Source organism: Capra hircus, chromosome 3 (genome assembly GCF_001704415.2).
Source record: "Capra hircus breed San Clemente chromosome 3, ASM170441v1, whole genome shotgun sequence".
Taxonomy (NCBI): domain Eukaryota; kingdom Metazoa; phylum Chordata; class Mammalia; order Artiodactyla; family Bovidae; genus Capra; species Capra hircus.
In genome coordinates, this window is record NC_030810.1 from 101871330 (window position 1) to 101942834 (window position 71505).

The following is a 71505-nucleotide window of genomic DNA, read 5'->3' on the forward strand; positions in this document are numbered from 1 at the left end:
TCTCGTTGTTAGGGTTTGGTCTCTCATCTCAAGCCTCTCATCTTCTGTTGAAGTTGGTCTCTGGTCCCCAATTTGTCTTCTGTCATCACCCCTGGGATCCGGTCTTTGCTCCTTGAGGTGGTGTCTCTCATCAATCTGGCATTCAGGACCCAAGTCTGTCACTGGGTTTCTCCTATCATCCCTTGATAAAGGAATCTGGTCTCTCCTTTGGATCCTTTCATCCTGTCTTGGAGCTGGTCTCTGCTCTCTGTCTTGGCTTCTCTCATCATTTTCAATTCCTGTTCTCACATCTCTTACTGGGAGTCTCCTCTCATCTCTTGTTGTTAGGGTTTGGTCTCTCACTCCAAGCCTCTCATCTTCTGTTGAAGTTTGTCTCTGGTCCCTAATTTGTCTTCTGTCATCACCCCGGGGTTCCAGTCTTTGTTCCCTAGGGTGATGTCTCGCATCAATCTGCGGTTCAGGACCCAGGTCTCTCACTGGGTTTCTCCTATCATCCCTTGACACGGGGATCTGGTCTCTATGTTGGATCCTTTCATCCTGTCTTGGAGCTGGTCTCTGTTCCCTGTCTTGGCTTCTCTCATCATTTCCAAGATCAGGTCTCACATCTCTTATTGGGAGTCTCCTCTCATCCCTTGGTGTTAGGGTTTGTTCTCTCTCTCCAAGCCTCTCATCTTCTGTTGAAGTTTGTCTCTGGTCCCCAGTTGGTCTTCTGTCATCACCCCTGGGATCCGGTCTTTGCTCCCTAAAGTGTTGTCTCTCATCATTCTGGGGTTCAGGACCCAGGTCTCTCACTGGGTTTCTCCTATCATCCCTTGACACGGGGATCTGGTCTCTATGTTGGATCCTTTCATCCTGTCTTGGAGCTGGTCTCTGCTCCCTGTCTTGGCTTCTCTCGTCATTTCCAAGATCAGGTCTCACATCTCTTATTGGGAGTCTCCTCTCATCCCTTGGTGTTAGGGTTTGTTCTCTCTCTCCAAGCCTCTCATCTTCTGTTGAAGTTGGTCTCTGGTCCCTAATTTGTCTTCTGTCATCACCCCGGGGTTCCGGTCTTTGCTCCCTAAGGTGGTGTCTCTCATCATTCTGGGGTTCAGGTCCCAGGTCTGTCACTGGGTTTCTCTCATCATCCCTTGACATGGGGATCTGGTCTCTATGTTGGATCCTTTCATCCTGTCTTGGAGCTGGTCTCTGTTCCCTGTCTTGGCTTCTCTCATCATTTCCAAGATCAGGTCTCACATCTCTTATTGGGAGTCTCCTCTCATCCCTTGGTGTTAAGGTTTGTTCTCTCTCTCCAAGCCTCTCATCTTCTGTTGAAGTTGGTCTCTGGTCCCTAGTTGGTCTTCTGTCATCACCCCTGGGATCCGGTCTTTGCTCCCTAAAGTGTTGTCTCTCATCATTCTGGGGTTCAGGACCCAGGTCTCTCACTGGGTTTCTCCTATCATCCCTTGACACGGGGATCTGGTCTCTATGTTGGATCCTTTCATCCTGTCTTGGAGCTGGTCTCTGTTCCCTGTCTTGGCTTCTCTCATCATTTCCAAGATCAGGTCTCACATCTCTTATTGGGAGTCTCCTCTCATCCCTTGGTGTTAGGGTTTGTTCTCTCACTCCAAGTCTCTCATCTTCTGTTGAAGTTGGTCTCTGGTCCCCAATTTGTCTTCTGTCATCACCCCTGGGATCCGGTCTTTTCTCCCTAAGAAGATGTCTCTCATCAATCTGCGGTTGAGGACCCAGGTCTCTCACTGGGTTTCTCCTATCATCCCTTGACAAGGGGATCTGGTCTCTATGTTGGATCCTTTCATCCTGTCTTGGAGCTGGTCTCTGCTTCCTGTCTTGGCTTCTCTCATCATTTCCAAGATCAGGTCTCACATCTCTTATTGGGAGTCTCCTCTCATCCCTTGGTGTTAGGGTTTGTTTTCTCTCTCCAAGCCTCTCATCTTCTGTTGAAGTTGGTCTCTGGTCCCTAATTTGTCTTCTGTCATCACCCCGGGGTTCCGGTCTTTGCTCCCTAAGGTGGTGTCTCTCATCATTCTGGGGTTCAGGTCCCAGGTCTGTCACTGGGTTTCTCTCATCATCCCTTGACATGGGGATCTGGTCTCTATGTTGGATCCTTTCATCCTGTCTTGGAGCTGGTCTCTGCTCCCTGTCTTGGCTTCTGTCATCATTGGGAATTTCTGTTCTCACATCTCTTACTTGCAGTCTCGTCTCATCTCTCGTTGTTAGGGTTTGGCCTCTCACCTCAAGCCTCTCATCTTCTGTTGAAGTTGGTCTCTGGTCCCCAATTTGTCTTCTGTCATGACCCCTGGGATCCGGTCTTTGCTCCTTGAGGTGGTGTCTCTCATCAATCTGGTATTCAGGACCCAAGTCTGTCACTGGGTTTCTCCTATCATCCCTTGATAAAGGAATCTGGTCTCTCCTTTGGATCCTTTCATCCTGTCTTGGAGCTGGTCTCTGCTCCCTGTCTTGGCTTCTCTCATCATTTTCAATTCCTGTTCTCACATCTCTTACTTGGAGTCTCCTCTCATCTCTTGTTAGGGTTTGGTCTCTCACTCCAAGCCTCTCATCTTCTGTTGTAGTTGGTCTCTGGTCCCTAATTTGTCTTCTGTCATCACCCCGGGGTTCCAGTCTTTGTTCCCTAGGGTGATTTCTCGCATCAATCTGGGGTTCAGGACCCAGGTCTGTCACTGGGTTTCTCCTATCATCCCTTGACACGGGGATCTGGTCTCTATGTTGGATCCTTTCATCCTGTCTTGGAGCTGGTCTCTGTTCCCTGTCTTGGCTTCTCTCATCATTTCCAAGATCAGGTCTCACATCTCTTATTGGGAGTCTCCTCTCATCCCTTGGTGTTAGGGTTTGTTCTCTCACTCCAAGTCTCTCATCTTCTGTTGAAGTTGGTCTCTGGTCCCCAATTTGTCTTCTGTCATCACCCCTGGGATCCGGTCTTTGCTCCCTAAGAAGATGTCTCTCATCAATCTGCGGTTGAGGACCCAGGTCTCTCACTGGGTTTCTCCTATCATCCCTTGACAAGGGGATCTGGTCTCTATGTTGGATCCTTTCATCCTGTCTTGGAGCTGGTCTCTGCTCCCTGTCTTGGCTTCTCTCATCATTTCCAAGATCAGGTCTCACATCTCTTATTGGGAGTCTCCTCTCATCCCTTGGTGTTAGGGTTTGTTCTCTCTCTCCAAGCCTCTCATCTTCTGTTGAAATTGGTCTCTGGTCCCTAGTTGGTCTTCTGTCATCACCCCGGGGTTCCGGTCTTTGCTCCCTAAGGTGGTGTCTCTCATCAATCTGCGGTTCAGGACCCAGGTCTCTCACTGGGTTTCTCCTATCATCCCTTGACAAGGGGATCTGGTCTCTGTGTTCGAATCTTTCATCCTGTCTTGGAGCTGGTCTCTGCTCCCTGTCTTGGCTTCTCTCATCATTTCCAAGATCAGGTCTCACATCTCTTATTGGGAGTCTCCTCTCATCCCTTGGTGTTAAGGTTTGTTCTCTCTCTCCAATCCTCTCATCTTCTGTTGAAGTTGGTCTCTGGTCCCCAATTTGTCTTCTGTCATCACCTCGGGGTTCCGGTCTTTGCTCCCTAAGGTGGTGTCTCTCATCATTCTGGGGTTCAGGTCCCAGGTCTGTCACTGGGTTTCTCTCATCATCCCTTGACACGGGGATCTGGTCTCTGTGTCGGATCCTTTCATCCTGTCTTGGAGCTGGTCTCTGCTCCCTGTCTTGGCTTCTCTCATCATTTGCTCTCACTTGGAGCCTCCTCTCATCCCTTTTTGTTAGCGTTTGTTCTCTCACTGGAAGTGTCTCATCTTCTGTTGCAATTGGTCTCTGGTCCCAAGTTTGTCTCCTCTCGTCAGCTCTGGGCTCCACTGTCTGCTCCCTAAGGCAGTGTCTCTCATCATTCTCGGGTTCAGTACCCAGGTCTCTCACTGGGTTTCTCCTATCATCCCCTGACAAGGGGATCTGGTCTCTATGTTGTTTCCTTTCATCCTGTCTTGGAGCTGGTCCTTGCTCTTTGTCTTGGCTTCTCTCATCTTTTGCAATTTCTGTTCTCACATCTCCTACTTGGAGTCTCCTCTCATCTGTTTTTGTTAGGGTTTGTTCTCTCACTGCAAGCCTCTCCTCCTCTGTTGAAGTTGCTCTCTGGTCCCCATTTTGTCTTCTCTCGTCAGCCTTGGGATCCACTTCCTGCTCCCTTAAGCTGTGTCTCTCATCATTCTGGGGTTCTGGACTCCGGCCTCTCCCTTGTCTTTTCTGGTTATCTCTTGATAAAGGGATCTGGTCTCCATGTTGGAATCTTTCATACTCTCTTGGAGCTGATGTCTGCCTCCTAACTTGATGTCTCCCCTCGTTTCCCAGTTCAGGGCTCAGGGGTCTCAGTTGATGTATCTCAGTATCCCTCTTTACTGGTGGTTCATCTCTCACTAGCTGTCTTTGATCTTTTGTTGGGTCTGATCCCTGGTCTTGAATGGGGTACTCCCCCTCATCATTGGGTTCTCGGCCCAGGTCTCTTACTTGGTATCTCTCATCACCCCTTTGTATGAAGTTCTGGTCTCTAGATTGGAGTCCCTCATATCGTCTTGCAGCTTGTCTTTGCTCTCTAGTTTGAGCTCTCCCTTTGTCTCTTGATACTGGAGTCTTGTTACTCACTTGGAGTCTTTCATCTTCTTTTGGGGCTGGTCTTTGCTCCCTAACTCGGTGTCTCCAATCATTCCTGGGTTTTGTGCTCAGGTCTCTCAATTGATGTCTCTCATCATCTCTTGGTGTTGCCGTTTGGTCACTATGTTGGAATTGTTCATAATTTCTTGAAGCTGATTTCTGCTCTCTAAGTTCACTTCCCCCATCATTTGTGTTTTCTGGACCTAGGTCTCTTACTTGTTGTTTATCATCGCTTCTAGGTTCTGAGCTCTGGTTCCTAACATGGTGTCTCTCTGTAATCCTGGGCTCTGGGTTCAGGGCTCTCACTTGGTGTTGCTCATTGTTGTGTGTCACTGGGATCTGAATTCTCACTTTGTATTTCCCATTTTCCTGTGCTATTGGAGTTTGGTCACTAACTCTCAGAACCTCATCCTCTCTCAGAGGTGGTCTCTGTTCTCTAATTTGCTGTCTTCCATTAGTTTGAATATCTGAGCTCAATCCTCTCCCTGAATGTCTCTCTTCATCTGTTGGTGCTGAGATCTTAGGACTCATTTGTTGTCTCTCATCTTCTTGCAGCTGTGGTCTCAGTTCTCCAGTTTGTTGTACTTTTTTGCCTCTGACTTGTTTACTTAGTTCTCCCTGTGGGTATCTTCTCTCATTTCTGGGTTCTGAGGTCTGATCACTAACTTCTTGTGTCTCATTTCTTCTGGGTGAAGATTTATGTTCTCCAGTCTGTGTCCCACTATTGCTTTGTTCTGGGTTCTGATTCCTTCCTTGATGGCGCCCTCCAGCTCTTGGTGTTGGTGTCTGCTCCCTACTTTGTTGTCTTGCATTATACTGGAAATCTGGGCTGTGTTGTCTCACTTGATCCCTTCCAATGTCCTTTGGCTTTGGAATCTGGTCTCTCTCTTGGTGCCTTCCAATATCCTGTGATTCTAGGGTCTGGTCTCTCGCTCCATGACTGTTTTCATCACTGGGCATTAGTCTCTGCTTTCTCGCTTCATGTCTCTCCACAGCCTGGGACTCTCCGCCCTGATCTCTCTCTTGGAAGTTTTCTTTTTGCAGTTGCTTGCCTTCTAGTTCTGTTACTTGTTTTTCTTGAGTTACAGGTCTTCTGTCCCTTTCTTTTACTTTGGGATAGAGAAGAGGTTTTATGTGTGCATAGTAGGCTGTTGTCACTGCAAACATGAGCAAAATTAATTCACTGAAATCAATTGTTTGGTCACCATCTTGATCCAGCTGCTGGAGGATTTTGTCTATTGTCTCAGAATTATTTGATTCCTATGAGAGGAAAAAAAAAACCCACAACAACAAGAAAACAAGAAAAAGAAAAGAAGGAAAAACAAGAAAAGAGGTAGTATGTTCATCATTTGTTATTGTTATTTTTTTCTTATTCCTTCTTTGTTACCTAGAAAATTTCTTAAGGGACACATAAACATTCTGTTTTCTTTTTTTTTGTTCTTTTTATTAGTTACCTCGTTTAATAATGTTTTCCATGACAGTATTATGTATAGTTTTGTAATTTGGAATCACAGTGAATTAAGTATTTATTCCTAACATGTATTACAAAAGCACAACATTTAAATATATATATTTTTATTATGTATTTATATATTTATTATATATTTATCACTAATGCCTCTCTCTCTCCAGCTCTTACTGAAGACTCTTTCATATTCAAAAGTAGGTACAAGTCACCAAAGTAGAACTCTCTCATCATTTTCGTAAGACAATAGAGGAAGTTCACCTGTTTCAGTCAAAGACAAATCCATCTATGTATACTCTGGAGTTAATTCCCTTTATTTTCTAGAAGTCTGAATTGCTTTTCAGAATCCCTCTTTCTCTTGACTTTTAAATATTTTAGTCTTCACTGGTTATTATACTATAACAGTATGCTTTATTAGCTGCCATATTAAAAAATCTTCTTATATACCACATTCCACATCTCTTTCTGTCTACCATCCATCATCTTTTCTTATCATTTATCTCCAAGCTTCATGAAAGTTATCTGCGAATATCTCCACTTCTTTTCCCTTCATTCACCCTTTAATCCATGTCATCCTTGCATCCACATTTACCACCACACCAAGTGTCTTCCTTAATGCCAAACACAATGGACACTTTTCAACCCACATTGTATTTGAGCCCTCAGCTTCAGTTAGCACAAATAATTAATTTTTCCTCTAGAAACATTCTCTTCTCGGATTCTGTGACCATCCTACTCTCCTGGTTTTCCTCCTATGTCTCTAACCTCCCTTTCCATTTCCTATTTTCATTTCTCCTTTTCTACTTCATCTCTAAGTATTAGAGTTGCTCAGAATTTAGCTGTGGACATTGTTCTTACCCTGTTTTTAACATTACCATGCATTCCTGTGGCTTCATACCATTAATCAGAAAATGATAATCAGATTTTTGTCCTTGGACCAGATCCCTCTTTTGAGCTCCTTACTTATACATTCAGCTGCTTTGGTGACATCCCTGTGATATATCACAGGTAGAAGAAATTGCCCAGTTTGACCAGGATCAAATCTTGAGTTTTGCAAAGGCTGAATTTAAATGCTTATGCAATATCCAAGGGAGATGCTCAGTGTATCTGAAGCTCAGGAGAGAGATCTGAACTGATGAAGTGACTGAAATCTTCAACATACAGACAGTGGTTGAAACAAAGAGTGTTAATGAAATTACTGAGGGGAATGCATGAAGTGAGATGAGAATCCCAGAGAATATCAAGCTTTAAGTAATGCACAGAGGAAGAGGAACTTGAAATAATCCTTAGAGGAAATAGCTGGACCAGTAGGAGGAAAACCAAGAGAGGGTAATGTCACTGGATCCAATAAAACAGTCTCAAGTAACAGTGTGGACGATCCTTACCTCCAGAGCATTTCCAAACTCTTCTTGGAGAAGTTTCTTAAGTCCTGTCTTATTCAGCCTCTGACCATCTCCATCACTCTTTGCATCAGAGAGGAAAGCATCAATGATACTGACGATGCTTCTCAGAAGACGGTGAGTCATCTTGTTTAGCCAACTGGGGTGCACCTGGAGTAGGACAAAGGATTCCCAACTTGGTTCATATTCTTGAATTGCTATAACCTCTTCTTCCTCCATATCTTGGAAGCAGATTACAGTGTAAAGATTTGACCTATTTGTAATTTCAGATGTATAGCTGGCTTTGGGAATTTGTGAAATTTGGCATTTTTAGTTTGTATTGGTTTGGTCAAAAAGTTCATTTGGATTATTCCATAGGATGTTACAGAAAAACCCAAACAAACTTTTTTGCCAACCCAATATTTCACTTGCAATGATAATGCTTTTACTATGATCCCTAAACAGAAGAGGACAGAAACTGAACAGGATCCCTTGGCCCAGTAGCCATGAATAAATTGCATAGAAGTCACCTGGAATGAAGATATACAACTTCTGCTTCCAGCCCCTGTGGATGGTGCTAATGGAAGGGCTGTCAACACTGTACTGCCTGACCCAGGAAGTAAAAAGCAGATCAAGAGAATCATCTGCATTAAATTATCTATTTCTTTGTACTTAATCCTATTATGATACATATCACATTGTATATTAATTGCTGTTTCTTATCTCACTCCTATAGAAATTGGGGTCTGTGAGGACCAGGACCATATCATATCTACTTCATGTTTATCTTAGTGCCTAGAATATATACCCTTTCATGCATCACAGCCTTGTCATAGTGAAGGGGTTTGTGTAACTCAGTAAAGCTATTAGCCAGGCCATCCAAGATGGACATATTATTTGTTCAACAAAATGTGGTCCATTGGAGGAAAGAATGGAAAACCATTCCAGTATTCTTGCCACAAGAACCCCATGAACAGTATGAAAAAGCAAAAAGATATGGAGGATGAGCCCCCAGGTCAGAAGGTGTTTAATATGCTACTGGGGAAGAGTGGAAGACAATCACTAAAAGCTCCAGAAAGAATGAAGCAGCTGGGCCAAAGTGGAAATGATGCTCAGTTGTGCATGTGTCTGGTGGTGAAAGTAAAGTCTGATGCTGTAAAGAACAATAGTGCATAGGAAGCTGGGATTTTAAGTCCGTGAATCAAGGTAAATTGGATGTGGTCAAGCAGGAGATAAATAGAGTGCGCATTGACATCTTAGGAATCATTGAACTAAAATGGATGGGAATGGGAAAATTTAATTCAGATGACTGTTTTATCTACTACTATGGGCAAGAATCTCCTAGAAAATATGGAGTAGCCCTCAGAGTTAGCAAGAGTTTGAAATGGAGTACTTGAGTGCAATCTCAGAAACAACAGAGTGATCTCAATTTGTTTCCAAGGCAAACCATTCAACATCACAATAATCCAAATCTGTGCCCCAACCACTGATGCTGAAGAAGCTGAAGTTGAATGGCTCTATGAAGACCTACAAGACTTTCTAGACCTTCTAGAACTAACACCAAAAAATGATGTCCTTTTCATCATAGGGGATTGGAATACAAAAAGTAGGAAGTCAAGAGATACCTGGACTAACAGGCAAGTTTGGCCTTGGAGTACAAAATGAAGCAGGGCAGAGGCTAACAGAGTTTTGCCAAGAGAACACACTGGTGATAGCAAACACCCTTTGCAACAACACAAGTGATGGCTCTACACATGGACATCACCAGATGGTTAACACCAAAATCAGATTGATTATATTCTTTGTAGCTAAAGATGGAGAAGCTCTATAGAGTCAGCAAAAGCAAGACTTGGAGCTGATTGCAGCTCAGATCATGAGCTCCTTATTGCAAAATTCAGGCTTAAATTGAAGAAAGTAGGGAAAATCATCAGATCATTCAGGTATGACCTAAATCAAATCCTTTATGATTTTACAGTGGAAGTGACAAATAGATTCAATGGATTAGATCTGGTAGACAGATTGCCTGAAGAAGTATGGATGAAGGTTTATAACATTGCACAGGAGATGGTGACCGAAACCATCCTCAAGAAAAAGAAATTGAGGAGGCTTCACAAATAGCTGAGGAAAGAAGAGAAGTGAAAGGCAAGGGAGAAAGGGAAAAATATGTCCACTCACCTAGAGCCAGACATCCTGGAATGTGAAGCCTAGTGGGCCTTAGAAAGCGTTCCTACAAACAAAGCTAGTGGAGGTGATGGAATTCCAGTTTCAAATCCTAAAAGATAATGCTGTTGAAGTGCTGTACTCAATATGCCAGCAAATTTGGAAAATTCAGCAGTAGCCACAGGATTGGAAAAGGTCAGTTTTCATTCCAATCCCAAAGAAGGGCAATGCCAAAGAATTTCAAACTGTGGTACAATTGGGCTCATTTCATATGCTAGCAAGGTAATGCTCAAAATCCTTCAAGCTAGGCTTCAGCAATGCACAGACCAAGAACTTCCAGGTGTACAAGCTGGGTTTCGAAGAGTCAGAAGAACCAGAGATCAAATTGCCAACATTTGTTGTCTCATGGAGAAAGCAAGGGAGTTTCAGAAAAACATCCACTTCAGCTTCATTGACTAAAGCCTTTGACTGTGTGGATCACAACAAACTGGAAATTTCTTAAAAAGATGGGAATACCAGACTACCTTACCTGTCTTCTGAGAAACCTGTATGCTGGTCAAGAAGTAACAGAACCAGACTTGGAACAAATGACTGGTTCAAAATTGGGAAAGGAGTACAAAGCAGTATACTGTCACTCTGCTTATTTAACTTATATGTGGAGTGTATCATGCAAAATGCCAGGCTGCATGAACCACAAGCTGGAATCAAGATTGCTGGGAGAAGTATTAACAAACTCAGATATGCACATGATATCAGTCTAATGTCAGAAAGTGAAGAGGAACTAAAGAGCCTCTTGATGAGGGTTAAAGAAGAGAGGCTTAAAACTCAACATTCAAAAAACTAAGATCATGGTGTCCAGGCCTATCACTTCATGGCAGACAGAAGGGGAAAATGTGGAGGCACTGACAGTTATTTTTTGGGCTCCAAAATTTCTAGGCTTCCCTGATGGTTCAGATGGTAAAGAATCTGCCTGCAATGCAGGAGACCTAGGTTTGATACCTGGGTCAGGAAGATTCCCTGGAGAAGGGAATGGCAACCCACCGCAGTATTCTTGCCTGGAGAATTCTACAGACAGAGGAAACTGGTGGGCTACAGTCCATGGAGTGGTAAGGAGTTGGACATCACTGACTGACTAACACTTTCACTTACAAAATCACTGCAGATGGTGACTGCAGCTGTGAAATTAGAAGATGCTTGCTCCTTGGCAGAAAAGCTATGACAAACATAGAGTATTAAAAAGCAGAGACATCACTTAGCCAACAGAGGTCTATGTAGTCAAAGCTATGGTTTTTCCAGTAGTCATGTACGGATGTGAGAGTTGGACCGCAAATAAGGCTGAGCGTTAAAGATTTGATGCCTTTGAATTGTGGTGCTAGAGAAGAGTCTTGAAAGTCCCTTGGACAGCAAGGAGATTTAACCACTCAATCCTAAAGGAAATCAGTCCTGAATATTCACTGGACAGACTTATGCTGAAGCTGAAGCTCTAGTATTTTGGCCACCTGATGTGAAAAGCTGACTCACTGGGAAAGTCCCTGATGCTGGGAAAGATTGAAGGCAAAAGGAGAAGGGGGCAGCAGAAGATGAGATGGTTAGATAGCATCACTGACTCAATGGACATGAATCTAAGCAAATTCCAGGAGATAGTAAAGGACAGGAGAGCTTGGTGTGCTGCAGTCCTTGGGGTTGTAAAGAGTCAGATATGACTTAGCAACTGAACAACAACCACAGAACATAGTAGAAGTTCAATAAGTGTTCTACGAATGAATATATAAACAGATGAATAATTCCTAGTTTAAGGCATTTTTTGACTAGGTCTTTGGTTCCTACACTTTGGTGTACTTTAAATTCACCAATAGGAGGGACTTTCCTGCTGGGCCAGTGGCTATGACTCCAAACTCCCAGTGCAGGGAACTGGGGTTGGATCCCTGGCCAGGGAACTAGATCCCATAACTAAGACCCGACACAGTCAAATTTAAAAGAAACCATCACCAGGGGGGACCTTTAGAGACATAAAGACTCCAGGTCTTCCCTCCAAAAATAGGGACTCAGTAGGTAAGTAGGGGGACCCTGGAGTCTACGTTTAAACTGTTCCTGGCTGACTCTGATGCAACTTCAAGAGTCAATGACTACCTCAGCTCTGAGGTCCTTTGGCAGCCAGAAGATTTTATGATAGCCATAGTGATAAATTAACCATTTCAACAAGCATTTGTTAACTATTTCTTTTGTGCCACTGCTGTGGTGTGTTCTAGAAATAATCTAGAGATTAATAAGAAACAGTTTCTTTTCTCAGGGGACGCAGTGGCTAGAAGAGGAGAAATAGGGTTGTCACATTCAAGCCCAATAGTGGTCACCAAGCGATGATTGGAGATCAAGATAGGTACTGTCCATCAGATGTCACCCTTCTTGAAGACAATAGAGGAATATTCTTAAAATATTAGCTCTTTAGCAGAGTACACTAAGATTTTGTCCCTCTCATTCTAATAAGAACATGTCTTTGCTGGCAGTGTCATAGAATTCTCCAGAAAGGCAAAACTACAACAGCACAGTCTGTCTATGTGAGAGTACCAAGAAAAGGAAACTCTTAGAAAAACAGAAGTAGATTTTTTTCTTGAAGGACTTACCTGAGTTGCCAAGAGAGATGGAGGACTCAGGCTGAGAGCTTGTGATACTGGGTTTAGGGATCCCAGTGCTTATATAGGGGTTTTTAATCGCACCTTTTAGCTAGACGTCTTTTGCAGACAACGCCCCAGGTGTATAATGGACTGATTCATGGCCAGCCAAACCCCATTCCACCTGTTTCTTCTCCAGCGGGCCTTTTATCTCAGCATTTCCTTGAACACCACTCCTGTTTTGCATTCTCTCTCCTGAGGGACAGCTCCATCTCACACCCACTGTGTGACCAGAGCCTCATCAGAATGTGCTGTCAATATGCTGAACTGGTCTCCAGAAAAACCCTGTGAGTCAACAGTGGCTTCATCTCCTGATGAAATAAAATATATGCGTTCTTAATATGAACCATTTCAGTCCCAAACAAGGTCTCTTGCACAGTTTGCAACAGCACATTTGATTTGGCTTTGTTGAGACTGAAGTGTCCGATTACATTCGAGGCTTGCTGCCATGTGGTGATTAAACACAAATACTGTCTGTCTTAACTCCCACCCGGCCTCTTCCCTATGCTGCTGACTCTGCTCCTCACGACCCCACTCTTTGTGTTCATCTGCCATCAAGGCATAAGGTGGACTAAAGAGAATACACTTATTTTTGATGATCATAGCAGCATAATGTTGGACCCAGGAGAGAATCTGTGAGCTACAGTATTGGTGGTCTGTTGCGCCTTTGCTGCTTTTATGGAATTTTGCAAACCTGGGACCCTTTTCTTTAGGTTCTATTCACTTTAACTTGGAGAAGCAAATGGCAACCCACTCCAGTATTCTTGCCTGGAAAATCCCATGAACAGAGGAGCCTGGCAGGCTACAGTCCATGGGGTCTCAAACAGTCGGACACTGCTGAGCACACAACCTCACTCATTCACTTTAATGATCATAAGCCTGGAAGGAAGGATTTTTTTCATTATTATTAAAAACTGTTTTCAATTTCACCAGCTTATAAATTACTGCTTAATTTCTAAAGAAATTATGTATAGGTGGATGTACTCTCATAGAATCTTTTATGACAATAAAAAAATTTCTGCTTATCTTTATTGCAGAAATTTTGTAGACTTAGAAACAGCTAGTCTTCATTAGTCTTAAGAGCTGCAAGGTGTGTGTGTGTGTGTGTGTGTGTGTGTGTGTGTGTGTGTGTGCTCAGTCACACCCAACTCTTTGTGACCCCATGGACTGTAGCCCACCAGGCTCCTCTGTCCAAGGGGTTATCCTGGCAAGAATACTGGAGTGGATTGCCATCTTCTCCTCCAGAGGATCTTCCCAACCTAGGGACTGAACCTGCATCTCCTGCGGCTCCTGCATTGATAGATGGATTCTTTACTACTGAGCCACCTGGGAAGCCCAACAACCACAAGGTAAACTGCATTAAAGAAACCTCTGTCTTGTGGATATGATAGGCTGATAAGAACTATAAAATCAGTTAAAGTAAGTACAGGTGAATTTATTTTCCAGGGAACATAATAGTTCCTTTTTTGTTAGCTACACTGTGATATTGAGAATAGCGCCAAGAGCAGACACTTTCATCTCCATTTCACAGAAGGACATACTGAGAACACAAGAGGTTGTATTTTACGTTTCCCACAGTAACATAATGAATCACAGACCTAGACCCCAAATTGTTTTACCTCCAGTTTGGTCTGTTTAAGTCACTTATATGACTTCCTGTGTTGTGTGTAATAAAGACATTTTGAGTTTTTTCACAAAGTCTGTAGCAAAAACATGAAATGTCAGTTCTACTCAGCTTCTCCCTTGAATATGGCCTGTTCAGTTTAGCTCAGTTGCTCAGTTATGTTCGACTCTTTGTGACCCCATGGACTACAGCATGCCAGGCTTCCCTGTCCAGCACCACCTCCCAGAGCTTGCTCAAACTCATGTCCATTGAGTTGGTGATGACGTTGAACCATCTCATCCTCCTGCCTTCAATCTTTCCCAGCATCAGCCATTAGGGTCTTTTCCAATGAGTCGGTGGCCAAGGTACTGGAGCTTCAGCTTCAGCATCAGTCCTTCCAATGAATAGTCAGCACTGATTTCCTTTAAGGATTGACTAGCTTGATCTCCTTGCAGGTGAATATGCCTGCAGCTCTGGGGAATTTGGGGGCTTTCCTGGTGGCTCAGGGACTTCCCAGGTGGCATTAGTGGTAAAGAACCCACCTGCCAACGCGGGAGACATAAAGAGATGTGGGTTTGATCTCTGGATTAAGAAGATCCCCTGCAGGAGGGCAGGGCACTCCAGTATTCTTGCCTGGAGAATCCATGGGCAGAGGAGCCTGTCAGGCTATAGGCCATAGCATCGCAAAGAGTAGGACTTGACTGAATGACTAAGCATGCACACACTGGGCAATTTATTACTGGGAATGCTGAAAGTATACTTTTTTATTAAAGCAAAATAAAGCAAAACAAAAAAGGTTTTTGTAAAGAGGCGTTCCAGATACTTGACTCAATAATATTTCATTATTTTTGAATGTGTGTAGGTATGGGCTGAGGTGTTTCTTGGCTACTGAAGGTGGATGAGGGGGTGGCTGGACACCCCCCCAGCCTCACACACGCCACGTTCCCCACATGACTATGGAGAAGCTGCTGACCCTGTGTGTGTAAAGGGCAGGGATCTGCCAAGCGTGCTTCCTGTGGCCATGAGTTACCATTGTTGAGGTGATTAATAACAGTAATACAAATAATTCTTGCTTTTGAAGGAACTTCCTTGTGTAAATGTCTTCCCACCCTCTTGGCAAGTCTGCCGTTGGCAGCCAGGCATGCTGCCTCTGGGTTTTGTGTGTGGTCTTGGGGCTGCTGGTGCTGCCGCGTATGCTCTAACCGCCTTTGCTTCTGCGTTTGGATTATTTTATGCCTGGCGTTGTCTCTCTCTCTTTTTTTAATGGAAATTCTGGGAAGCGGATTCATTTATTTATTGGCTGTGTCCTAACCAGGGATCGAAACCCTGTTCCATGCATTGGAAGACAGGTTTTTATTTATTTATTTCAAAAAATTTTTATTTTTTTAATTGGTGGAAAATGGCTTTACAAGTTCACACTGGTTTCTGTCCTACAAGAATGAGAATCAGTTGTAATTATATATATACATTCTTCCCTCCTGAACCTCTTTCCCCTCCCTCTATCCTACCCCTTTAGGTCATCACAGAGTGCCGGGCTGGCTCCCTATGTTACTGAGCAACTTCCCACTAACTATTTTACACGTGGTGGTGTATATATGTCAATGCCACTTTCTCAATTCGTTCCACCCTCATCGTCCCCTGCTGTGTCCACAAATCTGTTCTCTACTAGTTTCATTAGTACCGTTTTTCTAGATTCCATATATATGTGTTAATATACTATATTTGTTTTTTCTTTTTCTGACTTGCTTCACTCTAAGAGGCTCTGCGTTCATCTATCTCACTACAACTGACTCAAACTAGTTCCTTTTTATGGCTGAGTAATATTCCATTGTGTATATATGTATCACAGCTTCTTAATCCATTCATCTGTCGATGGACATCTAGGTTGCTTCCATGTCCTGGCTATTGTAAATATTACTGCAATGAACAATAGTATACGTGTGTCTTTTAGAACTGTGGTTTCCTCAGGGCTTCCCTGGTGGCTCAGATGGTAAAGAATCTGCCTGCCACGTGGGAAGACCCAGTTTTAGTCTCTGTGTCAGGAAGATCGTTTAGAGAAGGAAATGACTACCCATTCCAATATTCTTGCTGGAGAATTCCATGGACAGAGAAGCTTGGCAGGCTACAGTCTATGGGGTCACAAAGAGTCGGACATGACTGAGTGACTAACACTAATCGGGGTGTATCCTCAGCAGTGGGATTGCTGGGCCATATGGTAGATTTAGTCCTAGTTTTTAAAGGAATCTCCATACTGTTTTCAATAAGGGCTGTATCAGTTTACATTCCCACCAACAGTGTAAGAAGGTTCCCTCTTTTCTCCACATCCTCTCCAGCCCTTATTGTTTGTAGATTTTTTGATGTTGGCTGTTCTGACCAGTTTGAGGTGATACCTCATTGTGGTTTTGATTTGCATTTATCTAATAATGAGCGATGTTGAGCATCTTTTCATGTGTTTATTTACCGTCTGTATGTTTCCTTTAGAGAAATGTCTGTTTAGGCCTTCGCCCATTTTTTGATTAGATTGTTTGTTTTTCTGATATTGAGATGTATGAACTGCTTATATATTTTGGAGAGTAACTGTTTGCCAGTTGCTTCACTTGCAATTATTTTCTCCCATTCTGAGGGTTGTCTTTTCATTTCGTTTATAGTTTGCTGTGCTAAAGCTTTTAAGTTTTATTAGGTCCCTTTTGTTTATTTTTGTTTTTATTTCCATTAATCTCAGAAGTGGGTCAGACAGAATCTTGCTGTGATTTATGTCAAAGAGTGTACTGTGGGTGGCAGATTCTTAGTCACTGGGCCATCAAGGAAGTCCCTGCCTGGAGTCTTCTTGCTTTCCTCCTTCTCCATCTTTCTCATACTCTGGTGGTCTCTTCTCTGTCTTCCTTTTGGCTTCCCTTCCTTTCAACCTTTCAATCTTTTTCTGTTTTTTTTTTTTTTTTTTTGTTGTTGTTGTTGTTCCTCTCCTTTCTTATCTTCTGTCTCTTCCATCTCCCCATTCCCACCTTATTCACTCCAGAATATTTGAAATCTCCATTCATGTTGGTCTTCTCTTTCATCCTCTTGATCAAAAATTTATTATTTTCTATCAGGGAAAATAAAAGCAAAGCACATTGTTAACTGACATGTCCGGTTCTTGCTATCAGAAGGGACAGTGACATTTACTGAGTGCTCACTCTGCCAGCCCCAGGGGGATAGACAGCCCGTCACACAGCAGGGGAGCTGGTCTTCAGCCCAGGACTGCTTCCTGCCAGGGTCCGTGCTCCTCCCATTCTACCCCACCCTGCCTCTATGGAGACAACATATTTTGACCCCAAGTCCATTGTCCGATGGTGAAAGCATAGCTCTTTCTGTGACAGCCTTATGGTGATATGGTCATGCCCCCTGGCACTGAGATCTCTAAATGCCTCCTGGGACCCTAGGGCCCATTCTAACCTTGCCTGCTATGCTATGCCAGACAACTTAGGCAACCTCTTGAAGCTCAGCAGCAAGATCAAGTGGTCATCACTTCCTGGGTGTGTCCCTAGGGTACCTTGCGGCTCAAGGGAATGCTGTATTGTGGTGTGGTTTAAGCTCCTCTGAGGAAAAGCTCATACAAATCCCAGTTATTATGTTAAATACAGGGTTTGGCATGATGAAATGTGAAGCTTTTGTTCTATCTAAATGAGGCTCCTTTAAATACACTTGGGCCAGTAATTACAGAATTTAAGACTTCCCCAAAGATGTTCACGATTAGGAATGAACTTGGAGAATGAGGGGGATGCCAAGATTCCTGATGTGCACTTGCTCAGCTGAGTCAAACGTTTCTTGATCAGAAAATGGAAAAGCCAGAAAATCCTTGTCCTTGTGTCTTTCTTGATAGAAGATCATAAACTCAGTGACCAAACAATAGGTACATTTAGCCGACTTTCCTTATGTTGTTGTTCAGGCGCTAAGTCGTGTCTGACTCTTTGCAACCACATGGATGATGGCACGCCAGACTCCTCTGTTCTCCACTATCCCCCAGAGTTTGCTCAAATTCACGTCCACTGAGTCGGTGATGCTATCTAACCATCTCACCCTCTGTTGCCCCCATCTCCCTTTGCCTTCAGTCCTTCCCAGAATTAGGGTCTTTTCCGATGAGTCAGCTCTTCCCATCAGGTGGCCAAAGTACTGGATTTTCAGCTTCAACATCAGTCCTTCCACTGAATATTCAGGGTTGATTTCCTTTAGGACTGACTGGTTTGATCTTCTTGCAGTCCAAGGGACTCTCAAGAGTCTTCTCCAGCACCACAATGTGAAAGCATCACTTCTTCAGTGCTCAGCCTTCTTTATGATCCAACTCTCACATCTGTACATGTCTACTGGAAAAACCATAGCTTTGATTATACAGACCTTTGGCAAAGTGATGTCTCTGCTTTTTAGTACTCTTCTTATATTTGAGGACCTATTTCTGAAACTATGATTGTGAAGGATTTTAAAACAAATAGTAATGGGTATGATTTTCTTTCTCATGGTTTAAACATGTTGATGTCATTGCAGATCTCAAAGTAAATCTTTTTGTTCATAAACAACATAAATTTATTTCTGACAGTTCTAGAGGCTGCGAAGTCTTAAGATCAAGAAATGGGCAGATTTGGTGTCTGGTGAGGACTTGCTTCCTGGTTCTTGGATGGCCATTTTCTTGCCCTGTCCTCACATGGTGGAAGGCTCAAAGTAATTTTTATTTAAATACAATGTATGAATTCTTGATTCTTGAAAACATTAAAACATTACTTATTCATTCTAAGACTTATTTGAAAGTACCATTCCTCCTGGTCCTACTTCTCCCTTCTCAGGGGTAAAAACTGTGATCAGTTTGGTGTTTTTCTTTCAGATATATATATATATATATATATATATATATATATATATGCGCATACATATATATATATATGTATGCCTGTTCATCTTTATGGATAGAGGAACCCAAGAAGGATGTGGATACAGGTCTCCACATATTTCCCCCCATGGTTTAGCCTTGTCTCCTGAAGCAGATTGTATGCTTCCTGAACCAGAAACTATATCTTCTGTTTGATCTGACTCCCTCTCCCTGCAAGCCTATTCGGTAGTGTGAGAGAAATGATTATACAGCGTTTTACTGCAGTAGAGTTAGTTACAAAGTTAGGAACAGACCCAGATTCCTTGTTTCAAAACCACTGCTCCTCACCCAGTGGGAAACTGAACTGTTCTCTCCTGGATTTTGACAATACTTGAAGCTTTACGCTTGATCCAAAGGAATTAGCATACATTCAGTCTCTCTGCAAAGAACTGAAGCATTGTGATGAAAAGAGCCTTTGTGTTGCCTCTTCACCTGCCTTATGCCACACCATCCATGCCTCTCGGTGTTCTCATGTTCTGCTTTCCCGGAAGGAGTTGTCCCTTCAGAGGTGGTAGTACCTAGTCAGCTGATCTCAGCTTGGGCTCTGAAACCTTCCTCAGTTTCTCCTTCGTGGTTTATAGAGAGCAGAGGAAAATCTTTGTGATGTTTCATGGAAGTTTCAGGAACAGCCTTAACATTTTTGGGACCCTCATTGCTCCTATAGGCAATATGTGCCACCAAACACATATGGGGAGAAGGCAATGGCAACCCACTCTAGTACTCTTGCCTGGAAAATTCCATGGAAGGAGGAGCCTGGTGGGCTGCAATCCATAGGGTCTCTAAGTCGGACATGACTGAGCAACTTCACTTACACTTTTCACTTTCATGCATTGGAGAAGGAAATGGCAACCCACTCCAGTGTTCTTGCCTGGAGAATCCCAGGAACGGGGGAGCCTGGTGGGCTGCCGTCTATGGGGTCGCACAGAGTTGGACACGACTGAAGCGACTTAGCAGCAGCAGCAAACATATGGAAGAATTCTCTTTTCATCAAAACATTCTATATTCTTTCTACTTTTTTTTCTTTTCCCAAGCAGTGCCTGGGAGGAGCCCCTCTCGGGTCCCAGTGGAGATGACTGCTGGGGCTGCTACTCCTGCCTGCGTGCTTTCTGGGAAGCTCCCGAGAAATAAGGCTTGAGTCTGGTTCTCATCACAGGCCCCTGCCCACCATTCAAACTTCTCTCATGTTTACTCACATCTGAAAACTTTAAAAATTTAATTTTTTTATTGGAGTATAATCAGTATTCTTGCCTGGAGAATCCCATGGACAGAGGAGCCTGGGAGGCTGCAGGCCATGGGGTTGCAAGAGTTGGACGTGACTTAGTGACTAAACCACCACCATAATTGCTTTGCAATGTTGTATTAGTTTCTGCTGTACAACAAAGTGAATTGGTTGTGTGTATGTTAGCTGCTCGGTCGTGTCTGGCTCTTTGCAACCCTATGGACTGTAGCCTCTCAGGCTCCTCTGTCCGTGGAATTCTCCAGGCAAGAATACTGGAGTGAGTTGCCATTTTCTTTTCTAAGGAATTTTTCAATCCAGGGATCGAACCTGGGTCTCCTGCATTGCAGGTGGATTCTTTACCATCTGAGCTACCAGAGAAGCCCTGGAAATCAAGATATTTTCCAGGCAAGAACACTGGAGTGGGTTGCCATGCCCTCCTCCTGGGGAAACTTCCTAACCCAGGGATCAAACCCAGGTCTCCCGCATTGCAGGCTGATTCTTTACCATCTGAGCCACCAGGGAAGCTGTATGTATACATATATTCCCTCCCTCTTGAGCCTTCCTCCCACCCTCTCCATCCCACCCCTTTAGGTCATCACAGAGCACCCTGTCCTATACAGCAGCTTACCACTAATGCTTTACACATTGCATCTGGAATCTGACTGACTTCACACACGAGGCTCTCAGGGCTACACATGCTCCCTGCGCTCTTCCCTGCCTCCCAGCCTTTGTTCATGGTGCTCCCTTTGACCTGAGAGCATGAGCTGACTTTCCTTCTGCCTGAACTCCATTTTCTCCCTGGGACCATTCCCTGGTGATATGGTTGATTGAGACTGCACTGCCTTTGGCCTCATCTCCTGCTGTGTCTAGTATTGCTCTCTCTTCCTGCCCAATTGCCTTCTTTGTTGTTCCTTGAACATGCTAGGCAAGCCCATCTCAGGGCCTTAGCATGTACTGTTCCCTCCACTGGAATTCTCTTCCCCTAGTGACCAAGCTGCTTCCCTTCCTCACCTCCTGCAACTCCCGCCCCCCAACCCCCTGCTTATGACAGCACTCTCATTTTTCCTGCCCACTCCCCCACTCTGCTCTCTACTCTCCCTAGCACTGATCCCATCTAACATACTATATAGTTGCTTATTTATTTTCTATTTTTCTGCCTAGAATATAGGCTCCGTGAAGGCATGACTTGGTCTGTTTTGTTCCTAACACCCAGAAAGTGCCTACTAGGTTGTAGACACATGCAGCAGATATTTATTGAGTGAATAAATTAGTGATTCTTTTTTCCCTCTTATTAAAGACATTATTCTGTAAAAACCAGTGTTATGTGAGATCGAAAAATCTGGGGTTAAATAGAAAAAATATGGCTAGGGGTTTCTGATTACATGAGGCAAATCTAACTATGACAGTGCTTTTAAACATCATAATCTTGCCCTTGTTAATAATGTCTATACAAGTTGTCTGTGTTGTGTGTAGCCAGGCCTGTGCTAAGGCACTTGGCAAAAATTGAATGATGATGCGTTATCTGGACCTTCATCACTGCATATTTTCTAGCTGTTTCCTGAGTACATCTTATCTCCTGAATTATATTGTCAGCTTCTTGGGTATAGAAGTCAAATTTTGTTGTTCTTAATGACTCAACACTTGAAATGGTGTTGAATTCCATCACTAATTATTCATTTGTTTTTCCATACTCTTTTGTTCCACAGAAGGATTGAAAGTTGCTGAATGCAGAGCCATAGTGTGTAGTCAACAACTGCTTATTGACTGACTGATCAGGATTGCAGCTACTGGTGGCGTTAAATTGACCCTAAGAACAGAATGGATTTAGCTGTTGGAAGTTGCATTTGGGTCCTTTATGTGAAATTCAGGCTCCTGCTTGAAGCAGTGTGACATCTCTGACTGATGTCTCAGTGTCCTAGGATCTTCCTTCCTCCATCCTAATCTAAGTTTTGATAAACATATTCCTGTTACTGAGTGATTGTAAAATTGGAAATATATATCACTGTATATAAACCAGAGTATGTCTTTTTTCTCTATTTATAATCTTTGAGAGAAAATTATTCTTCCCTTTTAAGTGTATTTATTTATGTATAGCCTCTTCAGTTCAGTTCAGTCACTCAGTCGTGTCTAACTCTTTGCGACCCCATGAATCGCAGTACAACAGGCCTCCCTGTCTGTCACCAACTCCCGGAGTCCACCCAAACCCATGTCCATCAAGTCGGTGATGCCATTCAACCATCTCATTCTCTGTCGTCCCCTTCTCCTTCTGCCCCAACTCTCTCCCAGCATCAGGGTCTTTTCCAATGAGTCAACTCTTCGCATCAGGTGGCCAAAGTACTGGAGTTTCAGCTTCAGCATCAGTCCTTCCAATGAACACCCAGGACTGATCTCCTTTAGGATGGACTGGTTGGATCTCCTTGCAGTTCAAGGGACTCTTAAGAGTCTTCTCCAACACCACAGTTCAAAAGCATCAATTCTTCAGCGCTCAGCTGAAGAATTTCTTTACAGTGCAACTCTCACATCCATACATGACCACTGGAAAAACCATAGCCTTGACTAGACAGACCTTTGTTGGCAAAGTAATTTCTGCTTTTTAATATGCTCTCTAGGTTGGTCATAACTTTCCTTCCAAGGAGTAAGCATCTTTTAATTTCATGGTTGCAATCACCATCTGCAGTGATTTTGGAGCCCCCCAAAATAAAGTCTGACACTGTTTCCACTGTTTCCTCAGATAGATTTAAAGCTGTTTGTAATAAAACACATAAAGAATAAACTAGTAATTTTTTAAAGTAGAAAATTAGAACTAATGAAAAGGAAGAATTCAAAGACACCAACAGTGCAATTGCTGTTATTATACTTGAGTTTTTCTGGTGTCAGTTCCAAAATATGGTCTTCATGATTGTAAAGTAAACTGTCATCCACTGTCAAAAACTGTCAGTCATTTTATGAGAAAATAAAGCATTTCTTAGATTTAAATTCTAAAAAAAATACATCTCATGTGGGACTTTATAAAGGTGTTCACTTCATGATGAAATGGACAAAATTCTCAACTGCGTTTTGACAACCAAAGCAGTGATTTTTTTTTCCACGTGTCTGTTTCTTGCAGTTTTGACCAAAATTGAGGATGTGAGTGGGAGTTATTATTTGATGGGTATTAAAAAATTGGGCATGTGGCTTTAAAACATAACTCAGTGAGGGCAATTCTGAGCATAGACAAATGTGGTCTCCTTATATGGCCTTCTTGGGATTTAGCTCAGGCCAGGGGTAGAATTTGTGTTAACTGAGGAGTGGGAATTAGTGCTTCTTACACAGTTGACCAGGAAGAAGGCTGAGCACTGAAGAATTGATGCTTTTGAACTGTAGTGCTGGAGAAGACTCTTGAGAGTCCCTTGGGCTGTAGGAGATCCAACTAGTCCATCCTAAAGGAAATCAACCCTGAATATTCATTGGAAGGACTGATGTTGGAGCTAAAGCTCCAATACTTTGGCTACCTGATACAAAGAGTCAATTCATTGGAAAAGATTATGATGCTGGGAAAGATTGAGGGCAGGAGGAGAAGGGGGAAACAGAGGATGAGATGGGTTAGATGAAATCACTGACTCAATGGACATGAGTTTGAACAAACTCTGGGAGATAGTGAAGAACAGGGAAGCCTGGCATGCTTCAGTCCATGGGGTTGCAAAGAGTTGGACACGACTGAGTGACTGAACAATAACACAATGATCTGCCAACATCATTGCTGGCTGGAGTGTCCTGGATGAGCCCAGCATGCTGGTTCTTGGCAATGCTAAGAATGGTGGGGCGTCATACTCTACAAACCGGAGGGCAGATGTTAGGCAGGATGATGTTACCATAAAACAAGGTGCCAAAGCCATCTTCTCACCTGGGTAGAGACCACACGTCTCTACAGGGAGATGGTCTGTAAGGGCACTTTTCTCTTAATTAGTAGAATCCTTGAGCTACTGCAGTCTGTCATCAGTGTCAGGATGACTGAAAGCAGCGTCCGCTTTCATGTGGATCAGTGGGACAAGTAGAATGGGTATTAGACTTAATTACAAGATGATTCTGACTGGTTTTGGGAAACTGGCTCTTCTCTATTGAAGGCTTTGTTCCGGACCACTATTCAAGGCTTGGGCACCTTCAGTGGATCCTTAATTCCTGGCAGTACCTAGGTGCAGTCATGACTCAGCACGGTGTGTCTTGGGGTGGTGCTGAATCTTTAGGTTACTCTGTGTTTTGATTTGTGTACCATTTAGATTTATGGGTTCAGACCTGAATGGTCTCCCAGGGATTTAACAATGAAGTAAGCTGATGTATTCTGTGCCTCATCAGTTCAATCGCTCAGTCGTGTCTGACTCTTTGCGACCCCATGGACTGCAGCACGCCAGGCTTCCCTGTCCTTTACCAACTCCCAGAGCTTGCTCAAACTCATGTCCTCAGTGATGCCATCCAACCCTCTCATCCTCTGTCATCCCCTTCTCCTCCTGCCCTCAATCTTTCCCACATCAGGGTCTTTTCCAATGAGTCAGTTCTTCACATCAGGTGGCCAAAGTATTGGAGTTTTAGCCTCAGCATCAGTCCTTCCAATGAATATTCAGGACTGATTTTCTCTAACATTGACTGGTTTGATCTCCTTGCAGTCCACCAGCCTCTCAAGAGTCTTGTCCAACATCGCAGTTCCAAAGCATCAATTCTTTGGTGCTCAGCTTTCTTTATAGTCCAACTCTCATATCCATACATGATTACTGGAAAAACTGTAGCTTTGACTAGACGGACCTTTGTTGGGAAAGTAATGTCTCTGCTTTTTAATATGCTGTTTAGGCTGGTCATAGCTTTTCTTCCAAGGAGCAAGCGTCTTTCAATTTCTTGGCTGCAGTCACCATCTGCAGTGATTTTTGCCCCCCAAAATAGAGTCTCTCACTGTTTCCATTGTTTCCTTATCTATTTGCCATGAAGTGATGGGACTATTGGAGAAGGCAATGGCACCCCACTCCGTACTCTTGCCTGGAAAATCCCATGGATGGAGGAGCCTGGTAGGCTGCAGTCCATGGGGTCGCTAAGAGTCGGACACGACTGAGCAACTTCACTTTGACTTTTCACTTTCATGCATTGGAGAAGGATATGGCAACCCACTCCAGTATTCTTGCCTAGAGAATCCCAGGGATGGGGGAGCCTGGTGGGCTGCCGTCTATGGGGTTGCACAGAGTCGGACACGACTGAAGCGACTTAGCAGCAGCAGCGGCAGATGGAACTATGGCATGCCGTGATCTTAGTTTCCTGAATGTTGAGTTTTAAGCCAACTTTTTCACCCTCCTCTTTTATTTTCATCAAGAGGCTCTTTAGTTCTTTGCTTTCTGCCATAAGGGTAGTATCATCTGCATATCTGAGGTTATTGATATTTTTCCCAGCAACCTTGATTCCAGCTTGTGCTTCATCCAGCCTGGCATTTCTCATAAGGTACTCTGCATATAAGTTAAATAAGCAAGGTGACAATATACAGCCTTGATGTATTCCTTTCCCAATTTGCAACCAGTCTGTTGTTCCATGTCCAGTTCTTTTTCTTGACCTGCATACACATTTCTCAGGAGGTAGGATTCTATGCCTAGGGAGCCAAAATCAGAGATTTGGAAGGAGCTCAGGGTGGGAGGTCAGGAAACCAGTGGCAGCTGACATAAGGCCATTGGTCCACATGCACCCCTCCTGTGCCACAGGATGAAGAACCTTGTATCTGTCCTTGCAGGGGACAGATATAGCAGTGGGCCAGATATCATATGATGAACATGCTTAAGCAGAACCAAGGAGTATTCGTTGAGTCTGAAACAGGGGAAGATGGTCCCACACAGGATAATAAGTCCAGCAGAGGCTTGTGGGCTCTTTATCTCTTGGTAACGAAGTGTTTCAAGGCCCAAGGTCTGTTCTTGTGTAGCTGAGTGGAGGTTGAAAGACTGTGTGCCCAAGACTGCCTTTCCTAATAGGAGCTAAGTGACCTTGGAAAAGTCATCATATTTTGCTGGGTCTCACTCATCCTTTCTACAGACTATGAGCTGACCTCTTCGTCTGAGGGTAAGGAATCCCTAGAAAGGAGTTCCTAACCTGTGTGGAGGACTAGTTGGTAAACTTCCTGAGATTTTATGCAACTTAAAAAAAATTTATTTTGCTTCACCAGGTCTTGGTTGCAGCATGTGGGATCTTTAGTTCCAGCATGCCAACTCTCAGTTATGGCATGTGGGATCTAGTTCCCTGACCAGGGATTGAACCCAGGCCCCCTGTGTTGAGAGCCCAGAGTCTCAGGGAAGTCCCTATGCAACATTTTTAACAGAGGCATAAACAGAAGCATGGAGAGGTTAAGTAACTTGCCCAAGAAGATACTGTAAGTAAGTGGCAGACCTAGCGTTGATTGTTACCTGGACACAGTCTGACTCCTGAGTCCATATTCTTAACCACATCCCTTTCTGCCTTTATCCTTCATTTCCTCACTTCTTGAGCTTCCCTGATAGCTCAGTTGGTAAAGAATCTGCCTGCAATGCAGGAGACCCCGGTTCAATTCCTGGGTCAGGAAGATCCGCTGGAGAAGGGATAGGCTACCCACTCCAGTATTCTTGGGCTTCCCTTGTGGCTCAGCTGGCAAAGAATCAGCCTGCAATGTGGGAGACCTGGGTTCGAACCCTGGGTTGGTAATATCCCCTGGAGAAGGGAAAGGCTACCCACTCCAGTATTCTGGCCTGGAGAATTCCATGGACTGTATAGTCCATGGGGTCACAAAGGGTTGGACACGACTGAGCTTCTTTCACTTTCACTTTCCTCACTTCTTAGATACTTCTTTCCTGGTATTTTGAGGAAGAAGTGCTGATTTTTATTGACCTTTCCCATAATAACTAGTAGGAGTAATGTGCCTTGATGGGTATAGACACATTTTCAAGTGCTTTATGGGGAAGACTTGCTGTCCTAGGATTCAGTAATCACTCATGAAGATATGCCACTCTCTCAGAGACCCCTCAATTTAAATTAGTTCTCCCTATTGATTTTTTTCTTATAGCACTCATTGCAGTTTGTAATTATGCATTGTTTTGTGTTAATTTTTAAAATGACTCTCTTCCTCTATCAGACTCTACACTCTCTGAAGTCAAGAATTATGTCTGTTTTGCTCATCATTCTGTACCCTGTATACATAGTTCAGTAGGTGATTAATTATAGACTTGATAGATGAACAAAGTGCCTCCTATGGATTTGGACTACTTTGAGTCCAATGACAAATAGTAAATAATACACATGTATTGAGTATGTACTAATGGCAGGTAGTTTGCTGGGCACTTTCATGCATATTATTCCATGTATGCTTCTCACTGAAGTATAACATCTAAGTCATAAGTGTGTACTTGATGAATTATCACAAGTAGACACTCCCATGTAACCACCACCCAAATCAAGAAATAGAGCATAACCAATGCCTTAGACTGGAGTAGGAAGTGGCAGTCACTCCAATATTCTTGACTAGAAAGTTCCATGGACAGATGAGCCTTGTGGGTTACAGCCATGGGGCCACAAAGAGTTGGACACAACTGTGTTATTGAGCACACACAGTGTCCTAGAAGTTACTCTCTTGCCCATATTCAACGCCTCCCTCCTGTCTAGTAGTACCATTATCCTGACTTCTAATACCTTAGATCAGCTTTCCTACTATTTGAACTTTATGTGAATACAGTCATTTAGTATGAATTTTTTGTGTCTGGCCTTATTTTACTTGACATCATGCTTATAAAATTATTCTACGCTTGGGAATCCTCCTGCACTATTGGTGGGAATATAAATGGTGTAGCCACTGTGGAGAACCATATGGAGGTTCCTTTAAAAACTGAAAATAGAGTGACATGTGACCCAGCAACCCCATTCCTGGGCATGGATTCAGAAAAAGACCAGAACAAATTAAAAAAACAACAACATGCATCCCAATGTTCATGGCAGCGCTATTTAAAATAGCCAAAACATGGAAGCAACCTAGATGTTCATAGACAGATGAATGGATAAAGAAGATGTGGCATATATATATATATATATATATATATATATATGTATATATCAGTTCAGTTCAGTCACTCAGTCGTGTCCGACTCTTTGCGACCCCATGAATCACAGCACGCCAGGCCTCCCTGTCCATCACCAACTCCCGGAGTTCACTCAGACTCACGTCCATCGAGTCCGTGATGCCATGCAGCCATCTCATCCTCTGTCATCCCCTTCTCCTCCTGCCCCCAATCCCTCCCAGCATCAGAGTCTTTTCCAATGAGTCAACTCTTCGCATGAGGTGGCCAAAGTACTGGAGTTTCAGCTTTAGCATCATTCCTTCAGAAGAAATCCCAGGGTTGATCTCCTTCAGAATGGACTGGTTGGATGTCCTTGCAGTCCAAGGGACTCTCAAGAGTCTTCTCCAACACCACAGTTCAAAAGCATCAATTCTTTGGTGCTCAGCTTTCTTCACAGTCCAACTCTCACATCCATACATGACCACAGGAAAAACCATAGCCTTGACTAGATGGACCTTTGTTGGCAAAGTAATGTCTCTGCTTTTGAATATGCTATCTAGGTTGCTCATAACTTTCCTTCCAAGGAGTAAGCATCTTTTAATTTCATGGCTGCAATCACCATCTGCAGTGATTTTGGAGCCCAGAAAAATAAAGTCTGAAACTGTTTCCACCGTTTCCCCATCTATTTCCCATGAAGTGATGGGACCAGATGCCATGATCTTCGTTTTCTGAATGTTGAGCTTTAAGCCAACACTTTAACTCTCCTCTTTCACTTTCATCAAGAGGCTTTTTAGTTCCTCTTGACTTTCTGCCATAAGGGTGGTGTCATCTGCATATATGAGGTTATTGATATTTCTCCCGGCAATCTTGATTCCAGCTTGTGCTTCTTCCAGCCCAGCGTTTCTCATGATGTACTCTGCATATAAGTTAAATAAGCAGGGTGACAATATACAGCCTTGATGTACTCCTTTTCCTATTTGGAACCAGTCTGTTGTTCCATGTCCAGTTCTAACTGTGGCTTCCTGACCTCCATATAGGTTTCTCAAGAGGTAGGTCAGGGGGTCTGGTATTCCCATCTCTTTCAGAATTTTCCACAGTTTATTGTGATCCACACAGTCAAAGGCTTTGGCATAGTCAAGAAAGCAGAAATAGATGTTTTTCTGGAACTCTCTTGCTTTTTTGATGATCCAGCGGATGTTGGCAATTTGATCTCTGGTTCCTCTGCCTTTTCTAAAACCAGCTTGAACATCTGGAAGTTCACGGTTCACATATTTCTGAAGCCTGGCTTGGAGAATTTTGAGCATTCCTTTATTAGCGTGTGAGATGAGTGCGATTGTGCGGTAGTTTGAGCATTCTTTGGCATTGCCTTTCTTTGGGATTGGAATGAAAACGGACCTTTTCCAGTCCTGTGGCCACTGCTGAGTTTTCCAAATTTGCTGGCATATTGAGTGCAGCACTTTCACAGCATCATCTTTCAGGATTTGAAACAGCTCAACTGGAATGCCATCACCTCCACTAGCTTTGTTCGTAGTGATGCTTTCTAAGGCCCACTTGACTTCACATTCCAAGATGTCTGGCTCTAGCTGAGTGATCACACCATCGTGATTATCTTGGTCATGAAGATCTTTTTTGTATAGTTCTTCTGTGTATTCCTGCCACCTCTTCTTAGTATCTTCTGCTTCTGTTAGGTCCATACCATTTCTGTCCTTTATTGAGCCCATCTTTGCATGAAAAGTTCCCTTGGTATCTCTAATTTTATTGAAGAGATCTCTAGTCTTTCCCATTCTGTTCTTTTCCTCTATTTCTTTGCATTGATCGCTGAGGAACACCTTCTTATCTCTCCTTGCTATTCTTTGGAACTCTGCATTCAGATGCTTATATCTTTCCTTTTCTCCTTTGTTTTTCAGTTCTTTTCTTTTCACAGCTATTTGTAAGGCCTCCCCAGGCAGCCATTTTGCTTTTTTGCATTTCTTTTCCATGGGGATGGTCTTGATCCCTGTCTCCTGTACAATGTCACGAACCTCATTCCATAGTTCATCAGGCACTCTATCTATCAGATCTAGCCCCTTAAATCTATTTCTCACTTTCACTGTGTAATCATAAGGGATTTGATTTAGGTCATACCTGAACCACTAGACCATTCATGTATGACCTAAATCAAATCCCATATATATATGTATATATATATAGTGGAATATTACTTAGCCATAAAAAGAATGAAATAATGTGATTTGCAGCAACACGGATAGACCTAGAGCTCATACTGGGTGAAGTAAGTCCCACAGAGAAAGATAAATAGCATATGATATCACTTATATGTGGAATCTAAAGTAATGATACAAGGGAACTTATTTATAAAACAGAAATAGACTTACTAACATAGAAAGCAACCTTATGGCTACCAAAGGGGAAAGAGTGGATAGAGAGAGATTAGGAGTATGGGATTAACAGATAAATACTACTAAATATAAAATAGATACACAACAAGCAATATGGGCTTACTATATAGCACGGGGGATTGTATTCAACATCTTGTAGTAACCTATCATGGAAAATAATCTGAAAAATAATATATGTGTGTATGCTGACTCACTTTGCTGTACACCTGAAACATTGTTAATTAACTATACTTCAATAAAATATATATATTAAAAATATATATATTAAAAATAAACTTAAGAAATTTTGTTGCAATAATTCTTCATTATTGAGGTATAATTGATACATAGCATTATATTTGTTTCATGTATACAACATAATGACTTGATATTTATATATTGTAAAATGACCTGCCTCTTGAGAAACCTGTATGCAGGTCAGGAAGCAACAGTTAGAACTGGACATGAAACAACAGACTGGTTCCAAATAGGAAAAGGAGTACATCAAGGCTGTATATTGTCACTCTGCTTATTTACCTTATATGCAGAGTACATCATGAGAAATGCTGGGTTGGAGGAAGCACAAGCTGGAATCAAGATTGCCGGGAGAAATATCAATAACCTGAGATATGCAGATGACACCACCCTTATGGCAGAAAGTCAAGAGGAACTAAAAAGCCTCTTGATGAAAGTGAAAGAGGAGAGTGGAAAAGTTGGCTTTAAGCTCAACATTCAGAAAACGAAGATCATGGCATCTGGTCCCATCACTTCATGGGAAATAGATGGGGAAACAGTGGAATCAGTGTCTGATTTTGTTTTTTTGGGCTCCAAAATCACTGCAGATGGTGATTGCAGCCATGAAATTAAAAGACGCTTACTCCTTGGAAGGAAAGTTATGACCAACCTAGAGAGCATATTAAAAAGCAGAGACATTCCTTTGCCGACTAAGCTCCGTCTAGTCAAGGCAATGGTTTTTCCAGTAGTCATGTATGGATGTGAGAGTTGGACTGTGAAGAAAGCTGAGCACCAAAGAATTGATGCTTTTGAACTGTGGTGTTGGAGAAGACTCTTGAGAGTCCCTTGGACTGCAAGGAGATCCAACCAGTCCATCCTAAAGGAGATCAGTCCTGGGTGTTCATTGGAAGGACTGATGTTGAAGCTGAAACTCCAGTACTTTGGCCACCTGATGCGAAGAGTTGACTCATTGGAAAAGACCCTGATGCTGGGAAAGATTGAGGACAGGAGGAGAAGGGGATGACAGAGGATGAGAAGGTTGGATGGCATCACCAACTCAATGGACATGGGTTTGGATGGACTCTGGGAGTTGGTGATGGACAGGGAGGCCTGGCATGCTGCGGTTCATGGGGTCGCAAAGAGTTGGACATGACTGAGCGACTGAGCTGAACTGAACTGATCACCATAAGTCCTATCACCATACATAATTACATAATTTTTTTCTTGTGATGAGAACTTTTAAGATATACTATCTAAGCAACTTTCAAATGTGTAATACTGTATTATTAACTATAGTCACTATGTTGCACATTACTGCTGTAGTTCTTTTAGTGTCCTTGCTGTATAATAGTCCTTTATGTGAATATAGTGCAAATTACTGGTTGATTCTTAGTTGGTGGATCTTTGGTTTATCTCTTCTTTGCGGCTGTTATAAATGATGCTACTGTGAATACTTTTGAATTTGCCTTTTGGTGCATTTCTGTTCAGTTGTATACTTGGGATGGAATTACTTGGCCAGAGGGTTTGCATATATTCAGCTTTAGTCAGTATTGCCCTACAGTTCTCCAGAATGATTGTTATATTTATTTATGCTCCTGCTACTGATGTGAGAATTCTAGTTGCTCTGTCTTTCTGCATGCGCTTGGTATCATCACTTTTTAATCTCAGACATTGGCATGTGTGAGTGGTTTTCACTGTGGTTTAACCTGGTACTCTTCCCTGGTGGCTCAGACAGTAAAGCATCTGCCTGCAATGCGGGAGACCCAGGTTCGATCCCTGAATGGGGAAGATCCCCTGGAGAAGGAAATGGCAACCCACTCCAGTACTCTTGCCTGGAAGATTACATGGACAGAGGAGCCTTGTAGGCTACAGTCCATGGGGTTGGCAAAGAGTTGGACACGACTGAGTTATTTCACTCCACTTCTACCTGGTACTCTAGTGAGATTCAGTACCTTTTCAATGGCTTTTTTGATATCTTCTTTTCTGAAGTAACTGTTTACATTTTGCACCGTTTTTTAGAAAAGAAATTAGGTTGTTTGCTGCTTATTGACAAAATTCTACTCTTTTTTTTTTTTTTAAATCCCTCACAACAGCTCTGTGAGTTGGCATAATGACATCTTCCAGGCAGATACTGAGGTCAAGGGATTGAATATCTTGTCCAAGGACACATGGACTATTAGAGTATAAGAATTCTTCTTTATGTCCAGTGGCTTCTAATTTATTTAGTTAGGGAACTAACACTCGGAGAACAATTAATAATACTAGCCAGTAAGTATTAAAATATTAATCTGGGTCTTGCAGGCCATGAGTGATACAGTGGTTAAAGGATCAGTGGCAGAGGTAAGGTTTAGTCTAGGACTTTAAGGACAGGTGTGATTGAGGAATAGAGAGAAAATGAATATGTGTTTCAGGAAAGGTAAACCACAGCAGCAGAGGCATGGAGACAGAAATAGTAATATGACCAGCGCCTTGCCTTTGATTTTAAAAATTAACTAACTTTTACATTAATTAAATGTAATGTAATGCTACAGCCTGCCAGGCGCCTCTATTCATGGAATTCTCCAGGAAAGAATACTGGAGTGGGTAGCCGTCCCTTCTCCAGGGGATCTTCCCAACCCAGAGATCAAACCCAGCTCTCCTGCTTTGCAGGCAGACTCCTTACCATCTGAGCCACCAGGGGAGCCCAATTATAATTAGTTAATTTTATTGAAGTATAGTTGATTCGCAAAGTTTAAGGTATATAGCAAAGTGATCCAGTTATACGTATATTCTTTTTCATATTTTTTCCATTATAGGTTATTATAAGATACTGAATATAGTTCCCTTTGTTATATAGTAATTCCTTGTTGTTTATCTATTTTATATATATATTATATATGATATATATAATATATATATATATATTGTGTATCTTAGTCCCAAATTCCAAATTTATCTGTCCCCTCTTTCCTCATTGGTAACCATAAATTTGTTTTCTACATCTGAGTCTATTCTGTTTTGTAAGTAAATTCATCTGTATAACTTTTTTTTAGATTCCATATATAAGTGATATCACATGATATTTGTCTTTGTGTGGCTTACTTCACTTAGACACCTTGCCTTTGAATAATTCTTTGTAGGACTTTATAATTTACTTATCTTATGCAGGACTGTATCTTTCATGAGGGCAGGACCCATGCCTGTTCCATTCACCAGGGTTTAAGGAAGACTCTATTGAGATACTATAGTGGAAGTGTACTGCCTGGAAGGCAAGCCAGGTTACTGGGGAGTGGTTGGCAATCTCAAGGATTATATCTTGTGAGCACTTGCATAGATTGGGTTGGAGTGCAGTCAAATCTGAACACGGTGAACTGAGACTTACCAGTGTGCAAGAGATAATGATAACTTGGGTCAAGGATATGTTCTTAGAGGGAGAAAGTCCAGGAATAGAAATATCTTATTTCTATAAAGAATCTGCTATCTGGATGAGAAAGACCCACAAGAGAGGAAGGAAGGACCAGTGGAGTGAGCATTTCGGGGGCGGGGGGCAATCATCAGTGTCAACTGCTGTAAACATGGAGGTTAGCAATCTTTAGGCTTGTTGGGTGAAGAGCAATATTGTCTTCAAAGGATGTAGGATGGTGGGAAAAAAAAATTGCCCTGTTTTAGGAATAGAATGGAGGTCAGAAATAGTGACAGATAAATGGATGGTTGCTAGAATAAAAAGAGGATGTTTAAAAGCTGTTACTAGTTTTTTGATTTTTTTTTCAATTAGGAGAATAAATAAAATATGCTAGTACATAAAACATCCAAAAATAGAGAAATTTAGAAAGAAGGGAAGAAGATAAATTGTAATTGTCAGCAAGAGATGAGCATTGTAGATATCTAGATATATTTCTTCTCCATCTTATATAACTATCTTTAAATATAGTTGATATTATACTGAAAGCACAGATGTTGTCCTGTTTTCCCACGTGAGGAGTTTTCTGTATGAATTCAGATGCTTCATAAGTGCACATTCTAGAGACTATGTAATAACCATCAAGGGTTAGTAATTTATATAACCTGCTGCTGCTGCTGCTGCTAAGTCCTTCAGTCATGTTCGACTCTGCAACCCCATAGATGGCAGCCCACCAGGCTCTGCCGCCCCTGGGATTCTCTAGGCAGGAACACTGGAGAGGGTTGCCATTCCCTTCTCCAATGCATGAAAGTGAAAAGTGAAGGTGAAGTCGCTCAGTCGTGTCCGACTCTTCACGACCCCATGGGCTGCAGCCCACCAGGCTCCTCCGTCCATGGGATTTTCCAGGCAAGAGTACTGGAGTGGGTTGCCATTGCCTTCTCCGTTATATAACCTACGCCCCTATTATTAGAAATTTGATTTTCTATACTTTTTGTTATTGTAAACAATGATGTTGTGAACATCTTTGTGAGGAAAATTTTTTCTATTTAAAATTTTTTCTTGTATGAAAAACAGAAAACCTCGAATAGCCAAAGCAATCTTGAGAAAGAAGAATGGAACTGGAGGAATCAACCTGCCTGACTTCAGGCTCTACTACAAAGCCACAGTCATCAAGACAGTGTGATACTGGCACAAAGACAGAAATATAGATCAATGGAACAAAATAGAAAGCCCAGAGATAAATCCATGCACCTATGGACATCTTATCTTTGACAAAGGAGGCAAGAATATACAATGGATTAAAGACAATCTCTTTAACAAGTGGTGCTGGGAAAACTGGTCAACCACTTGTAAAAGAATGAAACTAGAACACTTTCTAACACCATACACAAAAATAAACTCAAAATGGATTAAAGATCTAAATGTAAGGCCAGAAACTATAAAACTCCTAGAGGAGAACATAGGCAAAACACTCTCTGACATAAATCACAGCAGGATCCTCTATGACCCACCTCCCAGAATACTGGAAATAAAAGCAAAAATAAACAAATGGGACCTAATTAAACTTAAAAGCTTCTGCACAACAAAGGAAACTATAAGCAAAGTGAAAAGACAGCCTTCAGAATGGGAGAAAATAATAGCAAATGAAGCAACTGACAACTAATCTCAAAAATACACAAGCAACTCCTGCAGCTCACTTCCAGAAAAATAAACGACCCAATCAAAAAATGGGCCAAAGAACTAAACAGACATTTCTCCAAAGAAGACATACAGATGGCTAACAAACACATGAAAAGATGCTCAACATCACTCATTGTCAGAGAAATGCAAATCAAAACCACAATGACATACCATTTCATGCCAGTCAGAATGGCTGTGATCCAAAAGTCTATAAGCAATAAATGCTGGAGAGGGTGTGGAGAAAAGGGAACCCTCTTACACTGTTGGTGGGAATGCAAACTAGTACAGCCACTATGGAAAACAGTGTGGAGAGTCCTTAAAAAACTGGAAATAGAACTGCCTTATGACCCAGCAATCCCACTGCTAGGCATACACACCGAGGAAACCAGAATTGAAAGAGACACCTATAACCCAATGTTCATCGCAGCACTGTGTATAATAGCCAGGACATGGAAACAACCTAGATGTCCATCAGCAGATGAATGGATAAGAAAGCTGAGGTACATATACACAATGGAGTATTACTCAGCCGTTAAAAAGAATACATTTGAATCAGTTCTGATGAGATGGATGAAACTGGAGCCGATTATACAGAGTGAAGTAAGCCAGAAAGAAAAACACCAATACAGTATACTAACACATATATATGGAATTTAGAAAGATGGCAATGACGACCCTGTATGCAAGACAGGAAAAAAGACACAGCTGTGTATAACGGACTTTTGGACTCAGAGGGAGAGGGAGAGGGTGGGATGATTTGGGAGAATGGCATTGAAACATGTATACTATCATGTAAGAATTGAATCGCCAGTCTATTTCTGACGCAGGATACAGCATGCTTGGGGCTGGTGCATGGGGATGACCCACAGAGATGTTATGGGGAGGGAGGAGGGAGGGGGGTTCATGTTTGGGAACACATGTAAGAATTAAAGATTTTAAAATTAAAAAAATAAAAAACTAAAAAAAAAAATAAATAAAGAATATCATGGCCATTCAGTACCAAAAAAAAAAAAAAAAAAAAAGAAAGCTGTTTCCCCACACTCTCACTTTCACTGTGTGGTTATTAAAAACAAACAGACTATACTAACTTGATAAGCAAAAAAGCCATTAAATTTACATTTTTTTGTAGTCTAGTGAAGATTTCATACATTTATTGGTCATCAGTATAGCGTCTTGGATTAATATGTAAGAAACGAATCACCAGTCCAGGTTCGATGCATGATACTGGATGCTTGGGGCTGGTGCACTGGGATGACCCAGAGGGATGGTACGGGGAGGGAGGAGGGAGGGGGGTTCAGGATGGGGAACACGTGTACACCCGTGGCGGATTCATGTTGATGTATGGCAGAACCAATACAGTATTGTAAAGTAATTAACCTGCAATTAAATACATTAAAAAAGAAAAATAATAAAAATAATAGGTTTAATAATTAAAGATTATTAATTGGCTATCTTATTTTTCTGATTACAAATGTAGTATATTTTCATTATAAAAAACTTGGAAAATGAAGAAAATGTCAGAACAGAAAATAAACATTGTTTGTAGTTTTCCTACTTAGAGATAACTACTGTTGAAATATTGGTCTCATGCTCTGCCTATTCATTCATTTATTAATCTTTGAATGGAATCATTATCTACTATTTTATAATCATTGAAAGTTTGGTATCTTATGAACCCATCCTCATTTAATGAAATAATATGTTACCTCATAATTATTAATGGTTTTTGGCATTCCACAGTATCTAGTAACCGTAAGTTAATTTATCATCCTTCTAATGATGGATATTTAGGTTATTTCTGATTTTTGCTATAGGTGGTGCAGTGGTAAAGAATCCTCCTGCCAATGCAGAAGCCGCAAGAGATGTGATCCCTAGGTTGGGGAGATAACTGGGGGTAGGAAATAGCAACTTGCCCCAGTATTCTAGCCTGAAAAATTTCATGGACAGAAAAGCCTATTGGGCTGGGGTCACAAAGAGTTAGACATGACTGAGCAACTAAACACACACGCACACACACACACAAAATATGCTATGAGATATTTTATGCATATTATTGAATTTCTTTCTGGGAAGGTTGCACTTATTTATACTTCTATCAGTTATATTTCAGAATTTCTGTTTCCCCACACTCTCACTTTCACTGTGCGGTTATTAAAAACAAACAGACTATACTAACTTGATAAGCAAAAAAGCCATTAAATTTACATTTTTTTGTAGTCTAGTGAAGATTTCATACATTTATTGGTCATCAGTATAGCGTCTTGGATTAATATATTATTCATAACCTTTGTCATTTTTGCGGTCCCAGATGTATATTGCCAAGTTGTTTGCCAAAAGAGCTGATTACTTTATGCTCTAGGATACATTTTTCATTTTTGTGAGTTGTCTTGAGTCTGTTTTTCATTTAAGGTATATTTTTTCAGGTAGGGATATTCATTCATGTTTGAAGGTAGAATGAAAAGATCTGAAAATGTTGGAAGGGGAAGAAGTTTAGGGGAATTATAAATTCCAGAGTTGAAATTCAAGAAAATTGAGCCTTGAAGGAATGGAATGCAATGGAGATGGGGTGTTATTGCCACAGGAAATGTTATATGATGACTATTTTATTTCTTTCTTAGGTCATTACTAAGCTCTGTGAACATAATCCTTTAATTAGTCATTTAAAAAAACAGAAATCACTAAGATTGTTTTTGTTTCTGATCAGTGCCTCCAAGGCTAGGTGGAGAATGAAAGAGAAAAATGAACCAACAGAAGATATTGCTCATCCGGTTATTTAATTGTTAATTTTAATACAATGCCCTCAGAAAACCATATGGATAAGCATTTTGTAAAATTAGTGCATGGTTGTTTACAAGAACATCTTACAGAATCAAGTATATTTTGGATTTGTATTCTCTCTCTTCTTCATAATTATTCTGATTGCTTATTTGAGCCAGAAACTGTGAAAAGGATATCTAGAGGAATAGAATTTAATGAATTTACTCAATAAGTAAATGAATGAGTGAATCTATGGCATAGATTTAGTTGCACTTGGACATGAGCAAAGAGTCAGCAATCTAGTTTAATTGGGTGTTAGGAAATCATAATGATTTTAAGTTATGGTGATAAAGGATTATTTTGAGGGATAAAATTTTTAGATAAACTTGAAATTTATGTAGGAAATGTCCTGATGCACAATAATACATCTATGAATTAAAGATACTTTATAAGACAGTAGTGCAGCCTCATACTTTCTACTGTCACATTATAAAAAAATCAGTGAATCAATTGAAGAACTTGATGTTTATTGAAGATTTGGAAAAGATTTTTCTATTTTTAGTAAACAGGTAAGGTGATAAATGGTTTCATGAGAAAGTCTGTTTTTGCACTTGGAAGTAGCTTCACGTGGTACAATGTTTGTTTGGTATGCCATTTCTTTGCTGGTAGCTTCTGCTGATGAATATTTTATAATTTTCTCTTGTAGAAATTTAGGAGGACTTCCCTGGTGGCACAGTGGTGAAGAATCCACCTGCCAATGCAGGAGACTTGGGTTCAGTCCTTGGGTCGGGAACATCTCCTGGAGAAGGAAATGGCAACCCACTGCAATATTCTTGCCTGGAAAATCCCATGGACAGAGGAACCTTGCAAGCTACAGTCCATGGGTTCGCAAAAGAGTCACGCATGACTTAGAGACTAAATAACAACAGCAGAAATTTAGGAAGGGGATTTAAGGGATTATTAATCTTCATCTGAGTGTGTGAGTATGAACATTGAGAGTGACTGGGAGGGAAGAAGTCTGGGGCCTGTTTAGATGTATGAGGTTCCTTGGAACTTCTCGTGGGATGATGACAATGATTCATTGCTTTGGAGTGCTTGCTTCCTGTTGTGGTTCTAGTTCCTCTCTTTGAGGGCGACCCTGCTTATCTTCCAAGGTGTGGGGAGCTAATATTTGCTGTGCACCAGTAGGATCCTCATCAGGCGGAAACTCCCTGATGTACTTTTGTAGTGCTTGTCTGTCAATAAAAAAGACAAGACAGTCTGAGCTGTCATTGGTGAGGGATGCACTCAACTGTTTTCTGCGGATCTCTGGGCTTGATACACTGGCTGTCTGAGCTTGATTTTGATGCTCCCCTTGGGTTACATCTGTTTGCTGCAGCATCTTCTCCTGCGAGACCTCATACAGGGGACCAGAATGTTCTGCACCTCTCTCCACCAAACAGAGCTCTTGGTCTCTTTGCATCCTCTCTTCAAGGCCTGACTCAGAGACTGAAGGATCATGTTCTTTCGTAGATAGATTTTGTTCTCCTGCCAGCTGTTGGGGGCTTTCAATCTCCTCCTCCAATGTCGCAGGGTGTGTCTTTTGGGAGACTGCATTGTTCTCATCCAGACTTTTTACTAAATCCTCCTGGGTTTCTAGGGCTCCATCTTCCTCTTCTTTGGTACTTGGGCTCTGGACCTTTAGCTCTTTTCTACTGTCTTTCTTTGTAGGGAGTTGCCTTACGGAAAGCTGGTTAGTGAAGCCTGCATTTGGAGCAACCGGGATCTCTGGCTCCAGGGACTTTCTGTTTTCATCTCTCCCTATGAACACCTGTGTGTTGGGGTGTCCCCTGGGCTCCACAGCTGGGCCTAGGCCTGTGGTCCCTGAGCCCTGACCCTTGTGCTCCTGTGCGTGTTCCTCCGTGACCCACTCATCCTCTCCTCTGACTGCCAGCACTGCCTCCTGAATTCTCTTTTCCTCACTCAGTGCTAAGTGTTTCTGAGTTTCTGGGTTATTAATGTCACTTTCTTGCACAGACCCTCTGAATGGGTTTGCTTGACTTTGGGAATCTCCTTGCACAAACAGATCACTTGTCTCTGAGTTGCTGTCACCATCCTCTGCAGTCAGGCTGTTGGGGGTTTCAGGAGACCTCTCATCATTCTGTGTGGCCACTGGCTCAGGACCTTCCCCCTGGTAGCCATCATCTTCCTCGACCAGCTTGTCATGAATCTTGGTGATCATCTTATTTTTTTCTCCAGATTGGTTCTCAGGTGGGGTCAACTCCCGTGTTCTTTCTCTTGTTCTTGGTGTCCCTTCTGCTTCAGGGGCATTTTTACTGTTCACAAGTGCTTCTTCTGTGCCTTCCTCGGCATGTCTTGCCTCTTCTCCTGGGCTGATGGCTCCTTCAATTTCAGAATCTTTCTGTTCTCCTCCTTCTGAGTTTAACTCATGTGTCTCAGAATCTTCTCCAGCATTCTTTTTTTTCGATGATTCCTGGAGTTCATGATACTTCTTATCTTCTGTTGGCTCTTCCAGAGCTGGTGGCTGAATTTTTTCCTCAATTTGTTTCTGCCCTACTGTTTGATGGACCTCTGGACCTCTTACATCTTTCCTTTCGACTCTAACCGTGGGTGTTTCTGGAACATTTCTGTTATCCCCTTGGACTGACAAGTCCCTTGTTTCATATTCTTTTTTTTGTATGGGTGGTTCTGGAGTCTCAGCTGTTCTGTCATCCTCGGGAGCAGCTGATTTCTGTGTCTGAGATGGTTTCCGAGCGGCAGCTTGTTTTGGCAGGTCAACATGGTCTGAACTGGGCTCATCTTTTCCCTGTACTGATGGTTCTTGTGCTTTAGGGTGTTCCTTAGCACCCTTCTCTCCTGCAGCTTCCTGATCCTCAGATGATCCACCTGGCCTCTGTGTGGTTTCTCCCAGTGGAGAATGCAGGGTTCCCAAGCTCCCTTCCTGTTCTCCAAACCATTCTCCTGTCTCAGTGCCACTTTGTTTCCTGGCTAGTGTATCTCCCTTCTGGAGACTCTCCTTATTCTGTCCCTCCACCTTTGTGCGACTGCTGATCTGTTCTGATCCTGCCATTGGCTTACTTGTCTCAGGTTGGGTTCTACTGTCACCTGTTGCTGATACATCTTGGGCCACTTTCTGGCTCTGTTCATCTCCTTTCAGATGTTGGTTCTTGGAGTCACTGTGTTCAGATGTTTCTACTGGTAGTTTGTGAGCTGTGGTATGTCCCTGTGGGTCCACCCTATTGTGTTCAACTGCTCTCTCTTCTTTTAGGCTGAGATGAGTTGATGATGCCGTTCCTGAAGGAAGCACCACTTTGTCTTGAGTTTGTGAAGTTCCTTCTGTCCCCTGGTCAGTTCCATTCATCACCTGAAGACCCATACCATGTGGCATCCCCTCTGGTTCCGAGTTTAGTAATGACTGTATGTCAAGGTAACAGAAATTCAAAAAGCTGAAGATTGCAAGAACAAATTCATCAAAGCTGATGGCACCATTACTGTCAATATTCAGAAGATTCAAGTTGCTCTCCACAGCATGGGTGGCACATGGCTGCATGGAAACACAATGAAAAATCAGCCTATTTATATGTGGTCAAGTGCCCTGAGTGTCTGCATGTTTTCCAAGAACCCTCTTTTTTGATTCTATTCCTCATGAACTTAGGAAATTTCCTCCAAATGTGTGTTTGTGTGTGCTTAGTCATGTCTGATTCTTTGTAATGCCATGGACTGTAGCCAGGCTCCTTTGGAATTTTCCAGGCAAGAATTCTGGAGTGAGGTGCCATTTCCTACTCCAGGGGATCTTTCTTACCCAGGGATCAAACCCATATCCCTTGTGTCTCCTGCATTGGCAGGTAGATTCTTTATCTCTAGCACCACCTGGGAAGACCCTCCCAGAAGAAGGTTGATTCTGGTTACCATTTTTGATCAGAGAACTATCATTAAGAAGGAGCATTCATATCAATTGTGAGTTGCATTTAGATACATCTAAGCTCATGACTCCTCTCAGATGCCTACTTTACAGAAGCAATAGTCCCAGTGTTGAAAACCTCATTTCCTCCTAGAATCAATGACCAAGCAGTTGCACAGAGTAGGGAAATGAGATTGAAAAAAAGTTTGTTCAAAAGTCAGTGGGTACTGAGAGCTGGTAACCAAATGTAAAATGGCGAGGGATTACATATGCCCATTTTGCTTGTATTTTGGAGAAATGGCAAGTGGAGAAGAATTTCCATAGCTCCATGAGCACTTTACCTGCAAAATGTCCTCAAATTCGCTCTGGATGAGCTGTTTCAGCTCTGTGCAGGTCAGCGTCGCTACGCCACCATCCTCCCTGGCGTACTTGTGGAATGTCTCAATTACACAGAGGATGTCTCTCAGGAGCTGAGGCATCTTTACAAACTCAGGAGACTGTGGGAAAGAACAAACACAACCCACTTTCTAGGATAGGTCCTTCAGGAAGGAGATACCAGATCGCCCTTCCTTCTGTCCCTCCCCCAGCTCCACTGACATTGTCTGTTCTATTCTTTATCTTAAAATTTATGCCAGATAATGTGGTGAGATAGGATTTTTGCACAGATAAACATTAGAAGAGATACTTCTCCCTACCCTGCAGAAAATAGAGACACTCATGTGTTCAGAGAAAGCTTTATTGTAAAAGGAGAGTAGAAAAAGAACTCAAATGTAAGTACTAAAATGTACAAATGAAGCCAACAGAGTGGTACTAATCATTTCAGCATCATCTGAGACTGGCCACCTGTTTTCCTCCCACCTTGGCTCAATCTAGCTCCTCATTGTAGGAAAGTATAACTTTTAAGTTAGGAAAAACTTCCAGAGGAAAGAAAAGTAACACAGAAAATCGGCCTCCATTTATGCAGGCCAAGCAACATGTTTTTACCAAGAAGATGTGGCTCCATGAACTCACTGGTAAAACAGAGTCTCGACCCCTTAGTCATTACCCATCATTTAAATGACCCTATATTTTAATATAGGTCTGAGTCCTGTGTCTTATTAAATTGTATTCATACATATGTCATACAAATAGTTTATAGTTTTTTTTTAAAACAAAAATGATCTATGAAATTCCTGAGGCAACAAAGGCATCTGGGTGTCTGGAGCTCTCAGTTTATTATTAATAATTGTCAACCTAGAGTTAAGATGTATTTCTTCTGAAATTCTCATACATTCTCATACAATCTCATACAAGAATAGCAGCCGAGATTCTAAATGTGGTCAAGCAGATAGATAGTCTCTGAGACTTACCTTGTTCTTGAGTGAGAGCAAGTGGAATGTGGGGCAGTGGCTGTGAGCTGACAGGAGGTGCTCAAACCTTTTATTGAGTCTCTAATTGCACAGTTAGGAAGGAGACACCCTCCGGGTCTAAAGCCCTGATTCATCACCACCAAACCCAGTCTCCCCTCCTTCTCTACTTTCGGCTTGTTTTATTTTTATTTTCTTCTTTAGGCACCTTCAGTTAAGTAATGGTTTTAGACTCATCTGAAGGAAGGGGAAAGGGTATTTTCTTGTTTCATTTATTGGCTTTTGCAGGTTATAGTTTTGGGGAATCTTTGGGGTGGTTGTTGGCTGTTTTTCTTAACCTAAAGACACACTTACATTTCTGTTTGACAAATCACAGGGCTGGCAGGGACCTCAGAAGTCATGATTCCTCTTTCTGCCCACAGGATGGACTGTATCTGACCTAGCCTGGACATATGAGTGTCAATCATGTGTTTAAAAATAGAGGCTCCAGTTCGCCATATGACAAAAGTGGAGATACCAGTTGAATTAGATGTTTCTATGTTCTGTTCTCCTTGCCCAAAGGCAGCATTAGGAAAAAATCTGAGTGTGCAGAATTTTGCTTACCTAAGATGTGCTATTTTAAAAATGTGATTGATATCTACTTTTTAAAGGCACTTTTACAATCCAAGGAACTTAGAAATGAGCATCCATATTACTGTGTTCTTTCTGTTAAAGGGAAAGGGAGACAGAAACTATCAAGCTGACAGGTAGGAGAGAGCCCAAGATGCTAAGGTGGCAAATTTGGGATTACCTCCTATATCTGCATCCCTCTTAGTGGAGACTACTTAATTAACAGGAGAATTGGGTTCAGCTTTTTTGATACTTAAAAAGAGAATAGAGGATGTTTTAAAACATTCTTTTCTGCTTGCAAAAGGATTTTAGAAATAGATTCATGTAAATCAAGTGTAAAGGACAAAGACCAAGATAATGGAAAGGTGGAGATAGAGATAATTATAAGAGAAGATTGAGGCTAAGGCAAGCATTGATATTGAGCAAAACCTTGTTCTGATTTTCTTGATAAACAAGGCAAGTACAAGGGAGAATGTTAAACATAAACACGGCAAGCAAGATAAACAAGGCAAGAATGTTGGGGTGAAAAAAATCCACACTGATAGTTTCTACCTATAAAAAGTATTTCTTAGCATTCTCCCCTAAAAGGGAGAAGAATTCTACTGAGAATTGGGATATCATGCAAATGTCATCTTAATTCTGATCAGTCAACATCCCCTGAGTACCAGCTGTTTCTCAGACACTATGCCAGCCACTGGGGTATTTTAAGTTGAGTAAGTTTTATCTCCCTGTCCTGGAGTTCAGGAGCCAGCCTCATGAGAAAGGATTCAAGGAAACAGTATGTTCAAGGCTGGATTGAAGACTTGGGGGAGGAAGTATAACTGTTTTGAAATATTTGAAGAATTTCCATAGGGATGAGAAATGAGGAGGGACAGAAAGGAGCTAATGTTCATTGAACACTTATGACCTGTCAGGTGCTTACACGGGCTGTTTTATGTAATCCTCATTGTCCTTTTGGGTAGTCATTATCCTCTTTTAACAGATAAGGAAGTTAAACTCTTAGTTGTTAAGTAACTTGCATATGGTCACGTACCAAGTAAATTGCAAAGCCTGAATCAGAGTTGAAACCCTTCTAGACTAAATTTCTCTGAGCCTGTGATGTCTCCAATCATCTTGAGTTCCTTATTCTGTGTAATGCCAGGGAATAGAACTAGAATCAGTGGTTGAAACTTTCTACAAAGCAGACTTTATTGACGTGTACACACTGCTATATTTAAAATGGATAGCCAACAAGGACCTACTGTATAGGACAGAGAAATCTGCTCAATATTCTGAAGTAACCTAAGTGGAAAATAATTTGAGAAAGAATAAATACATGTATATGTATAACTGAATCAATTTGCTGTACACTTGAAACTAACACAATATTGTTAATTAACTATGCTGCACCTGCTGCATGATTGCTTCAGTTGTGTTGGACTCTGTGTGACCCTGTGGACTACAGTCCACCAGGCTCCTCTGTCCATGGGGTTCCCTAGGCAAGAGTACTGGAGTGGGTTGCCGTGCCCTCCTCCAGGGGATCTTCCTGACCCAGGGATCAAACCCAGTTTTCCTGAATAGCAGGCAGATTCTTTAGCACTGCACCACCAGGAAAGCCCCTAATCAACTACACTCCAATATAAAATAACGTTTTTAAAAAGCAGACTTAATTCTTAAGAACTTTTTAAGGGGCAGTTGTCTGACAGTGGTAATAGGCTGCCTATAAAGTAATGAGATTGCTGTCGCTAGACCTATTTAAATAGAGGTATTATCATAATCCACTGACCAAGTTTTAGGAGAAATCCTGCCAAAGGAAGCGGTGAGGCTGAAGTGGCTTACAGTGAAGGACACAGAACTCTTCCAACTCTAAATGTCTATGGTTTTAGGTTACAGTTTCTATTTGGAAAATCAGGGTTGGATATGCCTTGTCTTGGTGTCGTCCTCTTTGGGTTGATTGTGTCTGGGACTCTCTGTGCTTCCTTGGACCTGGATGTCTGTTTTCTTTTCCCAAGTTAGGACATTTTCAGCTATTTTGTCTTCAAATAATTTTTCTGCCCCGTTCTCTCTCTCTTTTCCTTCTGGGACCCCTACACATGAATGTTAGTATGCTTGATGTTGTCCCTGAGGTGTCTTAAACTGTCCTCATTTCTTTTTACTTTTTATTCTTTCCTTCTGTTCAGTGATTTTCAGTGCTCTGTCTTCCAGTTCACTCATCTGTTCTTTTGTATCATTTAATCTACTGTTGACTCTTTCTAGTGTATTTTTTATTTTAGTTATTGAATTTAAATTTTTTTAATTGAAGTATAGTTGATAAGAACAAAATAATGCCATTTAAAGCAATGCGGATGCAAACAGAGATGATCAGTTATTGTATTCTTCATCCTTGTTCCTCTTTATATTTTTTAACTCTTTGTTAAAAACCTCTAACTTCTCACTGTGTTCATCTAGTCTTCTCCCAAGTTCTTTGAACATCTTCATGATCATTACTTGAACTCTTTGTCTCTACTTCACTTAGTTCTTCTTCTAAGGCTTTATCTTGTTCCTTCATTGGAAGTCTATCTTCTGTTGCCTCATTTTGTCTAATTTGTTGTTTTTGTCTCTGTGTTTGGTAGGTTGGTTATGTTTCCTGATGTTGGCGAAGCAGCCTTTTGTAGGAAATGTCCTATGTGTCCAGAGGCACACTCCCCTCTGGTCATCAGAGCTATGTGCTCAGAGGTGTCTCTATGTGGGCTGCATTGATCCTTCTGGTGTGACAGGTGACTGCTATGGGTGGTCTGGTAGCTGTTGCAGGTCCTTGGTCTGGTTGGCCTTGCCTTGTGTGAAGGCTGCCATAAGCTGGTTGGAAGTGTGTCATGAAGCAGCTGGCTATAGAACCCACTGGTTGGTAGAGCCAGGTTCTGAAGTGGGTAGTTGTGGAGCCAGGGTTCCTAGATCCAGTGTCAGCAGCTTGCTGGTGAGTGGGGCCGGTTCCTGAGACCATCTTGGCTGTTGGGTCAGGATGTTCCAGAGCTAGTGCTGGCCCACTGACAAATGAGGCTGGCCAAGGGGTCCCAGCACTGGTGCCAACAGGCTGATGAGTGGGGCTGGATCTCGGAGCTAATAAGCTAGAGGGAGGATTCCAAGATAGTGCTTCTCAGCACCAGTGTCTCTGTGTTAGAACAAGCACCCCCAAACGGCTGCTGCCAGTGTCTATGTCCCCAGGCTGTGCTCCAGTTGCCTCTTGCCTCTCTGGGAGGCTCTTTAAGACCAGCAGGAGGGTCTGATCCAGGGTCATGTCAAGTTACTGCCTCTGCTGTGGGTCCTGGAGCATGTGAAATTTGGGATGTGGTTATTAGCAGTGAATTATCTATTTCCCACAGCTGTCTGGCTCTCCTGAAAGTAAGCCCTGCTAGTCTTAAAGCTCTATGCTCTAGAGGCTCATTTTCCTGGTTCAGGACCCTGGGGCTAGGAAACCTGACATGGGACTGAGACCATTTGCTCCTTGGAGAGAACCTCTACCATTCTGATTATCCTCCTGTTTGTCAGTTGCCTACCCTGTCATTCTCATCAATAATTGTCCTGTAAATAGTTGCAATTTTGGTGTGCTAGTGGAAGGAGGTGAGCTCAGGGTCTTCCTATTCCTCCATCTTGGCCACTCTCCTTCCCCAGAATGTGTTTTGAAGCAGTGATGGCAAATCTGACTGTCCAAACCTGGGAAACTCTGCACTCGGAATTAGTAGGAATAAAGGAGGTGGGGGTAAGAAGTAGGGCTTTAAACAGGAAAGCAATTGAATGTTTATGTAAGGAACTTATGTCTCAGCAGTCATTCCCATACCCTTCCTCCAATTTAGAACATAGAGCATAGACATTTGGTCATATATTGCTCTATCTTCCTAGCAAAACCCTACATGACTGGTCTCTAAAGAAACTGAACAAACTTCCATAAATGTAGACTCCTTGAGGGCAGGACTCTATATCTACTTTTCCACGTTATCTCTAGAAGCTGCAAGAGTACCTGGACTATAGTAGATGTTTTGCCAATATCTGTTGACTCAATAGACTGAAAGCTAAAGTGTCTAGCACAAAAATTAATGCTCCAGGAAAACGTTGTCATTTGTATTGAGGGGTGGGATTGAGTGCAGTCTGATGGCTGTTTACTTGCAAATTGATAGGCTTCTCCTCTATCCTGCCATAAATTTCCATTCAAGGAAGAGAGCTGGGGTGTAAACAGACCTACTTATGCAAATCAGAAGATTTTATTGGTATAAACGGGTAAGTAAGAACATTTAGGCATATGAATAAATCCCATTACCTTTTTCAGGGGATCTTCCCAACCTAGGGATTGAACCCAGGTATCCCACATTGCAGGTGGATTCTTTACCAGTTGAGCTACAAGGGAAGCCTTGAATAAATCAGTAACACACAAGAGAAAGAAGGAAATAAACAGACAAACTGACCCCAGAGGAAATAGATAACAATTCAGGAAGTGAAAGAGAAGTTAAAAATGCTAATTAATATCTCTTAAGAGATTAAATGAAACTAGATTAGGATGTTCTGAATACCAATCAGAAAACAAAAATAAGAGAATAAAAAGTATTTTAGATTAATTATAACTCTTTAGATGAACAAAAAGCAATAGAACTAAGAACTCAAGTTGACAAAAACTTCTAGAATAGCATCATCTAACAGAACTTTAGATATTTGCACTGTCCAATTTGATAGCCACTAGTTATATGTAGCTCAAAATATGACGTGTGACTGGGAAACTAAATTTTAGATTTTATTTCATAATTTTAAATTTAAACACAAATGGTCACATTTGGCTCATGACTACTATATTGGACAATATAGTTTTAGAATATAAAGCATGGAAATAAAAAAAGAAATGTAAACAGTGGAAGAAAAGAAATATACGTAATCAACTCAGGAGATCCCACTATCAACTAATAGGAACCTCAGAAAGATAAGACATAAAAAAAGATTAATATGTCAAGGAATAGATTTTGTAGAGACTTCAGATCTTAAAAGAGCCACAAAATATTCATCTACATATATCCTTGGAAATTTTAGAACACCAAGGAGGAGAAAAAGAAGGGTCCAGTATCTTGCCCAAGGCTACGAAGCTAGTAAGTGGTAAACCCAGTTTTTGCTTTCAGGCAAACTTGCTACTATGCTTGTGTGCTTAACATAACAATGTAGACATTCCCAAGTGTTAGAGTCTGTATATGTAAAAGGCATGATATATTTGGTTGTGGTTAGCAGACCCAGTTATTGTTAAGGGTGGGCTTCCCTGGTGGCTCAGACGGTAAAGAACCTGCCTGCAATGCAGGAGACCTGAGTTTGATTCTTGGGTCCAGAAGATCCCCTGGAGAAGGAAATGGCAACCCACTCCAGCATTCTTGCCTGGAGAATCCCATGGACAGAGAAGCCTGGTGGGCTATAGTACATGGGGTCGCAAAGAGTTGGACATGACTGAGCGACTAATACCACCAACACCAGAAATGTAAAAGTGTAAGTGATACTGTCAAAAGTTGCTAGAAAAAGAAACATACTTTTATTGGAAAGGTAACAGGAATTAGAATAATGAAAATATTAAATAATGACAAAGAGAGAGGAGAAGAAAGGTAGTGAAATCATTTAAATCATCACCTCTCATAGTGGAAATATCATTTAAAACTGATAAATTTTATGCAAGAAGTTACTGCCAGAAAAATCTTAAAAATATATTTAAGAGACTTTTTTCTCTGAGGAATGGGACTGGGGTTAAAAAGATTTGAGCCAGAATGATTCTTATAAACTGTCAATCTGGTTCATCATTCCCCTGCTTAAAAAGACAATAATATTTTGTTGTTCTCAAGATAAATACAGTATGGCTTACCAAGCCCTTGTAACCTTTCTAGCCTTATCTCTTACCATTTATCCCTGATATTCTCAGTTCTGCTGCTGCTGCTGCTAAGTCGCTTCAGTCGTGTCCGACTCTGTGTGACCCCATAGATGGCAGCCCACCAGGCTCTGCCATCCCTGGGATTCTCCAGGCAAGAACACTGGAGTGGGTTGCCATTTCCTTCTCCAATGCATGAAAGTGAAAAGTGAAAGTGAAGTCGCTCAGTCGTGTCCGACTCTTAGCGACCCCATGGACTGCAGCCCACCAGACTTCCTTGAACCTATCGTACTCTCTCTTGCCTCCAGTCTTTGAATAAGAATTTCACTCTATCTGGAAAGCTATTTCTTTTCCTCTTTGTGGGATAGATTCCTAACTATTCTCAAGTTCCAGCTTAAACATCAGTTCCCTTGGGAAAGCTTTTCTTGATCCTGCTAAACAGAGTAAGAAGATATGGTGTTCTCATAAACTGTGTTTTCCTGACCTTAGCACTTAGAGCAGAAAGTCTGACACTTGTTTCCTTCTCCCACTTCTAACCATCTTCTCTCCTCACCCATGGTCAGAAATGAAATCTGGGGATTGGCTTGGTCATGACCAACTCATGAAACTAATGTGAGGACATTTTGTAAGGTGCTCCATGGAAAAAGGGAGGTACAGGAAAAAGGGAGGTACAGGCACTCAGCATAATAAGGTCAAGGTTATTATTTGATAAGAAATAGATTCACAGTAATGGTAATAGGAGGAGTAAAGTTGATTCGTTTACCAGAGAAGGAGGCTCTCAAAATGAAAATAATCTTCATGCTGATGAGTTGTATTTGAATTCAAATGCTTATGAGAAAACCAGCCAAAGCATGAAATGGGAATCTCACCATTGCTTCTCACTACATCCCCCCACCCCACCCCGAGCACCATGAGACCACCATCCGCCTTTGCCTTGACCTACCCGTGCATTCTTACCTGACTAGGGTCATTGACAGATACTAAAACTAGTGAAGTGAAGTCGCTCAGTCGTGTCTGACTCTGCGACCCCATGAGCTGTAGCCTACCAGGCTCCTCCCTCCATAGGATTCTCCAGGCAAGAGTACTGGAGTGGGTTGCCATTTCCTTCTCCAGGGGATCTTCCCGACGCAGGGATCAAACCCAGGTCTCCCGCATTCTAGACAGATGCTTTAACCTCTGAGCCACCAGGGAAGCATCAGAAAAAACTGAGGGGGAAGAATCATGAAATTCTGTAATGCCCAACACTGAGGAATTTTCAATATATAAGAAAGAACTTAGGGCTTCAATATTCAGAAGGGAGAGATGGCGTTTTAGATGGGGATAAGAGGTCTTGGACAAAAAGAGCTATTAAGGTTATATTCATTCATTCATTTACCAAATAGTTATTGAATGCCTACATTATACATCTAGTTCTCACAGCTCCTTGAACCAAGTTTCTTTGCATGCAGTTCAGAAGGCTTCATAGGCCCCAGGAATTTTTGAAATTCTAGGCAAAATTTTGAGAGTGTTTATTTTTCTAGCAAGACAGTCCACATATTCCATCAACATATCATAGAACTCTATCACTCTTTGTCTGTTATGGAAAGAATATACAAAATAAAGAATCCCAAGTTGTAGTCTCTGTTTTCAAGATATTTTCAATTTGGCAGATGAAGCAAGTATAAAGCCAGCTAAGGTAGAATATTATAATCAATAAATGAGGAGTAAATATAAAAAGTCTTATAATCAATGAAGAGAGAGATCATGTATGTTGGGGAGATTAGGAAAGATTTAGGGAAAAGGTGGGACTAAACCTGAGTAGAAATTATCTTAATTTAAACTGAATAGAAATTATCCAGGTAGACAGAAAAGAGACAGGCATTCCAAATAGATAAAATTATGCTAATAAGTCTCTAAAGTAAGGACAGTTATAGGATGTCCTAATTATGACAAATAGTCTAGTCTGGTTTAACACACGGTTAGCTCTTGGAGTGTTGTAGGGGTCAGAGTATAAAAGGTGGCTTATCTCTAGAATACGGAGAGACTTAAGACCAAGCTGAAGACCTCAGATGTTATCTCTCAGAAAATGCCAAGTTTTTAAAAAAGGGGGAGTGATGACAAACAGAAATCAGAATTTTAAAATTTTTGGTGATTTGAGTGCTTGCCATTGATGTCCTGAGGGTTCAGAAAATGATAACCTACTCAGAAATCTTCCCTGGTGGCTCAGACAGTAAAGTGTCTGCCTACAATGCCTACCATGCAGGAGACTCGGCTTCAATCCCTGGGTCAGGAAGATCTCCTGGAGAAGGAAATGGCAACCCACTCCAGTATTCTTGCCTGGAAAATCCCATGGATGGTGGAACCTGGTAGGCTACAGTCCATGAGGTCGCAAAGAGTCAGACACGACTGAGTCACTTCACTTCACTTCACTTCGCTCAGAAATCTACCTCTTGGGTTAGTTCCAGATTATTGCATGTGACTGTCAGCTCTTTTACTAACAAGTAAACAAGTGCTTATTACATATTACACAGATCACAATCTTTAGCAGATTACAGTCCCAGTACACTTGCTGAACAAACTCATAATTAATATGACTGAATGAAAACATTAGCAATGTGTAGTTAGTGCAAAAGATGGAGCACAGATGGCTTTATATTTAACTAATGGCCACTGACTTTTAGTTTGAGTGGAACCAAGTTCCAGGACTTTGTTTTCTCAGAAAAGAGTAGGATTAATTAAATGCATATGTAAATTTCATAAACGAGGGGACAATAATTTTGGGTAGTACTAGGGTCACAGAAAATGGGGGTAGGTTTAGAGTCTTCTCCCTCATTGAATAAACCTGGGATGATAAGAAGGTGCTCTGGAAGAATATGGGAAACAAATGAGAGATCAATTCTGACTGGATAGAAAGAAAAGACCTTTGATGCTGAAATTAGGGTCTAATGATCACCTTCATCAGTTATTTCTTTTCCTTGTTTTCTGTTAGCTAAATGTAGATGTTGGGATGAGGGATTATTTTGAGTTGCTTTGAGAGTTACAGCTGAATAAGCCAAATGTTAGAATAAAAGTAACTTTTTTAGTCCTGAGAATAACCTTGGTGGTGGCTATTTCAGTCTCGTAATTTGGAATATGAAACAGTGGAGGCCCAGACAACTTAAGTGGCTTGCAAGAGAACACATGGATAGTAAAGTGAAGACACAGACCGGAATGACTACTTCACCACTGTATGCATGTTGCTTAGGATGCCTGGCACATAGGAAATGCTCGCTAAATGTTTGTCCAGTTAATAACTGAGTGAACCCCAGGCTTCTGATTCCTTGTAGCAATCGTTCCACTGTACTGTATAAACTATGGGAGATTTAATTAAAAAAGAGTGTCTTTGAGCAAGCAGGACCTGGTTGTACCTGTACAATGTCAAAGGATAAAGATTATCACAATATAGGTAGATTTCCCTAGAAATATCATCTCACTTTCCATGGTATGTTCGTTTTCTAGGGCTGTTATCACAAAGTGCCAAAGACTGTTTGGCTTAACCAACAGAAATTTATTTTCTCAAAGTTATGGAGGCTAGAAGTAAAAAGTGAAGGTGTTAGTCGAGTTGATTTCTTCTGAGAGCCATAAGGGAAGGATCTGTTCCTTGCTTCTATCCTTGGCTTGTAGACAGCTATCTTCTCCCTGTGTCTATACATCATTTTCCCTTTGTCTGTGTCCATTTTCCCCCTTCTTATAAGGACACTCAATATTCATATTGGATTAAGGCCCCACCTATTGACCTCATTTTAATTTGATTACCATTTGAATACTATATATCCAAATATGGTTAGATTCTAAGGCACTGAAGCTTAGGACTTCATCATTCGAAACTTTGGTGGGGGGACATAATTCATAAAACACGGAGACCAACTTTTCCATCACACAGCATAATAAACCCTCAACCCCATTTTCCAGCATCAGCCAAGGTGATGTTAATAGAGCTCCCAGTTTATAGTTCAGTTCAGTTCAGTCACTCAGTCGTGTCCGACTCTTTGCGACCCCATGAATCGCAGCATGCCAGGCCTCCCTGTCCATCACCAACTCCTGGAGTTCACTCAGACTTGCGTCCATCGAGTCCGTGATGCCATCCAGCCATCTCATCCTCGGTCGTCCCCTTCTTCTCCTGCCTCCAATCCCTCCCAGCATCAAAGTCTTTTCCAGTAAGTCAACTCTTCACATGAGGTGGCCAAAGTACTGGAGTTGCAGCTTTAGCATCATTCCTTCCATAGAAATCCCAGGGCTGATCTCCTTCAGAACGGACTGGTTGGATCTCCTTGCAGTCCAAGAGACTCTCAAGAGTCTTCTCCAACACCACAGTTCAAAAGCATCAATTCTTCGGCACTCAGCCTTCTTCATAGTCCAACTCTCACATCCATACATGACCATTGGAAAAACCATAGCCTTGACTAGACGGATCTTAGTCGGCAAAGTAATGTCTCTGCTTTTGACTATGCTATCTAGGTTGGTCATAACTTTTCTTCCAAGGAGTAAGAGTCTTTTAATTTCATGGCTGCAATCACCATCTGCAGTGATTTTGGAGCCCCCAAAAGTAAAGTCTGACACTGTTTCCACTGTTTCTCCATCTATTTCCCATGGAGTGATGGGATTGGATACCATGATCTTCGTTTTCTGAATGCTGAGCTTTAAGCCAACTTTTTCACTCTCCTCTTTTACTTTCATTAAGAGGCTTTTTAGTTCCTCTTCACTTTCTGCCATAAGGGTGGTGTCATCTGCATATCTGAGGTTATTGATATTTCTCTCAGCAACCTTGATTCCAGCTTGTGTTTCTTCCAGTCCAGCGTTACTCATGATGTACTCTGCATAGAAGTTAAATAAGCAGGGTGACAATAAAAGCCTTGACATACTCCTTTTCCTATTTGGAACCAGTCTGTTGTTCCATGTCCAGTTCTAACTGTTGCTTCCTGGCCTGCATACAGATTTCTCAAGAGGCAGGTTAGGTGGTCTGGTATTCCCATCTCTCTCAGAATTTTCCACAGTTTATTGTGATCCACACAGTCAAAGGCTTTGGCATAGTCAAGAAAGCAGAAATAGATGTTTTTCTGGAACTCTCTTGCTTTTTCTATGATCCAACAGATGTTGGCAATTTGATCTCTGGTTCCTCTGCCTTTTCTAAAACCAGCTTAACATCAGGAAGTTCATGGATCACATATTGCTGAACCTAGCTTGTAGAATTTTGAGCATTACTTTACTAGCATGTGAGATGAGTGCAATTTTGCAGTAGTTTGAGCATTCTTTGGCATTGCCTTTCTTTGGGATTGGAATGAAAACGGACCTTTTCCAGTCCTGTGGCCACTGCTGAGTTTTCCAAATTTGCTGGCATGTTGAGTGCAGCACTTTCACAGCATCAGCTTTCAGGATTTGAAATAGCTCAACTGGAATTCCATCACCTCCACTAGCTTTGTTCGTAGTGATGCTTTCTAAGGCCCACTTGACTTCACATTCCAAGATGTCTGGTTTTAGATGAGTGATCACACCATCGTGATTACCCGGGTCGTGAAGATCCTTTTTATACAGTTCTTCTGTGTATTCTTGCCATCTCTTCTTAATATCTTCTGCTTCTGTTAGGTCCATACCATTTTTGGCCTTTATTGTGCCCATCTTTGCATGAAACGTTCCCTTGGTATCTCTAATTTTCTTGAAGAGATCTCTAGTCTTTCCCATTCTGTTCTCTTCCTCTTTTACTTTGCATTGATTGCTGGAGAAGGCTTTCTTATCTCTTCTTGCTATTCTTTGGAACTCTGTATTCAGATGCTTATATCTTTCCTTTTCTCCTTGGCTTTTCGCTTCTCTTCTTTTCACAGCTATTTGTAAGGCCTCCCCAGACAGCCATTTTGCTTTTTTCATTTCTTTTCCATGGGGATGGTCTTGATCCCTGTCTCCTGTACAATGTCACGAACCTCATTCCATAGTTCATCAGGCACTCTATCTATCAGATCTAGTCCCTTAAATCTATTTCTCACTTCCACTGTATAATCATAAGGGATTTGATTTAGGTCATACTTGAATGGTCTAGCGGTTTTCCCTGCTTTCTTCAATTTAAGTCTGAATTTGGCAATAAGGAGTTCACGATCTGAGCCACAGTCAGCTCCTGATCTTGTTTTTGTTGACTGTATAGAGCTTCTCCATCTTTGGCTGCAAAGAATATAATCAATCTGATTTCGGTGTTGACCATCTGGTGATGTCCATGTGTAGAGTCTTCTCTTGTGTTGTTGGAAGAGGGTGTTTGCTATGACCAGTGCATTATCTTGGCAAAACTCTATTAGTCTTTGCCCTGCTTCATTCTGTATTCCAAGGCCAAATTGCCTGTTACTCCAGGTGTTTCTTGACCTCCTACTTTTGCATTCCAGTCCCCTATAATGAAAAAGACATCTTTTTTGGGGTGTTAGTTCTAAAAGATCTTGTAGGTCTTCATAGAACCGTTCAACTTCAGCTTCTTCAGCGTTACTGTTTGGGCCATAGACTTGGATTACTGTGATATTGAATGGTTTGCCTTGGAAATGAACAGAGATCATTCTGTCATTTTTGAGATTGCATCCAAGTACTGCATTTCAGACTCTTCTGTTGACCATGATGGCTACTCCATTTCTTCTGAGGGATTCCTGCCCGCAGTAGTAGATATAATGGTCATCTGAGTTAGATTCACCCATTCCAGTCCATTTTAGTTTGCTGATTCCTAGAATGTCAACGTTCACTCTTGCCATCTCCTGTTTGACCACTTCCAATTTGCCTTGATTCATGGACCTGACATTCCAGGTTCCTATGCAATATTGCTTTTTACAGCATTGGACCTTACTTCTATCACCAGTCACATCCACAGCTGGTATTGTTTTTGCTTTGGCTCCATCCCTTTATTCTTTCTGGATTTACTTCTCCAGTGACCTCCAGTAGCATACTGGGCACCTACTGACCTGGGGAGTTCCTCTTTCAGTATCCTATCATTTTGCCTTTTCATACTGTTCATGGGGTTCTCAAGGCAAGAATACTGAAGTAGTTTGCCGTTCCCTTCTCCAGTGGACCACATTCTGTCCTCTCCACCATGACCCGCCTGTCTTGGGTTGCCCCGCGGGCATGGCTTAGTTTCATTGAGTTAGACAAGGCTGTGGTGGCTGCCTGGGCGCAGGAGGGCGTAGAGGAGTCATCCCACGCTGAAGGTCAGGAAGGGCAGCAGGAGGAGATACCCCTTATCCAAGGTAAGGAGCAGGGGCTGTGCTTTGCTGGAGCAGCCATCAAGAGATACCCCACGCCCAAAGTAAGAGAAACCCAAGTAAAATGGTAGGTGTTGCAAGAGGGCATCAGAGGGCAGACACACTGAAACCATACTCACAGAAATCTACTCAATCTAATCACACTAGGACCATAGTTTGTAGTTAATAAGAGTCAGTTCTTAGGCAGGTTGATAAGTCCGGAGTCCCCGAGGAGGAGAAAGGGGTCTAGGGCCTCAAAGCGGAGATAGGGGTCTGGAATTCTCAAGGAGGAGGAAAGGACAAACATCTTTTTTTCTCTACATTCCTTAGTCCTAGTCACATAAAATTTTTTTTTTTTCCCTTTAAGCCAGGAACTGAAGATTACACAACAAACAACTCAGTTTAAACTCCGTACTAAGGATTATGTAAAAACAATGTATCCTGCTTGAGGACAGTTTCTCCTTCCTGAAAACCTTCTGGCTAATCCTGTTATCTTAAAATGTAAATTATGGGAGTGGGTCTAGTAAGATTTTTACAACCTTGAGATATTCTTTTGATTTATTATAATAACTAGTTAAAAAGTATATAACTCTCTTAGTTAACACTAGTGAGGGGGACATTCTCCATCCCCCTTTTGATGTCTGTGTCAGAAGCTTCCTCTGTCCCTTTTTATACTTTGATAAAACTTTGCTATACAAAAGCTCTTGAGTGATCAAGCCTGGTCCCTGGTCCCGAAGTTAAATCTTCTTCGGAGTTCAGGAATCTGAAGCTGTTCACCTTAAGCTATCAGTTAAGCAGCCAATTTCCCAAAAGCCTCAAGGTTCTTCCCATGCATGGTCATTATCCTGGTGGAGCAGGAGGGTTGCCTCCCAGCATGATCTCCTGTCAGCATGCTAAAATAAGAGCCATAGGGCATAGGCTGGCTGATTTTTTTTTTAAAGTACATGCTATTATAATTGTGAAACAATACTTTCTTCTTTGGAAATTGGCTCTTTCCTCATCTTGTGAAGTGCTGCAAGAAGTGTGAAGGACTTTAATTATTTTTATCATGGTTATTATGTTGAACTGTCACTTAGAAGCATCCTGGGGTTGGGATTTATAAGGAGGCTCTGGAATGAGTGTCTACTGAGAGGACCCTGGGGAAAGCCAGTGAGGCTCTCTCCAGGGTTTCTGTGAAGATTCTTAGTAAGTAAAAGCATACACTTAAGAAGAAAGTACTTTTGTATTTAGAAATCATTTGAAAGAGATGGCTCTCCAAGATAGTACCAGGGGATTCCCAAGATTTGTCTTTAGTGGGGATCTGCTATTTGTGTTAAAGTGAGAGAGAAGCTCTTGCTCCTTGAAAAAAGTGCCACCTTACTCTATCAGAATGATACTGAGGAGCCATAGGCTTAGCTTTCTTGTCTCCACCATTGACCAAAATGTTGCGTCTACCTTAGAAAATCTTCTCAACCATGACCCTCAAAATTAGAAATGGTACTTCTTGGATTTATTCCTAGTTACCAAGGTGTGACTATTAAGTATAGATTCCAGCAGGTGGAACAGGGGTGTTTGGATCTTTAGATGGTAGTCTGATGCTTTTGGCCTGATTATTAGTAAGCACCTTCTGACTAAGTCACCTCATGGATTGTGTTGCTTAAATCAAGAGGTCATTTAATTTTTGTATTGCCGAGCTGAAGTTTCAGGCCATTTTCTTCCGTTGGCTCATCAGACGTCAGAGACCAAGAAGCTGCTGTGTTCTTAGAAGGAAATATTAACAAATACTGGAAGTACTATTATTTGTCATGAGCAGTGTGTCACCACCAGAAAGTGTTACTAAAAGGTATGTGAGATATGGCTGCTTGCTGCTTAAAAGCCAATAAATAGGCCAGGTTTGTAGAAAGCAAAGTTTGCTCTTTTTCAGATTCTGGCAACTGGCGGTGGGGGTGGTGGACATCTGTCCAAAGGCCGACTGCCCCCACTGGCAACCAATGGGGCAAGAGCTTTTATAGACAGAAGTGAAGGGTGAGGGGAGTATACGCAGAACAGCACAGTCATCTCTGACAGTCATCTTCAAATTGGCATTGATGGTCTGACCAGCATCATGCTGGTTGTTTTAGATATAGTTATCTTCAATTCCAGGATCCATTTGTTTCCATTTCTTTGAGGCCAGTTGTCAGAATTGTGGCACCTTATGTCATGGCTAAAGTCTGGTCATCATGTAGTTAACCTCTCTACCTGGTGGGGATTTTGGTATCTATAATACAGCTCACAGGATATGGCTCAGAACATTATCTAAAACTCTTGAGAAGGAATTAAAGGTCTTTGACTATGCTTCAGTTCAGTCACTCAGTCGTGTCTGACTCTTTGTGACCCCATGGACTGTAGCACACCAGGCTTCCCTGTCCATCACCAATTCCCGGAGGTTACTCAAACTTATGTTCATCAAGTGAACGATGCCATCCAACCATCTCATCCTCTGTCGTACCCTTTTCCTCCCGCCTTCAGTCTTTCCCTGCATTAGGGTCTTTTCCAATGAGTCAGTTCTTCGCATCAAATGGCCAAAGTATGGAAGCTTCGGCTTCAGCATCAGTCATTCCTATGAATATTCAGGACTGATTTCCTTTAGGATGGACTGGTTAGATCTCCCTGCAGTTCAAGCGACTCTCAAGAGTCTTCTTCAACACCAGAGTTGCTGCTGCTGCTGCTAAGTCACTTCAGTCGTATCTGACTCTGTGTGATCCCATAGACGGCAGCCCACCAGGCTCCCCCATCCCTGGGATTCTCCAGGCAAGAACACTGTAGTGGGTTGCCATTTCCTTCTCGAATGCATGAAAGTGAAAAGTCAAAGTGAAGTCGCTCAGTCATGTCCGACTCTTAGCTACTCCATAGACTGCAGCCTACCATGCGCCTCCGTCCATGGGATTTTCCAGGCAAGAGTACTGGAGTGGGGTGCCATTGCCTTCTCCACACCAGAGTTAAAAAGCATTAATTCTTCAGCACTCAGCTTTATTTTTAGTCCAACTCTCAGATCCATACATGACTACTGGAAAAACCATAGCTTTGACTAGATGGACCTTTGTTGGCAAAGTAATGTCTCTGCTTTTGAATATGCTGTCTAGGTTGTTCATAGCTTTTCTTCCAAGGAGCAAGCATCTTTTGATTTCATGGCTTCAGTCACCATCTGCAGTGGTTTTGGAGCCCAAGAAAAGAAAGTCTCTTACTGTTTCCATTGTTTCCTCATCTATCTGCCAGAAGTGATGGAACCAGATGCCATGATCTTAGTTTTCTGAATGTTGAGCTTTAAGCCAGCTTTTTCACTCTCCTATTTCACTTTCATCAAGAGGCTCTTTCATTCCTCTTCACTTTCTGCCATAAGGGTGGTGTCATTTGCATATCTGAGATTACTGATATTTCTCCCAGCAACCTTGATTACAGCTTGTGCTTCCTCCAGCCCAGCATTTCTCATGATGTACTCTGCATCAAGTTAAATAAACAGGGTGACAATACACAGCCTTGACACACTCCTTTCTGGATTTGGAACCAGTCTGTTGTTCTATGTCCAGTTCTAACTGTTGCTTCTTGACCTCCATATAGATTTCTCAGAAGGCAGGTCAGGTGGTCTGGTATTCCCATCTTTTTAAGAATTTTCCACAGTTTGTTGTGATCCACACAGTCAAAGGCTTTGGCATAGTCAACGAAGCAGAAGTAGATGTTTTTCTGGAACTCTCTTGCTTTTTCTATGATTCAATGGATGTTGGCAATTTGATCTCTGGTTCCTCTGCCTTTTCTAAATCCAGCTTGAACATGTGGAAGTTCTTGGTTCAACTCAGCAGTGGCCACAGGCCTGGAAAAGGTCAGTTTTCATTCCAGTCCCAAAGGCAATGCCAAAGAATGCTCGAACTACCGCACAATTGCACTCATCTCACATGCTAGTAAAGTAGTGCTCAAAATTCTCCAAGCCAGGCTTCAACAATGCATGAACCTGAACTTCCAGATGTTCAAGCTGGTTTTGGAAAAGGCAAAGGAACCAGAGATCAAATTGCCAACATCCGCCTGGATCATCGAAAAAGCAAGAGAGTTCCAGAAAAACATCTACTTCTGCTTTATTGACTATGCCAAAGCCTTTGACTGTGTGGATCACAATAAACTGTGGAAAATTCTGAAAGAGATGGGACTACCAGACCACCTAACCTGTCTCTTGAGAAATCTGTATGCAGGTCAGGAAGCAACAGTTAGAACTGGACATGGAACAACAGACTGGTTCCAAATAGGAAAAGGAGTACGTCAAGTATTGCCACCCTGCTTATTTAACTTCTATGCAGAGTACATCATGAGAAGTGCTGGGCTGGAAGAAGCACAGGCTGGAATCAAGATTGGTGGGAGAAATATCAGTAACCTCAGATATGCAGATGACACCACCCTTACTGCTGAAAGTGAAGAGGAACTAAAAAGCCTCTTGATGAAAGTGAAGGAGGAGAGCAAAAATGTTGGCTTAAAGTTTAACGTTCAGAAAACTAAGATCATGGCATCTGGTCCCATCACTTCATGGGAAATAGATGGGGAAACTGTGGAAACAGTGTCAGACTTTGTTTTTCTGGGCTCCAAAATCACTGCAGATGGTGATTGCAGCCATGAAATTAAAAGATGCTTACTCCTTGGAAGAAAAGTTATGACCAACCTATATAGCATATTCAAAAGCAGAGACATTACTTTGCTAACAAAAGTCCGTCTAGTCAAGGCTATGGTTTTTCCAGTGGTCATGTATGGATGTGAGAGTTGGACTGTGAAGAAAGCTGAGCGCCAAAGAATCGATGCTTTTGAACTGTGGTGTTGTAAAAGACTCTTGAGAGTCCCTTTGACTGCAAGAAGATCCAACCAGTCTATCCTAAAGGAGATCAGTCCTGGGTGTTCATTGGAAGGACTGATGCTGAAGCTGAAATTCCAATACTTTGGCCACTTCGTGTGAAGAGTTGACTCATTGGAAAAGACCCTAATGCTAGGAAGGATTGGGGGCAGGACGAGAAGGGAACAACAGAGGATGAGATGGCTGGATGGCATCACCAACTCGATGGACATGGGTTTGGGTGGACTCCGGGAGTTGCTGATGGACAGGGAGGCCTGGCATGCTGCGATTCATGGGGTTGCAGAGTCGGAGATGACTGAGTGACTGAACTGAATTGAAGCTTGGCTTGGAGGATTTTGAGCATTAACTTTGCTGTCATGTGAGATGAGTGCAATTGTGTGGTAGTCTGAACATTCTTTGGCATTGCCTTTCTTTGGCTTGGAATGAAAACTGACCTAATGATTACCTTATTATTATCTGGTCTCCTTTGACTGTTGTCCTTTGTTTCTATGTGTTCTCATTTCTCTGATTAAACTTCTTTGACCAAAGTTTTACACAGGCAAAAGGCAGGGCATGTTCCATTTCAAAAGAACAAAGACAGCTGCAGAGTCAAGAATAAAAATACTTGGAAAAAGAATCCTAACTTGAGCATGGAAATAATATAGCATTCACTCTAATAGAGAAAAAAGTGATTGTGGAGAATAGTTTTTTTTTTCTTTTTCACTATTAGACATCAATAATAGTAACCAAATACCCTTAAATGACTGGAAAGTTATGTCAGTTCCCAGACCATTAAATCTTGAGTTATGGTTTGATGCACAGTTAAAACAGACAAAAATAATTGCCAAAATATTTATTATTAATTTTTTACACAGTCCAATTATTTTAACATGTCTCCAAGGTAGTATCAGTAGGGCTCAAAGGATTGTGGGCTGACAGGGCTTGTCAAAGGTCCTCTAGGGACTTGCCCTTCTGGCCACAAAACTTCCCTTTTCCCCACCCCCAAATGCTCTGTGATCTCTTGTTGGCTCTAGAGCAAGACAGATGTTTACAGGATCCTGAGCAGGTCCCTTCTCAGCTAAAATTAACAAAGGCAGTAATATTCTCAAGCTCATCCAAGACTGGGGGAAAGGAACTGAATGCTACAGACTACAGCAGACATGGTTTTAAAGTTTGAACTCTGGAGTTGTTTGAGAAACGCCTTGCTTTTTGCTCCATGATATTTTAAGTATTTATGGAATTAAATGGAAAAGAAATCTAATTCCAAGTCTTAAAGATATTTCTTCCAATTATGGGCTGAATTCAGAGACTTTTTCTGGAGAAGCCATTCTTCCTGCACTATTCAGGGGTTCTTGGAAAAATTCGGTCCCCTTGCAGAATCTGTGCTAATTATGCCACAAAAAGTGGGAGGCTATTTGGAGATAAATATTAACATAATTTAGGCCCAGGAAGAAATATCAACTTGAACATAAAAAATATCTGAGCTCTCTATAAGATGGGTCAACAATAAAAAAGCTGACCCATTCTTTTGAATCTCAAATGGACACAATATTTTTGTTACTTCTGAAAGCAATGAACGTGTTTCCCAAACAAAATTCCTTAAACAAATTAAATGGCTTTTATGTTTTTTAAAAATGCACACCAAATCTGCACCAAAGAGCAAAGACATCCTAAAGAACTATTTAAGGAAGAATAAAAGGCAGAAGTACAAAGCACATGAAAAAGTATAGATTAAGATTTTGTAAAAAAGAGTTATTCTAACACCAGAGTTTCCCCACAACCAGAGTCATTTGGTACTCAGTGATTCTCATTTTCCTTTGCTCGAAGCTTCGGCAGATGTCGGGATTTGGCAGCATCTCTTAAGGGCGGTACTGAGACCTCTGCTCTTGGATGTACTCGTAGAGCGGACTGGAGCGCACTGGGGCACTGGCAAACTGCCGCTTGCCAGCCTCCAGGACCTGCCGGCGGCCCTTGTCTTCCTCCCACACTTGGCGGCGGCTCTGCTGCACGTCGCGCTCTTGGCGACGCTTCTGCTCCTCCTGCTGCTGGCGGCGGAGCTGTTCTTCTTCCCGGAATTTCCTCTCCCGCTCCTGGCGGCGTCTCTGCTCTTCTTGCCTCAATTCTTGTTCCTGACGACGCCTCTTCTCCTCCCTAGCAAACTGCTCCTCCGCCCGGTACTGCTGGTCTAGCTGCTGCCGGCGCCTCAGCTCTTCCTGCTCCTCGCGGTGCAGCTGCTCTTCCTGCTCGAGGAACTTCCTGTCCTGCTCCTGGACGCGGCGCTTTTCTTCCTCTCGCTCGCGCTGGAGGCTCTGCTCTTCCTCGAGGAATTTCCTGTCTCTCTGCCTCTGACGTCGCTGTTCTTCCTCTTGCTCGGCGCGCCTCAGCTGTTCCTCCTGGGAGAAGACCTCCTCAAGCTCCTGACGGCGCAGCTGCTGTTCCTCCCTTTCTCGCAGGAGGTGTTCTTTCTCATGGAACTTCCTGTCGCGCTCCTGGCGGCGGAGCTGTTCTTCGCTTTCTTTCAGGAGCTGTTCCTCCTCACGGAACTTTCTGTCGCGTTCCTGGCGAAGTTGTGGCTCGCGCTCCTGGCGGCGCAGCTGTTCTTCCCTTTCCTGCAGGAGCTGTTCCTCCTCACGGAACTTTCTGTCGCGTTCCTGGCGGCGCAGCTGTTCTTCCCTTTCCTGCAGGAGCTGTTCTTCCTCATGGAACTTTCTGTCGCGTTCCTGGCGAAGTTGTGGCTCGCGCTCCTGGCGGCGCAGCTCTTCTCTTTCTTGCAGAAGCTGTTCCTCCTCACGGAACTTTCTGTCGCGCTCCTGGCGGCGCAGCTGTTCTTCCCTTTCTCTCAGGAGCTGTTCCTCCTCACGGAACTTTCTGTCGCGCTCCTGGCGGCGCAGCTGTTCTTCCCTTTCCTGCAGGAGCTGTTCCTCCTCACGGAACTTTCTGTCGCGTTCCTGGCGAAGTTGTGGCTCGCGCTCCTGGCGGCGCAGCTGTTCTTCCCTTTCCTGCAGGAGCTGTTCCTCCTCACGGAACTTTCTGTCGCGTTCCTGGCGGCGCAGCTGTTCTTCCCTTTCCTGCAGGAGCTGTTCTTCCTCATGGAACTTTCTGTCGCGTTCCTGGCGAAGTTGTGGCTCGCGCTCCTGGCGGCGCAGCTCTTCTCTTTCTTGCAGAAGCTGTTCCTCCTCACGGAACTTTCTGTCGCGCTCCTGGCGGCGCAGCTGTTCTTCCCTTTCTCTCAGGAGCTGTTCCTCCTCATGGAACTTTCTTTCGCGCTTCTGGCGAAGCTGCGGCTCGCCCTCCTGGAGGCGCAGCTGTTCTTCCCTTTCTCGCAGGAGCTGTTCTTCGCGGAATTTTCTATTTCGTTCTTGGCGTAGCTGTTGCTCGCGTTCCAGGAGGCGCAGCTGCTGTTCCTCTTCGCGGAACTTTCTGTCGCGTTCCTGGCGGCGCAGCTGTTCTTCCCTTTCCTGCAGGAGCTGCTCTTCCTCACGGAATTTTCTGTCTCGTTCCTGGCGGCTCAGTTCTTCTTCGCGGAATTTTCTATCTCGCTCCTGGCGTAGCTGTTGCTCGCGTTCAAGGCGGCGCAGCTGCTGTTCCTCTTCCCGGAACTTTCTGTCTTCTTCCAGATAGCGTATTTTCTCCTCTCTTTGCCCTTTCAGCAGCTGTTCTTCCTCTCGGAATTTCCTGTCTCGCCTTTCGGTTTCCTTCTGCTGCTCTCGCTCCAGCAGTTGTTCAGCTGGGAATTGGCTGTCACGCTTTTGCCGGCTCCTCCACTCTTGCTCGCGTTCTCTTTTCTCTTCTTGTTCATCCTGCAGGGGGCGCCGATCCTGCTGGAATTGACTTTCTCGCACCCAGGAATCATCCAGTTGCCGGCTCTTTTCTTTGTTCTCTCGGTGTTTGGAGTAAACCCTGCTATTACGAACTTCGTTTTGGTGCTGATCCTCATCCCGGAATTGCCTCTTCCTGTCCAGGCGCTGCAGCTCCTCCTCCTCTAGCTGTCTCTCGAGCTCCTGGCGCCTCCTCTTCTCACATTCCTCTCTCTGCAGCTGCTGCTCCTTTCTGTGCAGTCGCTCTTCCTCCCGCAGCAGCTCCTCTTCCCGATATTGTCTTTCCCGCTCTTGGCGCCTCTTCTCTCTCTGCAGCTGCTCCTCTTCCCGCTGCAGCTCCACCTTCTCTAGATACTGTCTCTTCTCGCGATCCTCTCTCAGCAGCTGCTTCTCTCTCTGCAATCGGTCTTCCTCCTGCTGCAGCTCCTCCTCGAGATACTTCCTCTCGCGCACCTGGCGCCTCTTCTCGCGGTCCTCTCTCTGCAGCTGCTCCTTCTCTCTCTGCAGTCGCTCTTCCTGCCGCTGCAGCTCCTCCTTCTCGAGATACTGCCTCTCACGCTCCTGGCGCCTTTTCTCTCGTTCCTGTCTCTGCAACTGCTCCTCTTCCTGCAGCTCCACTTTCTCTAGATACTGCCTCTCGCGCTCCTGGCGCCTCTTCTCGCGTTCCTGTCTCTGCAGCTGCTCCTTCTGTCTCTGCAGTCGCTCTTCCTGCCGCTGCAGCTCCTCCTTCTCGAGATACTGCCTCTCGCGCTCCTGGCGCCTCTTCTCGCGTTCCTCCCTCAGCAGCTGCTCCTCTTCCTGCAGTCGCTCTTCCTGCCGCTGCAGCTCCTTCTCGAGGTACTGCCTCTCGCGCTCCTGGCGCCTCTTCTCGCGTTCCTGTCTCTGCAGCTGCTCCTCCTCCCGCAGCTCCACTTTCTCTAGGTATTGCTTCTCACGCTCCTGGCGCCTCCTCTTCTCGCGTTCCTCTCTCTGCAGCTGCTCCTCCTCCCGCAGCTCCACTTTCTCTAGGTATTGCTTCTCACGCTCCTGGCGCCTCCTCTTCTCGCGTTCCTCTCTCTGCAGCTGCTCCTCCTCCTGCAGCTCCACTTTCTCTAGATATTGCTTCTCGCGCTCCTGGCGCCTCTTCTCGCGTTCCTGTCTCTGCAGCTGCTCCTCCTCCCGCAGCTCCACTTTCTCTAGGTATTGCTTCTCACGCTCCTGGCGCCTCCTCTTCTCGCGTTCCTCTCTCTGCAGCTGCTCCTCCTCCCGCTGTAGTCGCTCTTCCTCTCTCTGCAGCTCCACTTCCCGATACTGCCTTTCTCGTTCCTGGCGCCTCTTCTCCCGCTGCAGCTGCTCCTCTTTAAGCCGCAGCTGCTCTTCCTCCCTCACCTGCTCCCGTTGAGCTGGCTTGGCGTACAGTGTGTAGCGGCGTCTCTGGCTTTCCTCCTCTAGTTGCCACCTCCAGTTTTGGTCGTAGCGTTGCTCTTGCTTGAGTCGTTGCCTCTCCTGGTCTTCTTGAAGGCTCTGCACCTCCTCGCGGATCTGCTGCTCCTGCTGTCTCTCAGGCAGCTCCTGCTCCTGGCGGCGGCTCTGCTGCTCTTGCCTGTGGGGCCTGGAGTAGACTTTGCGCTGACGGGCGTCGGCCTCGCTTTCTAGCTGCCACTGACAGCTCGAGGTGCGGCTCTCGCCTCGCTCACTGATCTCTTCCTGCGTCGCCTCCTCCTGCTCTCGCCTTAGCTGCTGCTCCCGTCTTTCCTGCTCCTTGCGCCGCAGCTCCTGCTCCCTCCTCTCCTGCTCCAAGAGCCGCTCCTCGAGCCCGCGCTTCTGCTTTTGCAGTTGCTGCTCTTCCTCCAGACGCTCCCTCTGGAGCTCCTGAGTCTCCCGCCTTTGGAGCTGCACTTCTTCCTGGCGCTCGCGCAGCTCTCCTCTTTGCCGCTGTTGCTGTTCCACCTGGAGGCGCTGTCGCTCCCGTTGCTCCTGCCTCTCGAACCCTTGCTCTCGGTTCAGAAGCTCCTCCGGCTCCCGACCCTTGGGCCTTTGCTGCAGCTCTTCCTCCTCACCATACTCTTCTTGTTCTCGCCTTTGCAGCCTCTGCTCACGTCTTACTTGCTTCTCCCTCAGCTCCTCTTCCTCAGCGAGCTCCTCCAGTTCCTGCCTCTTCAGCCTGCGTTCTTCTAGTTGTCTGTCCTGGGGCTCGAATCTCCTTTGGTCTTCCCTCCTGCGATCTTGTAACGGGTTTCCCTTTCCCTCACACTTGGCTTCTTTCTCATTTAGCCCCGAGGCCTGGCCGAGAGCGTAATAACAAGCTGCAGCCACTTTGAAAACGATCGCGAGGAATTCATGGAAATCTATTAGCCCGTCGCGGTCGCGATCTTGAAGTTCCAGGACCAGGTCTACAGTTTCTGGGTCGTGTGGTTTCTGAAAAAGAAATCAAAACTTTTACAATGTGCTATTTACAGGTAGTAAACTTCCACACACACACTGTATATTTTATAATATGTTGGTACTCAAAAGACATTAAGAACAATTAGAGAAACAGTTGTATGGAGTCTTGTCCGCATGTAAAACGTGAACAACCTAATTTTAAAGCATACATTCGTTGGAAATTTTTGCATCTTATAATTTAATGCTGATCAAAAGAACACAAATTATAGCTGGGTAAATAAGAATGAATTCATCCTCAAGAGAGAAAGCAGTGGAAATTTATGAAGATTTGCAGCAGCCATTTCTGTCTGAAATAGCCAGTATGCTGATTTGACTTTTATCCCATGTTTGAAAACAGAACAAAACATTTGCAGAAATGCCATTTTACTAGAGAAGAGCCTGATTAAATAATTATGTAACTAATTAATTACCTTCAGGCTCAGACATGAATGGGGAATATGGTGTAGAACTGTCATGGCAATAAATGAATATAAAGTCACCATTCCTTGCTCTGGTCTCTCCTGAGAAGAAATTTCATAGCTCTAAATCAGTAGAGAAATTTCCTTTTCTTGTTATTTCTTACCCGAAGGATTTCTCCAAATTCCCTCTCAAGGAGATTCTTCAGGTCTTTCTTGCTTAGTGTTGTCCCATCACAATCATGTAAGGCATATTGATTGAAAATTTTAGTGATATTAAAGATGCTTCTCAGAAGTGGAGACATTTTTTTCTTCCTTCAAGTTCCAGTAAACCTAGAACAATAAAATTGGATTCAGAGTCAAACTCTGTTGCTGATCTTGGGGAGGCTTTCTCCACAGTTTCAGGCAGATCCCTAAGTAATTTGACTTTACCAAAGTATTTTCAACTGGGACTTTCAAAGCATTTTATCTTTGAATATGGCTCAGTTGGTAAAGAGTCTGCCTGCAACACAGGAGACCCTGGTTCTATCCCTGGGTGGGGAAGATCCCCTGGAGAAGGAAATGGCAACCCATTCCACTACTCTCGCCTGGAGAATTACATGGAAAAGGAGCCGGGCAGGCTACAGTCCATGGGATCACAAGGCTTCGGACACAACTAACTGACGTTCACTTTCATGTAGTGCTTATAAAAAGGAAGAGATCCTGAAAATTTTCAAGCCAGGGATGCATCTCAGGCTATCCTGTAGTTAGTTTTTGATTTTCTACCCAGTTTGTATTATCCATATCCTTTCTCTTTCTTCCTATTCCCTAGTGTTTTTCAAATCATACAGTGAATATTGTAGATATTTAGATTTGATAGGTTACTACTCATAAGAATTTTCCTCTAAAATTGAGCAAAGAGGATAGGTGAAAACCAAAAAGTGAAGGATCTTAAAATGGATAAAGTGAAGTCGCTCAGTCATGTCTGACTCTTTGCAACCCCATGAACTGTAGCCTACCAGGCTCCTCAGTCCATGGAATTTTCCAGGCAAGAGTACTGGAGTGGGTTGCCATTTCCTTCTCCAGGGGATCTTCCCAACCCAGGGATCGAACCCTGGTCTCTCGCACTGCAGGCAGACATTTTACCATCTGAGCCACCAGGGAAGCCTGCAAATTGCCTGTTTAAAGGGCTTGTGTCTCCATGCAGTGCTGTCTAAAATGGATAAGTAAACCTAATTGTAGCAGCAAAACATCTGGTGGTAACTGGAACAATAAAATGGCATGTGGGTTATTTCCTAACTGTATATAGTCCTTTAGAAATCTAGAAGTATAATTCATAAGTCACCAGCTCTTAAGTACTACTTCCTAGTCAAAGGTGGTATTGTAATATTTATATATATCAATTCAGAAAACAAAGTTCATGTTATTAGCCTTAATTCTTATGTATTACAAGTATTCAATCATTGTAAGTTTCTGTTAGGTACTTTCTGACTGGCTGCCAGATTTGGTGAGTCAGACTGAACCTGGAAAGCTGGCTTCTTTAGTTGCTTCTCAACTTCAATACCTCAGGTGCCATAACCACATGAACATAGTCCATATTGGGTAGAAGCAATAAATAAAAGAGAACTGAGGGCTGGCAAACTTTTTTTAGGAAGATGAGCCACATCAGTCATATATGACCATCCTCCAACCCCTGACATCCGAACAAACTTATAGAGTTAAGTGCTCTATAGAGAGATGACATGGAGTTAGTAGGAATTAGGTATATCTGTTGGAGAAGGCAACAGCAACCCACTCCAGTACTCTTGCCTGGAAAATCCCATGGATGGAGGAGCCTGGTAGGCTGCAGTCCATGGGGTCGCTAAGAGTCAGGCATGACTGAGCGACTTCACTTTCACTTTTCACTTTCATGCATTAGAGAAGGAAATGGCAACCCACTCCAGTGTTCTTGCCTGGAGAATCCCAGGGATGGCAGAGCCTGGTGGGCTGCCGTCTATGGGGTCACACAGAGTCGGACACAACCGAAGTGACTTAGCAGCAGCAGCAGCAGGTATATCTGTAAGATACTGATGCCATCTGTCACATAGACCCTCCTTAACCACTGCCCCCCAACATCTACAACAGCTGGAAAATGAAGAATCATACGGAAGAACATGATCCCACCGAATGGGACTTACCCACTTCACCAGAGGAAGAGGTCAAGTGCTCGCTGACACTGCTGGCAGGTGTACTGAACAGCTGGGAGCTGGGCCTTTTATAGAGGTTTTAATTGTGCCCTGAAGAGCAACTTAGAAAGGAGACACCCACTCTGTGGGATGGCCTGATTCATTCCTAAACAAGCCCAGCTCCACCTCTGTCTCCACGAATGACTTGTTTATCTTGCTGTTTGCTCACGTAGCTCTTTGGCACGAGGTTCACAGACCTTTCCTCTTGACAGAGTACTGGCTCCACCTAACATGAAAGGATAGAATATTTGGCAGAATCTCTAATTTTTCTTAACTGTTAAAATTAAATAAAGAAATTCATGTTCAGAATCTTAGTTAATTGCAATTTCATTACAAAGTAGTGACCTGTAAACCATTTACTTTATAAAAGATATAAATTCTAGGCTGAGGTTAAACAAAAATTTTGGCATAAACTAATGAGACCCAGATGATT

At 42.9% G+C, this 71505-nt stretch overlaps 2 protein-coding genes and 1 long non-coding RNA gene across 12 annotated transcripts; all 3 read right to left on the reverse strand.

Annotated features, from left to right (window-relative positions):
• On the reverse strand, window positions 7500-12395 carry LOC108635595. Its single transcript, XR_001917872.1, has 2 exons — window positions 12276-12395; window positions 7500-7665 (listed from the first exon to the last, which is right to left on the reverse strand). It is a non-coding gene; the product is annotated as an uncharacterized LOC108635595 (long non-coding RNA).
• Window positions 38490-43794, reverse strand: TCHHL1 (trichohyalin like 1). The gene is made up of 3 exons (XM_005677582.3): window positions 43742-43794; window positions 42734-42889; window positions 38490-42035 (listed from the first exon to the last, which is right to left on the reverse strand). Exons 2-3 carry the CDS (start codon window positions 42869-42871, stop codon window positions 39570-39572), a joined length of 2604 nt encoding a protein of 867 aa, XP_005677639.2. The 5' UTR covers window positions 42872-42889; window positions 43742-43794; the 3' UTR covers window positions 38490-39569.
• On the reverse strand, window positions 63070-71042 carry TCHH (trichohyalin). Of its 10 annotated transcripts, none has more exons than XM_018046115.1 (5): window positions 71025-71041; window positions 69036-69201; window positions 65042-68446; window positions 64952-64975; window positions 63070-64882 (listed from the first exon to the last, which is right to left on the reverse strand). In XM_018046115.1, exons 2-5 carry the CDS (start codon window positions 69171-69173, stop codon window positions 64091-64093), a joined length of 4359 nt encoding a protein of 1452 aa, XP_017901604.1. In that variant the 5' UTR covers window positions 69174-69201; window positions 71025-71041; the 3' UTR covers window positions 63070-64090. The 10 variants fall into 10 exon arrangements, with proteins under 10 accessions (XP_017901604.1, XP_017901606.1, XP_017901605.1 ...); XM_018046117.1 differs by having other exon boundaries at window positions 65111-68446; window positions 71025-71040; XM_018046116.1 differs by having other exon boundaries at window positions 63070-67123; window positions 67295-68446; window positions 71025-71042.

Bases quoted from the DNA above. Each gene is read 5' to 3' on its own strand.
- TCHHL1 (XM_005677582.3), bottom strand. From the start codon at position 42,871: ATGCCTCAGCTCCTGAGAGACATCCTCTGTGTAATTGAGACATTCCAC. The intron at 42,036-42,733 runs GTAAAGTGCTCA...GTTTCCATGCAG, and splicing joins AATTTGAGGACATTTTGCAG to CCATGTGCCACCCATGCTGT.
- TCHH (XM_018046108.1), bottom strand. From the start codon at position 69,173: ATGTCTCCACTTCTGAGAAGCATCTTTAATATCACTAAAATTTTCAAT. The intron at 68,447-69,035 runs GTAAGAAATAAC...TTTCTTTTTCAG, and splicing joins AATTTGGAGAAATCCTTCGG to AAACCACACGACCCAGAAAC.